Genomic DNA, 70535 nt, shown 5'->3' on the forward strand with positions numbered 1-70535 from the left:
CTGTGCAACATGCCTGAATGGGGTGGGTTTGTGTGCTGCACCTAGGCAAGTGGAGGCAGGCAGCCAAGCAACCTGTGTCCAATGCAACTCAAGGGCTGGGCCTGAGTGCACATGGCAAACCTTTGGCATTGTAGACAGGTAGCCACTGGCTCAGGGACACATCTACAGATCTCTGCCTCACAGCAGTTCCCAAACTGGGACGGGGCGCAGTGCCCAGGCTCAGAGTGATGAGCTGAGGCCAGGCTCTCGCTCCAGTAGGATTCAGCCATGGCCTACAATGGAGCTGAACACCATTTGTCAGGGCTAGTGTGGGACTATTAGGATGTCTCTGGGCTTTGCCAGGACTTGCTACCCGAGGCCCAGGAACCTCCATCCCCCATGGATGGAAATCATGGCCTTGCTACCATTGTTCTCAGTGCCATTCGCAGACTCCCACTAAGCCGCCACCACCACATTCACAGGTCTCTGTATTGATCTGGTTGCTGCTGCCAGGTCGCTGGATTTCTACAGCACCCCAGTGCTGGGCCCTATGTGAAGCAAGGGGCCACGGAAGCAGGAGACGCAGAGGCTGGGGTAATGCAGATTGAAGTACGTGAAAGGCAGTCAAAACATTCTCAGTCAAGGACATCTGGCAGAATGAACTTCCAAAGACAAGGTGAGTGTGGTGGCTGGTCACTTGAAAACTTCCTCTGTCACCATAACCACTGCTCCCCCTCCTCCCCATCAAAAACAGAGCATACCCCAAGCAGGGCTTCCACTAACCCCCACAGGGGGCAAAGTGCCAGAGAGTTCACTAGGGACTTCGCTATTGCTAATCTATTGTGTGCAGTAGGCATCAACAGTGATGTGCAGCTGTGCAAAACCCAAAGACAGAGGATGTTCTTTGAGTGAATGATTTGTGACCCTTACTCATTTCACATAAATCTCTGCAGGGGATGGGGGGGGGGGGGGGTTAATGCATTTAGAAATGCAGCTTATTTGGGTGTCTCCCAAGGTTCCAGGAACCCCGGGCGGGGTTAGCTGCCGCGGCGGGCGGGGTTAGCTGCCGCGGCGGGCGGGGTTAGCTGCCGCGGCGGGCGGCTCCCCGGGCAGGATTAGCTGCCGTGGAGGTGCGGGGGGGCGTGGTGCAAGGTGGAAGTTTTGCCTAGGGCGCGAAACTTCCTTGCACCAGCCCTGGCGGGAGCTGGTACAAAATTAAGGGATAGAATATCATGGCCTTTGTGAAATAACGAAGCTTAGCTATTAGGTATTATAGGCCAGATCCTCAGTAGGTTTAAACTGGTGTAGCCCCACTGAAGTCAATAGAATGATGCTGATTTACAGCAGCTAAGGAGTTGGACCTATTTGGGGAGTACTTGAACACCGCATTACTCAGTCTGCATTAGTTTTACCCTTGGGTTCTCTCCATTCCTCATCCTCTCTCCCCCAATTCCCTGCCTGTGGCTCTCCTCCCTCTGCATTTCATTCTTAACCCTTCTCATCTCACCTGCTTAAGTGATCAGCACCTGAATAGTTACCACTGGCACAGAAAATGATTGCGCTTTAGCATTAACACACCATTTAGATTATGAGTGGAGGGGGAGTTCACAGCTTCTGGAGCCAGGGTTTCAGGCTGGCTGCAGACTCAGGTAACAATACTATCAGTTTAGTGGATTCCCATTTCAAAAGGTTTTCTTCACAGCCATTCAGGCTAGAGGCTCATGGCAAGGGGAAGCCAAAATTCTGCAAAGGTTGAACGAGCGGCGAGGTGGCCAGATGCAGTCCCTGGGCCGGCGGTGGGACACGTGTGGTGTAGAAGATGCCATGGTGTTCCAGGCACCAGCTGTGGGACTGGAGCCCGCTCTGGGAGACAGAGTCGTCCATCAACTGTGCTTACATAGCTTATGCATAGCCCACAGATTTTACACTAGGCGGAGATTCTAAAAAACAAAGTACAAACTTTATTTTGTTTCTTTACAAAGGCACAAGCCTTTTTTTTTTTTTCACTTTCTTAACAAAATATAATAGCTTCTCGATGAACACAAAGACCTGAAAATCGTAAAAAAAATACAAAAAATGAAAGAAAAACAGAAACACAGTTGTGGCCGGGGAGGAACCTACCAAATACCCACAAGGCTCTACACAACACTGGCCTAAACCTACAGCCAAACAGGAAGGGGGCAAGGGAGGGGAGAAAGGAAACCAAAACACAACAGAAAAAAGAAACAGAAGCGACACAATCACAGAACAGCTCTTCTGACTGGGCAGACCCCACAAAATGGATTAAGTGCTTTAGGAGGAAACAAAGGAAAAATAAAGAACGTGAAGTTGATATCGGCTTGTTGAGCATCTCCTGCCATCGGGGCTGGAAATGATGTGGGTTTGTAGGGTTGGGATTTTTTTTTTTAATCTAAAGCAACACCACCAAACTGAAATCTAGTCAGTCAACTTTTAAGCGAGTTCAGAGTCCTTTCAAGTACTATACCTGCTCTCCAACCCCCCACACGTTTCCAGTGGCCTTACAATCCCACCTTTCTGTTTTAAAAAAGTGTTTTCTCACCCCTGTTGCCATTTGTGTGGGTTCTTTCAGGGGAAGTGCCCAGTGATGCAGGAGAAGTAGTGAAACTGACCACACACAGAGCATCGTCAAACGTGCCAAGTAACCTCAACACATTCCTCTCTATTCTCCACTAGTCGGCTTGAGAGCAGGAGACGCGTTCTGTGCCATGGGACTTCAGTTGATGGTGTCCCTTAAATTTTTTCTTTTTTTCCTTTTTTTTAAAATAGAGAAACTACCAACAAACAAGAAACAAGAACTCAGGCCGGCCCATGAACAGCCCAGCGCCCGTGCACCAGCCACGCCATCCATCGCACCAGTGCTGGATAAAGCCGGGACTAGTTTTGCAAGATTACTGTAAGGTGGGTTTGAGTTTTACAAAACCACAAGCGATTTGGTTCCAGGTCCCAGTTACCCGAACCCCAAAACAGTTCATCTGAGTTCAGATCCTGGGTTCCAGTTTTGGCCCATCTCTAGTTAAAAACAGCTCCCCTCCCTCCCCCAGTGCTGGTTCACTGACACAGCACCCCCCTCCCACCCCCTGGTTTGCTTTCAACTGCAGCATGAACTTTCAGCGTATCTGGTTCTAGCGCTCCGATTTACAGTATTGAAAAAGGTCATAAAAGAGACCCAAATCGCATTGTATTTTTTAAAAATTTCAGCATATTCTCTGACATTCCCCTCCCCCGGTCCCACCCCTTTCCCTGCTACTGGCTGGGGGGGTGTCAGGGCAGCTCCCCCTCCCCTGAGGGATCTTCCTTGCTCTGATCCATGGAGTCACTGTCATCTCCCTCTGTGTCGGAGGCGGTGTCAGAATTGGAGGGCTCCAGGCACGCCCGGACAGGCGTCACGATGACTGCACGCCTCTGCTCCTCCTCCTGCAGCTGCTTTTCCTGCGTCCCTTCAATGTGCTGAATTGCCTGCCAAGGGGAAGGAACAGTGAGGGGAGTGGAGAGGGAACCCTGGCCACAGGGGCTTACATCCTGGTAGAGGCAGGGAGAAGAGCATCAGGAGATGAACCCACCCAGTTATGCCTGTTTATCTCCTGGTGCCTGTGTTCTCTGGAGGGGTCTCCTCCCCTACTAGTTCTGGGCTGGGTCCCCAACAACATTAGCCACTACTCTGCTTTGCAGCGCCAATAATCTAGCCCCATCCTTGGGTACTTTGGATGGAGACATGCTGCATCCCAGGTCAGACACGCCAACAGTCTGGTTCCCACCTCCTCTGCAAAGCTGAACCATGCTAGGGAGTGGCTGGGATATCCAGCCTGAGCAGTGCACAGCAGCCCTTAGCTACCCCCCAGCGCTCATCAGCATCACACGGGCAGCTCACCGGACACACAGCTGGGTTTGCAGACCCTTCGGGGGTACGTAGTTATGCTGCAATCATGGGGTGTGACCGCAGCTCATGTGCATGTACCCAAGCTAGCTCTGATCTAGCTCGCTCGGTTACTGGAGCAGGGAAGCTGCTGCAGCAGCACAGACCGTACTTGAGCAGCTAACTCAGGCTGAAGCCCATGCTGCTTGAGCCAGCTGGAGTATAGTTCTCAGGTATACCTCCACCTGCTGCAATCATGCCTCCGACTGCAGGGCAGACCTCCCGAGACAGCGTAGAAGAGAACTGGAGGTGCTGCTTCTCTCCCGGAAGTGCCGCTGCTCTCCCAGGGCCCAGCACAGGTGGGATGCTGCCCACACATCCCGGGTGGGAACAGCAAGATCTGAAGCTCTTCAGACTGCTCTCTCCTAAGGAACCCCATCTCCAAGCCTGAGCCCATGGGAGTCTCAGCCACAAGAACCACTGAGGTTCACTCAGTGTTGGGGTTATGGGGAGAAACCCAGAGATTTCCCCAGGGGCCCTCAAATTCTCCCCGCCAAGGACAATCCTGGCCTTGGAAGGTGCCCTGTCCTAAATTCTCCCCTTCTTCTGACAGGTACCCCCAAGTTCCTCCGGCTTCCTCCCTCCCAGATTTTTTCCCATACCTGAACAATGGTGTCCAGGTTTTGCCTGGATGTAGAGACTGTGTTGATTACGGAGGATGGGCCCATGGTTACCACGGTGACGTGATGGGAAGGAGGCGGCGCTGGTACAATCACAGTGGGATGATGGGTGGGTGCTGGGGGACCGTGTGCCGGCAGGAGCTGGGTAGAGAAAGAGACGCCATTGAGTATGGAAACTGCCCAGCAGTGCCTCCAGCGCAGGTGAATCCAGTGCCCATGAGTTCCAGGGCGCGGGAAGGGGGAGGAGCTCCCCAAAGGGGGACAGGTCACAGCACCCCAACAAAGGGAATGGAGCCAACACGTGGGCTCCATGGCCAGGAAATACTCAGTCGACAGCCGGCTTTGTGGGGAGGAGCCTGCCATGCACACCCCTGCCCTCCCCCCTTCACAAGGGCTCGCCCTGGCCCTCTGCGCCCATGGGTAGGAGCTCAGCCACAAGCTCTCTGTGGACTGAGCCAAGAGAACAGCTCTGGCAAGTCCCCAGAGGGCACAGCTGGGGTCTCCAGCCAGGCACTCTGCTGGCCACCCACCAGCTCTGTGGCTATACCAGCCTGCACCAGATGAGGACATTGCAATGCCAACCAGTCTGTCAACTCTGCCATACTCCTGAGCAGGGTCGCTGCCCTCTGGATGCCTCCAGGGACAATCCAAAAATAAGGTTACAGGATCATACAGCTGGGAAGGCTGAAGGATTGATAAACTGGGGCAGGCAAATGATGCAAGCAGACCTGCCAATGTCCCTCAATCCCGACCCGCAGCCCCCTTCCATTCCAGTCCACATGGCGCCAAATCAGAGAGGCGGCTTTGGGAGCTGGGTGAGATTCATTCTGCTGTTATTAGAGATGAGATCTGAGTCCAGGCATTTGGAGACAAAAAGAGCAAAGACAAAAGAGGTAATTCACTACACCCCCAGCCAGGGGAGAGGGCTGAAATGAGTCCACATTTCATTCCCTTGAACTCTTCGGAGCTGGAGGAAACGTCTGACCCCACACATCCTTCTCAGGGCTCGCACGGCTGGCAGCCTTAGAAATTCAGGGTGCTATCGCAGTAGGTTTGGCTGAGCTCAGACCTTTTCGGTGGGCCATGTCCATGCTATCCCCACCACCTAGTCTGGGGAGTCCAGAATTGTGGAGGCAAAGCCCAGCCTTCACACAGATTCTAACCCTTTGCATGGCTAAGAGCACTTTGAGAACCTCACCAAGACAAGCCAATCAGCAGCGCTGAAGCTCATCACCAATTTCCCCTAAATACCAAACTATTCGGTTCAGATTTCAGAACGATTCTGCCCCCCGCCCCAGCCCTCCAGTGCTGGTTCTTGGGGTCTGAAGGCCATGGGCACAGGGAGGGCTCTCGTTTGAGGCGCCAACCAGCCTGCATAAGTATTGACACCAAGCCCGTTGCTCTAGGATCACACTTCCCTCCCAGCTGAGCCTGCCCCCCCGCTGAGGGCTCACTGCCCCCTTTGGGCACAAAGAGGAGCAGCACAGTCCAGCCCCTATCCATTCCATTGGGTAGAGGATCTGCAATAAAATCAGTGCTGCTTACACCAATGCATCAGCCTGAGCTAACATCCAATGAGACAAAAGGGTGGTGGGAGAGTTACTTCCCCCAGCTACTGTTTCAGGTTGTCTGCAGACTCAGGAATTTCTGCATTGGTTCACGTCTGGACATTTATCTTCAGAAGCACGAGGGCCAGAAACTTCCATTAAAAAAGTCATCTTCAATTCTGCCACACGTGAATGTGTCCTGCAACCGGAAATCCAACAAGCTAGCCAGATCCAGCACTGCTTCCCAGCTGGCTTCCAGCAGCACCAGGCTGAGGAGAGATGAGGAGGGGACACGCAGAGACCACCTCAAAGGAGAGGAGTTACTTCTGGACAGTGTCCTCGTGTAGCTGTACTGATCCCTTCCTTCCCAATAACGGCTCTCACAGATACCCACTGCCGGAGAGCAGCCAGCAGTGACCTCTGCCGAGACGGGCTGAGAAGCCCTGCCAGGTGAAATTTGACCAAACCTCAGCCCCAGAAAGCAGCATCTGTTTTGCTGCAGCGTTTGACAGCAGCCCCAGCACAATTTCAGAAAACACCACTGAGCTGCCATCACGCTAAGCAAGTCAGCTCAAGATGGCCTGTCACAGGAATGGACGCAGACTCTTACCCACTTTGCCTTCGGGACGACCTAGCTTGACTCAGATTTTTCTCCAGAGGCCACAGATCAAACCGGTTTGGCTTTCCACACTGCTTAGTTCTGAGCAGCAGCTACCAGCTCTTAACCCACAAATTCACACACACCCCAGCACAAGGCTGGCTTTGGGGGAGACAGGCAGTAGCGACTGACTGAAATCAACGGCCATAATGAAAGTCCAACACAGTTTGTCCGAAGTTGGGATGAGGCTGAACCACCACCATGTCTTTGGGGGATGTCAGAAGAGGGGAATTGGTCAGCAGGCATTTTAGCTCCAATCCCCTCAGTGTGAGGGGCACAGACAGGGAGATACCCAAGGCAATTTGGATAACCCCACGTTCAAGCCCCATGGAACAGCAGGCCCCTGAGCGAAGGGTAAAGTTCACAAGAACATCCAATAGTTTCACTAGGGGAGGGAAAACTCGGAGGTCCCTTTCACAGAAATACAGGAGGCAGGAATAGCAACCAAGGAAGCTTTTCGTGTTGTCAAAGCTAACCCTGGCAACTGCAAAGACAGGAGAAGTCCGAAACAGACAAGAAACAAAGTCAAGGCCTTGACCTTGAGCACCTAGCTCCATTTGGTACTTTGCGAGCAGGCAGCTTTCTGGAATCTAACAGCACTCCCCTGATCTCCTGAGGGAAGCACAGGTCCACCTGACCTCAGAGATCCAACATGCTGCAAGGTCTGGATGCACTACCCAGCTGGGATAAGAGATCTTGACTTGAGGAAGAGGGAGGAGTGAATGGATGGCATTTGGACAGAGCCATAAGCTCTGAGAATGGAAAATCACTTCTGCCTCATCCATGCTGGGGCAGTGACAATCACTCTGGCTCTGTCCTGACAAGTCTTACTCAGTATTCGGGGAGTAGAGGAAACAGGAAAATTTAAGCTAGCGTAAAAAGGATCCGATCCATACTGGGGATCACTGCCTGCTCTCAGGTAGGTCTTGGGATGCTTGTTCTGACGTGTACCAAACAAGTTCACTTCCTGGTGACCCCACCTGCAGATTCAAGCCAAGCCCCAGAGTCTGAGTGACTGCTCAGGATGAGCCATGCTTTAGGACTCGTGTCACTGGTGATGGTGGGTTGAAGTGCTCTCAGACTAGACTGGAAGTATCCTCCGCATCACCTGACGAGCAGGACACCCCTGCAAGACGTTCTGTGGCAGCATCCACTAGAGTTGAGAGCATCCGAGACGCCAAAGGGGAACGATCACGTCCACGCGGTGAGTGCTTGGTGGGCACACAAGGCTGTCACCCCTGCAGCCATGACACTGGGAAAGGGGGTTTGTGCAGGCTGCCAGGCCTAGAACTCAGAACTTACACTGGACCTTCTACCCTGGGTGTGGCTAGCTCACCGGCCTAGATGACATCCTAGAGGAAGGCAACTAGAGCCTTTCTGGAATCTAGGGAGACTCCCAGGAAGGTCAAGCCCAAGTTGGGATCGTGGTAGATTTGTCTGTCTCAGATCTGCAGAGAGAGACAGTCTCCCCCAGGGCATGGACACCGCTGCCGTTAGAGTATGGATAAGTGGGGTAAAGGTGTATGTAGAACATTTCACTTTGAGATCTCTAAGTGCCATACATTGAAAGGCAAGTAGCATTACCCCAAACTAAGGCAGAGGTGAAGTGACTTGCCCAAGGGAGCAGGTGAATGGCAGAGTATGGTTTGGAACCCAAGTCTACGGACTCCCACTCCAGGGCCATATCCACTGACTGACGCTGCCTCTTCACAAGTTAGTCTTCCAGATACCCCTGCAGGTCTTGACAACACAAAGAGGCTGCATCTACAGCCAAGTGCTTGAATGCCCTGGGGATGCCAGCCAGAAGGCACCCCTGGGTGTTGGTAGTTACACACCATGAATCTGAGGGGCTTCCACCTTGAGATATGGAAATAAAATCACTAAGGTTTAGGGCCCTCCCTCTACCAGTCCTAAGGGCTGAGAGCAGGGATTACACTCCCCAGAAAAACCAAGCAGGATTGGATTTCCCTTGGGTATTTGTCCTATGCATTGAGGTCTAGAATATGGTGCAGGCCTCAGTTTCTTTTGCGAATAAGGATACTGGGACTCAAGCCGTTTCCCTGCTAGGGTTCCTGTACTCCTTTTATGGTTCCCACTTTTCAATGGGCCAAGATCTCCTCTTGGAGCAGTTTCGTGTAAGCGGGATCCTTGAACGGGGAAGAGGGCTTGGCTATTAGCATGGCTTCCTGCATTCCATAAGCGCTAGGAACCAGCAGTCTGAAGAAATGGCTTGCCAGCAGGGCCGGCTCTAGGCACCAGCAAAACAAGCTGGTGCTTGGGGCGGCACATTTTTAGGGGCGGCATGGCCGGCGCCAGAATGCCGCCCCTAAAAATGTGCCCCGGCCGCCCTAGCTCACCTCTGCTGCTGCTGCTGCCGCTCGCTCTCAAGCCTGGGAGGGAGGGGGAGCAGCGGCGCGCGAATCGGCTGTTTCGCGCGCCGCGGCCGCTTGGGGTCTCCCCCTCCCTCCTAAGAATTGGAGGGCTCCAATTGGAGATCCCAAGCGGCCGCGGCGCACGAAACAGCCGTTTCGCGCGCCGCTGCTCCCCCTCCCTCCCAGGCTCTCAAACCTGGGAGGGAGGGGGAGATCCCGAGCGGCCGCGGCGCAGGCGACGCTTCTCCCCCTCCCTCCTAGGCTTGAGAGCCTGGGGGGAGGAGGCAGGGCTGGGGATTTGGGGAAGGGGTGGAGTTGAGGCGGGGCCAGGGGTGGGGTAATTAAAAAACAGGGGGGGAGGGGGGGGGCAAAATTGTTTTTGCTTTGGGTGGCAAAAATCCTAGAGCCGGCCCTGCTTGCCAGTCCTGAAAATACTGGGAATGGTCCACAAAGGGAGGGGTAAAACAAAGCATGAGGACTCAATGTCCCATGACTGGTCTGAAGTCCTCTGGTGCCACCAGGAGCTGAGGCCAAAGAACAAGACTTGTCTTCTGATTGGATCAGAAGGGCTTCTTAAATGGTCTGGGCCTCTGCAGGCAGCCAGCTTCTGAAGAGGACTGCTGTTAGGTGTCCCTTATGGAATCTAACTGAAGATTTCCTGTGGAAAACAGACAGACTCAAGCCCAGGGATGCACCCATGGACTTCCATCTTTCCCAAGACCACATCTGCCTCTGAGCTGAAGAGATCTGTGCTTTCACAAGGTCAGTTCATAGCTTACACCTGAGCTGCAGTAGAGTGACCAAAAAACCTGAGCCAGGAACATGTGCTGAGAGAGACATCCAGATACATCTAAGAAAGACTTGAGGGAACCAGACACCTCCTGGAACATCTCCAGAAAAGAAAGGTCACTTAACCAGTAACTGCGGCTCTCCAAGAGTTGCACCTCAGCATTCACTCATGGGACGGCACCCAGTGTCTGAGCTTCTGGAATGGGATTTTTTTTTGTCCTCAGGAAACGTACTGCTCAAGGGGCAGCTTTGGACCAGAATGAGAGAATTTATCTGACTGTAACTGCCTCATAACTGGCTGCTCTCAGAGACCAGGCAGATGAAGGATAAATCTCGCTTCCAAACACATCCACTCACTTGGACACTGACTCCTCCTCCTCTGTTCTAGACTTTCCATTTGCAGCAGCAGCCACAAGTTAGCCCCAAGGTCGGATGCTGGAAAAGAAAAGGCCAGCCAGCCTCCCTTAGGATCTAGCCTGAAGGACGAAGACATTTCCCACTTAACAGAAGTGGAGGTAAGGGGGTTCCAGACCCTTTTAGTCCCCTCCAAAGGAACACCCGTGGCCAGCGAGGGCTGTTCTTTTTGGCTTGGAGCGCCAAGATGTCAAAGACCTGAGTGGCTTCCTGGGGTTGGCTACTAGAGGAACAGCACTCTGCCCAGCAGATCCTGAAACACCATGACAGCTCCAAAGGCTGGAGGAAGCAGTCAAGTCAGTCCCATCTTGAGAGGAGTCAAGAGGATGCCTCCAAGGACTGTCCCCCCCAGAAGCAATTTCCTCCTCCTCAAGAGAAAGTGGCTCCCTAAAAGCACCACCACTTACTCCAGGGACTCAGGAGGCAGCTGCAGTAGAGGGATCCCCATAGGAACCTTTATCATCTTAGGAGGAGACCTTGGCTTCACTCCTTGTAGAAGAGGCCAATTTAGAAGGAAGAGCAGCATAGGGCTAAAAGGTGCCCAGTGCCCATGTGTATTAAATCTCACAAATCCTGGGGCTGTCCAACAGGACAGCCAAGGCTCCAAGGCCATTCTTGTGCCTGAACAAGGTTCCCCCTGAGGCGGAACTACAGCAGAACTCTTGGAGCCAAGACTGCCATAGTACCGAGCGGAGAGCTGGGCAGTGGGGCCTACAGCTCTGATGACAACACCAGTCTGCACAAGGACTCATCCCCATGGTGCCAGAAGGTGACTGTTCTGGAGAGAACTTCGGAGGAAGCAATCCAATGGAGCCTGTGGGGGAGTACGTAGGGGTCAATCCCACATCTCGAGATTTCACATGCACATACCAGAACCATGACTGGGCGCTGCTGGAACACTTACCAGGTGAAATCTGATGGGCACACCCAGGCAGGTGACCACTTTACTCAGCCAGGACCTGAGGAACCCTTTCCCTTGCCAGGAGTCTTAGGATCCAGGAAAGCCAGATCTGATGGCTGGATCTCTGCTGTAGCCCTTCTTTTCTGTACCATGGATGGACTTTGTTGCTGGGCCTCCGTGGGCCATTCTGAGTTCCTTACAGGGCACCTTTCCAGCAGGATGACAACCCCCTACAGCCTAGAATTTTGCAACAGGCTGTGGCACTGAGCGAGGCTTAACAGCCACCTCACTTTTGCCTTTTTTAAAGGAGGTCACCCAGATTTATATGCTACTAGAGCAGGTTCTAGATCTGAACCTAAAGGAGCCCAGAAAGGCCAAAAGAAGAACTGACAGGCTTAGCCGCTGCAAACAGCCCTCTCCCAAAACGTTAGAGGTGCATATGCCCTTCTGAAGCAAGGAACTTGGTGAAGCAAGACAAAACCATCTGTGCTCGGCGTAAACACAATCTCATCTCAGGCCAAGCACAAAATCTTGACGACGTGGTCCAAAAAACCCCCCACAAAACCCTACAATCTTAAGAGCCAGCCTGGACTGAATCGAAAGTTACAAACTTAATGTTTTACAATTAGATGTAAAGGTTACATGGAGAAGAAAGGGAGAGGTTGATTTCATGAGCATACCAGCGGTTAGACGGAGGGGAGGGATTGTTGGAGGTATGCGTGTGGCCTATGGAGTACAGGTTTTGCGAGAATTTCATTCACATTATCTTTAACTACTGGCTGTTGCTCAGGAGGGCTGTGCACATGTAGGTATTTTAGCATGATACAGTGTTAAAGAAAGGAAGATGTGCAAATTATAGTCTTTATGGTCACAAAGATTTCCACAAGACTTACCACCTCACTCAGCACACAATGAACATGCAGGGGTCCAGCAGATCCTTGCCTTGTTCTACTCATGGTTACACCGATGTAAATCCGGAGTAACTGAACCAAAGGAGTTAGTCCAAATCTACAATGGTATAACTGTGTAATGTGTCCATTAGTGCCTGGGAGTGATGGGGAACAGTGAATGAGGCCAGGTGCACTGAGTGAGCCACAATTTTTAAAGAAGTCGTTCTGACAAAGAAGATCGGACTATTTTTGAAACATGGTGAAGGCCTCAGCATTGCTGGTTGTAGCTGAATTTTAAAAATGTAGCGTGTTCTTGGGAAATACAGAAAGGGTAAGTTAATATAGAAACACTTCAACAGGGATTTTATTTTTAATAGAAGGGGAGGGAAATAAGGCAAAAAACTTGGCTCCTAAATTTGTATGTTATGTTTAGTTTTACATTTGTACGCAAAAAGCAAAACTTCCATTTGTCTGACTGCAGAACTAGAACATATATTTCCTCTGTATCAGTCACCCTGTTTGTATTAGTTACATTTTAAAAATACATATTTGTGAATTTCCAGAAATGTACTGGGAATTATCTTTATGTTTTCACAGAGGATAGCAGAGAAGTAGAATTACAAGGGGGGAGGGGGGGGACTTTCACTTCCGATACTATCTGTACAGGGATCTCACTCCTGCCTCTTAGCAGGAGATTGGTGGAACTCCCTTAGTTCTTAATAGCAGTGGAAGTGGGTTAAAGTACAAGCCAGGCTTCCCGATGGCAGCTATGTGCCACCCATTGCCAAGGTAAAATGATGCCTTCAGACCATTCCGGACAATTCCTACGAGAAGGTGAAGCTCCCACAAAAAGCAAACAAGTTGATCAATGCACAAAAAAAGTGCGCCTCAGAAATTCACAAACCCAGGAGTGCGCGAGAGAAGGGAGACCCTTAAAACAGGGAATTTCCCAAACCAAGCCGCAGAGCTCGGTAAGCACATGCAGAGCAGGTGATATAGCTATGTTACAGAACATCTGTGATGAATGCATCTCTAGGACAGGCCAGGGTGAAGTTCTTGCCTCAACCCTTGGCGTGGCCTTCTCAATTCAGATCACTCAGGTCCTAGCAATGTGAAAGGCAGAGAGAGAGAGAGAGGCAGACAGACACTTAGCCACAATCCTTTCAGTAACAGCACTGCCAGCGCATGGGGTTTAAAATGAGGAGACCTTCCCAGAGCTAACAGCAAACTCTAGGGACCTTTTGACATGCGGCACAGCGCTCCCACATACACCAGATTTTGCAGGACTTTCCCCCATTCCAACGATCCAAGCTGCCTGTTCTTCAGGACCGCTGAGACAACAGCGTAGTCCTGCAAGGGAACAGGGAGGAGAAGGGAGACTGCCCACCCAAGCACTCTGTAGCCAAGAAGATAGTGCATGGAGCTGGGAGCCAGGAGTTCTGTCGCATCTCTAGCGAACTGTTTCTGTGCTCGTCAGAGCCCTTATTACTGAATGGAGCCTCACTCGTTAACCTAGGAGGCAACAGATTGCACACGGTCCCTTCAGGCAAAACTGGGACTAAACCCAGGTCTCATATGGTAGATCCAAGTCTTACCTATTCAGCCACCTTGCCTCTCCGAATGAAAGTGCTTGACTTCCTGTAACCATTGCTCTATTAAATCAAAGTCCCCTCCCAGAGCCAGGAATGGGACCAGGAATTCCTGAGTTCCAGCATTTGCTTGCTGCCTAATGTGACAGAGTTCACTCACCAGAGCGGCGCCTCCTGCTGATCATCTCAGGGATTAGCTCTCTCAGCTGGCACGTGTTCTCCTGGTGGTGCCTCTCTTGCTGCCTTCTCTGCCTGCAGACTTGCCTCAGTCTTAGAGCCGCAGTATCCTCTTCATGTCTCAGCCCTCCGACTGTGTCACCATCTGTGTTTTCCCTCTTCTAGGGAGGAGTATCTCCATCAATAGTCCAGCCACTTCCCCAGTGGTGAGTGGGGGGCAGCAGGGCCCAGGGACCTTCTAGATAGCAGCCTCTTCTTAACTTCTCTGCCAGTGCTGCTTCAATTCCCTGGGCCACTTCTCCACAGCCCCTGCACCTTCTTCATCCTCTTTGCAGGGCCTCCAGCCTGCAAGTCCCAATAGCTAGCCAAGAGTTACCTCTTAGCTCCTCCAGTCCCTGCCACCAACTGCTCTGTCCAAGGTGCTACCATCCTGCAGCTCACTAGGAGCAGCATCCTCTCTCCTTGGGCTCCCTGAAGCAACTGACCTGGCTCTGCCCTGCAGCAATCTTTTATTTAAGCCCGCTGGGCCCAGATTGGCTGCTTCGTGCAGCCTCTCTCTGATTGGATGCTCCCTGGGCAGCCTCCCTAGGCTGCTTTTAACCTCTTCCTTTCCAGTGTGGGGTGAACACCCCATCACACCTAGCAAAAAGTAAAAGAATGGCAAAATGTGCCAACTCCCCCCATCTGGTGGCTGGTCCACAGAGAGGATAAGTTACTCCTTTAGCTCAAATGGTAGAGATCTGTGCTGGGATCCAAAAGTCCATGGTTCAAACCAAGCTGATGGCTCAAGCAGGGAGCCCTTATGGTTGCACATGACTGAATTTGTTTGCCCAGTTCTCTTTAAAACCTGTTTGGGTCACACAGCAATAAGCTGTCCTTTAAAGAACAGGTTGGGGAATTAAGCCATTATATCCAATTCGTTATGGCCCATCACAGATCAGGTGCAGCACATTTCAGGCATTTGTTGCAAGTTTCGATGGCCTGTGTCATGTTCAGGCAGGTGTGAGCGTAGGATGGAGTGTACGGAGAAGGGCCTCCCCAGGATGGGCATGGAAGCACGCTGGCAGGACAATCCCCTCCTTCAGGAGGAATTCGGAGATCCCCTGGGAGAGCAATCTCCCTTGAAGAGCCTGCAATAAGGCAGATGGAACGAGGGCCTGAAGCTCACTCGCTCTGAATCGAGCTGAAGTCACTGGCACCAGGAGAGTCCCCTTCTGTGTAAGACACAAGCTCACGAGGAGCAAGTCCAAGAGGCTCTTCCATAAGCTTTGGCAGGACAGTAATATCCCACTGACACAAAGCGCAAGCCCTGCACTAAGCTAATGAGGGAAAGCAGAGATACTGTTTTACCCGCACTTGTCTCATCCCACTCAGGCTTTAGTTTGGAGAGGTTACTCCCCAGAGCACTCCAGCCCAGCCTGGAGTTGGACTTACAGGTCTCCCCCTACGGTGCCTCAGGGAGGACTTGCAGACTTGCTCCATGATTCTTACGTGCTCAGGATAACATGTGCACACATGCCTGGCATCCCGGCACGTTGTGTTAGGCTCCAAGGCAGACCCTAATGATGTGACCGTCAGGACTGCAGCACTGACAAGGTCTGAAGCTCCTGAATGGGCTCCTTCCCCACGCCTTTCCTGTAGAGAGAGCAGGGCACCAGCACATTCAGGGAAGCACTGGCACACGCAAACTCCACATAACAAAGTCATCTGGACACCAAACAGCAGAGCAGACACCGATACCAAGCACCCTTCCGGCTGGCAGCCCAGGTTTTTAGCCAGAACGCCTACACTGAGTGCTGGCGCACCAACACACCAACGATAAGGTGGAAAGCATCAAAGACTAAGAGGGTCCCCCTGAAAAAACAGACACTATGCGCTGCAGAAGACAGGCACCGAAAGGCCCAAGGCCAGAGCTGACAATTGGGTACAGGTACCGAAAAGGAATTGACAAGCATCGTTGGGATGTCGGGATCCGACAGAGAGCTAGAGTGATGGCCAACCAAGCAGTCTTCTGCAGCGAGCTCCTTTGCAGACTGTGCTGAAGCAGGAACCAGCTGCAAAATGTAGAACGTGGCAAGATAGGGAACATCAGCTTTGCAGGAAGGAGCTAATCGCTTCGAGGGGATTTAAAAAGTAACATCCCACCCTGCCTCATTCACCACACTCTGCACAGCCAGGGCACTCAATGAGGCAGAGGACCTACAGGAAGAATCTTGTACGTGACCATGCAATTCAACTGCACATTAATGCCCAAGGAGGGAACAGGGGTCAGATTATGCAGCAACCGTCACTTGGGCATGTCCTGACTTCTGGATGCTTAGCACGCTCGCTTGGCCTGGCCAAACTGGACATTCACAGCCCACACGATCCATCTGCCTGCTCTTTGCCATGAGGATTAAGGATATTTCATTTTCCTTGGGCATGGAAAGGCTTTTCTATGGAGAGTTCATGGGGGGTACACATAACATCATATGCTGGGTGGAGTCAGAAGCTCTGAATGGGGAGAGGGGGGAAAAAGGAGGGGAATGTCAGCACTTACTAGGCTAAGAGGCACTGATGGCCCTGAGGGAAACAGCTGGCTTGGGGTGGTGTGGGTGCTTTTGGCACTAGGTTGCTAGTCCAAACACAGACCAGGTCTGTTGTGATGGCAGCTAGCTCACAGAGGTCCTGCGTGAGGAGAGCCGTCAGGTCCTCGTGGACAGACTTCTGCAAACCAGAACCCAAGAACTGCCCCTGCTTACCCTCAGCAGAAGAGCCAAGGACTGAACTGGCAACGAACTCCCCCTACTCCTAGATGGACCCCTCCAGGCAGCACTCAGGGAGATTCTCACCTGGCTGCCACCTATGCTGCGCCTGCTAGGGGGACATCATGCTCCAGCTAGCAGAGCTGGCTATCCAGCCCTAACCAGACCGCACCTGACATAGGCCCAACCAGAGCCAAAGGTCACATTCTCTAGCTCTAGTTCCTCCCCCCAAGTGGCATCCAGGCACAAGATCTGATCCAACATGATAACCCAGGCCCTCCTCAATGTGGTCATTCCCCAGTGGGACCACCACCAGTGGTGAAGACAGCTCATTGCTACCCAAGGGAGAGAGAGGGGGACCTATGGAACGTGACCGAGACTTCTGGATGGAGGATTAGAGCAAAAGGACTAAGCTACAAGCTGTGGTTCTCCCTCGGCCCCCATAGCCACACTCAGGAGCCAGCCCTTCCCCAGCAGCAGCCTCAGATGATGCCCTCAGCCTGAGAGCTGGGAAGACAGTTCACCACCACCACTGCCACGTCGCCCCCTCCCAGCAGGGGAGGTGCGAGAAGGCCATACGCGCTGCACCCCTTCCCCCTCCCCTGGAGCCGAGAGCATTGCCAACACCATGCTCTCAGCCCCAGCCAGCCCGAGGATGGAAAGACTCCAAGGTCTTCCTGATGGGAGGCGCATCATGTCGTCGGGCCGCTCCCCCCAACACCCTTGGATTTAAACACCTGCACATGAGGCTGTGGGCAAAACGATCTGAAATCTCCCTGCAGGGGAGCTAAGGACAGGGTCAGCGTTTGGGCCACATGTGATCTCAAGGGGGTTGGGGCGGTGGGAGATGGGAGGCAGGGTCAGCACACTCACCTGCGTTCGGATCTGCTGCTCACGTTCCAGCTTCTCCTGGTGCAGCAATCTCACCTGTTCCTGCTGCTGCTGGAGCTGCACCTGCTGGGCGATCACCTTGAGCTTCTCAGGGTACATGTGGGCCTCCAAGGAGCGCACCTGCCAGCCAATCAGAGAGAGGAGCCCATACCATTGGGTGTGGAAGAGGAGCACAACCCTACCCCCACACATACACCAACCCTGCTTATCAAGACGGCGCCAAGGCAGTCTGGTGGCTTGGTACTCCAGTGGAATCCATTTCAGTGCCAGGGATTCCACCAGCGCACATCACGGGTCCTCACACCGCCCACCCCCAAGGCTTCCATGAGGCAGAGCTGCTCATAGCAGCAGCAAAAGAATTCAGCAACTGCTGGGAGCAACCAGCGCCAAATGCCAAAGGATGTTCCTCTGTGGTGAGGCCCCTGCAACCGGTGCCTCAGCTACACGAGGTGGCAGCATGTGGCTGACACACTCCCTAATGCTGCGCTTCTGCGATGAAGAGGGATGAATGAAGCAAAGAGATAGGAAAGAGCTTGTCTTCCTGACAGCATGCCCCTGGGAGGAACACAGTGAGGCTGGGTGTTAGGTGAACACCGCTTGGAGAAATGTCCAGAGTCCCACAAGGGATGATACAAATCAGATGCGGATCTGTTGGAGGAACAGATCTAACATGACTCTGGAGCCTGGGCTCCGCTCCTTGGTCAGCGCAGATGTCCCCTGTTGAAAGGCTGAGACTGTTACATGCCAGTCTTGCACAGGATCAAGTCAGGGGACTCCTGACAAGTTTCTGCTCTACTAACGCAAGGGCCAATTCATTGTCTTCAAACTCCCGTACCAGTGTGATCCATGGGCCATGCTACTGAGAGTTCCAGCCATCGCTACCACCAGTGTTGGAAGAGACGGGCAACTCCCTCCGCTCTGCTTGGCCACCAGGGAATTATCCACCTGAAACTCCACTCCACTGAGGAGACCATTGCAACAGGATTGTTGCTCTTTGATCTTAGCACGAGACCAACAGGACTCCCACTGCTCTGAAAGGATTTTCATCCCCCGGGGCAGCGGTAGCAGGCTGGGGCATGAACCAGGCCCCCTACCAGTCACCCTCCAGAGGGGATATAAATGCAGCCTTCCAGAAGCTCCAGTCATTTTGTTCAGATCTGCTGAAGGTGAAGTTCCCATAACAAGTCACGATGGTCAGAACCTAGGCTCCAACAGAAACAGTGCAAGCAGAACACCTGGAAGAGAGAGCCCCAAAATCAGAGGCACTGGGTGGGCAGGTAACAACCCTGTTTGATTGATCCCTTTCACTCTGCTTCTCTGAGGAGAGGGGACTCTCTCCTCCCTAAAGATACCATCCCCCAAGGAGGTGCACGCAGAGTAAGAAGCTCACAGAATGACCAAGAGAAGGAGTACAGCCAATGGAGTGGCAAGAACACGCTGTGCTTTAATACAGACACCTCAATGGGGTAAGATGGCTCTTCAATGTCTCAGCCGCTTGCATGTTTTGCACCTGAGAGGAGACCATAAATTAGAAACAAAAAAACTTCATACAAAAACAGGCAATAAGGGACATCCTGCAATGAAAAAAGGACCGCTCTGAGGGCTAAAGAACAAGGGGTCCCTGGCCTTGGGACCAGGTTCAGAGGCTGTAATGGCATTCCCTACTGAGAGCAAATCAAGGCAGTGAGGCTCTGTATGTGTGGAGAAGAGACTGCAGCACTGTTACAGGATCTCTGCAACAGAAACACCCCGAGACAGCCTTGCCTTGAAACAGCCGCCTAGTTCCAAGCTAGCCTGGCCATGGCATCATGCATTACTCCAGCGACTTCGACGTGGTCCCTGTAGTCACAGAACTGCCAAATGCACCCCTCCTTCACTAGCTGAGCCAAAATGAAATACATGAGCACGGCAATCTGGCTGGAGAGAGTTCCTAGCCCAGGTACTTCTCAGTCATGGCCCTGGTGGAATCCCAGACTGGCTTCAGCTCCAAGTCACCCATCTTGAAGAGCTTCAGTAGAAACCAGGGAAGAGCAGAATCCTCACGTGAAGAGAACGAATTTGGTGTTCCCACAGTGGGAGAGAATTTAGCATCATCTGAGTCCAGAGAGCAGCCTCAGTCAGCCTGGTTCTCTGCCTGCCCTGATGCAGGCAGCTGGAATTATCGAGGGGATTGGGGGAGGAGTTGGGAGGCCTTAGATTTGGAAAGCAGAGACATCGACATCTCCTGTGCTGGGAGAGCCAACTGCCTCAGCACAAGTGCTCCAACTCCAACTGCTGGGTCCAGGCTAGAGGGATGCTTCCAAGCAGATAAGGAAGGCCTCACTGAAACCTTGCAGGGGACCAGGAGCAATCAGGGTAGGTCACCAAGCACACACCAATACTCAGAATCCACACTCCCTCTGCCCTTTCTGTGGATGAGTTCTGGAGGGGGAAGAAATCTGAATGCCTTGATGCAAAGCTGCCTGGAGCCAGGGCCCTCAGGGAGGGAGTGTCAGCACCTCCATCTCGACTGTGGAGGTTCCACCTCATTCATGACCTAGAGCTCTGCATCCAGGCTTCAAGCCCTGAAGGCCCAAGTGCACCAAAGAGCCAGCACTGGGCATAGCCGTGGCTTCAATGGGAATGGAGCTGTGTGCTTCACTGGACCTAGCAGTTCACAGCCCAGTCTGCACCATCACCGGGTGCAAGCGCAGTTTGGTGCTCCGCTGTCTTGACTAGCTCAGGGCTGAATTTTGAAGTTTACCCTTTGAAACACTCAGGGCCAGCCTCAGACTGGACTTCCAGGAGTCTCCCTGGAGATGCCCCACATTTCAATGCCATGAGCAAAACTTGTAGACAACAGCCACCCTGCACATCCTGGCCTAGGGAGATAGCACAGGCATCCATCACAGACACAGCTCTGCCACACAGACGTGACCTGGAGGTAAGGAGCAGCCCTGCTCCGCCTTCCGACGCACGCCAGCGAAGACATGGAGTGTCAAGAGACACGAGCGCGCCAAGCAAGGCTGAGGCTGATATAGCCCATCAGAGCTCTGGCTGTAAGAACATGCTGTGGCCACAGAACGTAGGCAACTGACAGGCAAACAACGACATGGGCAGCAACAGCACATCAGGAGTTCCTTAGCCAAGGGGGGAAATGGCTGGAGCGTGTATATCCTTCAGGACATGGCACACAGCGTCCGGCAGAGTGCCAGGATCCCACTCCACCTGCTTACAAATTGTAGTCACTTCACCAAAACAAAGAGATTCCTGGCAGATGGTACTTCAGAGAAATTAGTGTCTCAGCACATCTCATCTGTGTTGATCTGCCATTGTGCACTAGAGGGCGCCACAAGACTGCAGACTGCCTCCACCACCCTGCTGAGAGCACAAGGGAGCCAGGTGGTGCAGGCTGGGTCCTCTCCTTCCTCCAGTCACTACCCTGAACAGGCTCCTCAGAGGCTGTCAGTTCCCCCGGACACCCCGGCCTGGACAGCAGAGCACCCTCCTTGCACTGGCTACCTTATGTCCAGGCTGCCCACACCACCCCTACAGGCCTCACCTGCTCCTCCAGCATCATGCGGACCGACCGCTCCTTGTCAAGCTGCTGTCGGAGTTCGATCATTTCTCGGCGCAGATCCTCTGCCTTCTCGTCCTCCCAGATGTCCGGCGAGCCAATGCCCTCGTCCTTGTCCTCCGCCCGCCGCCGCTTCGGAGAGGAGCCACTGAACTCCTGCCAATCAAACACAAAATCAGAGGCAAAGGGACCAAACAGTGACCACAGGGCCTGTCAACGAACACCCTTCCATCACCACAGGGATCCCAGAGCATGCCACAGATTGCACAGCAAAATGCAGCCACCTCTGGAGTGGAACACAGTAGCACACATGAACAGGACAGCAGCAAGCGAAGAACCCATATCGGGGTAAACGCAGGGCAGCGGTGGCAATGCTGGGAGTCAGGAGACTCCCTTTCTGTATCCAACTGTAGTCTTCAGCTTCTGAAGGGGGGATAATAACCTTTACCCCGCCCCTTTGTGAAAAAAGACCTACAGATGAAAAGGGCTAAGTGCCAGCAGTTACTCTAATTACCCCATTGGCACTTGCCCAGACTTGGGGGTTAACACTCCTAGTGACACAGATTTCAGCAAACACTCCGGTAGAGCAGCTCATGACACCTCCAGGAGCACAGTAGTTTCCTGGCACCACACTGGGCTCAGGACCCACGCCCAGGGAAAATGCTCTCTCCCCTCAGTCACCACCACCACTTCCTGCTGTGCCCGAGTTTTCGTCAGTTTCCCGTACAAACTCCATCCCCAGGCTTGACCCTGCTTCACTTGATAGCCAATAAGATCACAGCCAGGGACAAGCCACTGGCACACTCCAGCCATACTACAGCCTTCTCGGACAACTCTCCAGAAACGCCGGAGAACTGTAACCCAGCCTGTAAAAGCCACCAATATTTTGGTTACATGCGACTAGATTTACCAGTCCACTCCCCAGCCAGGGCCCAAGTAACTGCCACACCGAAATGGAGTAGCAAGGGGATGGTGCAGCACTGTGAATGCCATCCCACCAGCAAGGGGTTAAACCGAGCTCGCCTTTGGCCCTGCCAGAATATTGAAAAGCCCGCAAATGTGAGCTGTGGGCTCATCATGCATTCGCCACTAGTGCTGAGAGCTGCATGGCTGCAGCCTCTGCCTGCACAGTCCCAGATAGCTACACCGAGGTGCACTGGCACAGCTGTGTGGGGTCCCAGGAGAGGGGCTGCAGGTCAGGAACCCAGACCAGACACTTAAACAGACCAGACCCTCACTTACATAAGCACCGAGCACATTATCAGAGTGGAAAGTCACTGCCAACAAGGCACCTGTAGCAGCTAAGACAACTGGGATACACAGCCAGGCAGGGAAGAGGCCTATACCCAACTTCAGCATGTCACAAGGATGAGTGGCAGGAAGTACCCCCTCCCACCCCCGCAGGGTTTCCACTCCTGATCTGGAAGAGTCTGGGGGAGAAGCAAGAGGCCTGACTGGCCACGCACCCAGAGAGAGCAGAAAAACTCCAACAGGTGACGCACAGAGAGACCTAGCGACATTCCATCAGCTAACCAGTACTGTGGGGTGTGGGTGGGCGAGAGAGAGAGACCGGGGCGGGTGGGGATTACACTGGGCAATAACGAATGCTTCTCATGCTGGCCAAGGGGCATGGGTTATTCCGTGTTCTGGAGCTTTCCTGGCAGAGAGGTAGGAAAGGGGAATAGCGGAGAGAAAAGCAGCAGCTGCACTACCTGGATGAACCGCTTGAGCTGTGTGTTCTGCTGCAGTAACCGAGTCTTCTCCTGCTCCAGAGAGAAGATGTATTCAGCTGTTTGCTGGAGAATCGCCGCCTGGGGAGAACCAGCAAAGAGGGTTAGTGGCACAGGAAGGTCAGTGTGTCAAGCCATCTCCCCTCTCATGCCCCCCCCCCCCCATCAACGAATATAACCAGAGATTTTTTTCGTGTGCTTCTTCCAAAAAGAATGTCAGACAGCTGGAGTCCTTGCACCAAATGGCGACTTGGGATAGAAGACAAACTACCACTGCTCCCAGATTAACTCTCCCATCAGTGTAGTAGCGCCACGTGAAGATGAGTCCCCTGTGATCTGCCTCCCAGGCCCCTAAGCCACAAGTGTTCCCCACTCAAGCCCTGACCAGACCAAGCACTTTACAACCACACCTCAGTGCTTGTGAAGTGCTAAAAGGAGCTCCCCCCAGACACTGAAATGCACCTTGGCCCTCGGTGCACTGGTGGTAGCCGTGAGCCACCTCCTTCCCCAGCTGGAGCCCCAACTTGTTCTGGGCGTGCCTTTACACCTGCTCCTAGCACTCTGCCAATGGGCCATGCCAGCATCAGCCTCCTAGACCACCCACAGCATGCTTGATGCCTCCTGGAAGCTCCAGAGCACATGCCCCAAAGAGTCGGGGTTAGCATCTGAGAGTTACTTGGTAGCCTGCGATGCAAGTTGCTTGGTCTCAGCCCAATTCCTAGTGGACAAGTTTCCATGTTACAAAATCTACCAGTGTATGCAGCACTAACCAGCCCCTTTGATCTCAGTCTGAGGAGAACTGAATGAGACTTCAAGTCCCCTCTCCTCCATGGGGAGGGCATTCTCTCCAGGTCAGCTAGGCACAATGGCAGGGCAACATGGGAGATGCCCATGCTGCACCAATAAACAGAAGACTACACACACACACACACACACACACACCACCTTTTCCCCAGCACTATGTTTTCTTTCTGGAAGCATCATTAGCAGCTACCTAGTTAGCACGGCAGGAGCAGCATTTACAGCCCTGCGTAAGGATGAAAGCAAACGTGTGACAACATTCTCGCACCAAGAGGATAGGTGGGGTGGGCTGCAGGGCTCCATGTAAGTCACGGGATCATTTCGCAATCTGAAGGGGTTAAATTAATCCTTTTTGAACAGCAGGGATGGTGTCGACCATTGTTCAGATGCCTGCGATTTTTTACAAGACATTTCAGGTGCAAAAGGAAAGCCATAGCAAGCTGTGGCTCTACATGAGACGTCCACAGCAGCATCCATAAATAGCAGCTGCAAAGACCAAAGTTACTAGCACAACTTTATATGCTCCAGGAAGGCCAAGGGAGAACAGAGCAAGCCAGGTAGCCCAGACACCATGGGGAACTTTAGCAACACCGCGATTTAGGAGCTCCTAAACCCTGCTGGGCTCCTTGGTCTTATATTAGTAGAAATTAAGTGCTTCAGTGCCTAACTGGCTACGTGCCTAGGCCATGATGTGCTTCAGCGGAAGCCAGTTTGCTCGCAAGAAGCTGTAAGGGGCTCACTGGCAAAAGAATCCCATCCTGCAAAGCCCAGGAACTCTTAAAGATAAGAGACTCTGCTCCTTGTCTCCCGCAGAGCTCCTAAGTCTTGCAGGAGACGGGAAAGGGCTCTCAGCTCTCTAGGGTTTAAGATACTTCTAAACCCCACCCCAAAATGTATGAATGAGTCCTGTCACCACCACCACCACTCCCTGCTCCAGAACTCCGGGGAGGAATTGCTCAGGACAGAAGCAGCGCTGGGACCTAGCATTAACGTATGCACTCAGAGCGTTCCATGTTTATGCCACCCTGATTGTTTCAATGTCCCGGGTATTTAAAGCACATCGCACAGGCATGCCCCAGGAATTCCCCACACAGAACATTCTATTAGCACAGGTAAAATTGCTTCACTGGTAACAGCCTCATATGAGGCAACAAGACCATCAGTTTTACAATCCCTACTCACTAAAGAGCAGGGAAGTGGCCAGAGATGGTAATTTACCTAAATATTCCAGTTATCTTGCCACGCCACTCATTGGTTTGACATGAAAAATGCAACCTGCATATTTGCTCTACAACACTTCTACAAACTCTTAACATATCAATCACTAGTGTAGTCTAGGAATTGCAAGGCTAAGGGAACATCTATATTACTTACCTTCGCTATAATGTCAGTGCTCACGTTACCTTCCCCCCCTCCAAGTTCTCGTCTCATTACATCATCACAAGAACAACCTTAACTACAAGCTGAAGTTTTCTGAGTGAGCTTATTTTACTTAGAGACTTTTTTAGATCCACATAGTTGGGAGGTTTAGTTACTTAATGACAGAATGTCACTGCTACAAAGCAATGGGTCAGCAACAAGTTAATAGCTAGAGGATCCTGGTAGCTCAGACAGAATCTGGAGACCGACCCTGGGGCACGTGCACACCCTCACAGCCATACAGACACAGACTCCCCCTCACCTTACTGAGCTTCTCCCCATCTGTGTGTGGAATGAGGGTTTTTAGAGACTGGAAGCCGGCATTGATGCTCTGCATCCGCCTTCGCTCGTTGCTGTTTGCGATTTCTCTGCGTATCCGCCGCTCCTGATCCCGCTGGGTCTCTGGGGTCAGTGGGATGTTGGCCAGGCTGTGAGAGAGAGAGAGGGTTAGCAAGGACAGCCAATGCTCAAGAGCCCCCACTCCCAACCTGCAGATGGAGGTTCACTCTTACCATGATGATATATTGCATTAGAGGAAAGAACCCTAGAGGGTGCTCTTCCCAGATGCTACCTGTTTTGCAAGGACCAGATTGGTATGCACAGAAACTTTCAGGGAACCAAACAAAAGACTATTCTCCTGAGATGGAGAAGCGGCCATTCCTGCACTTCACCACAAGCTATGGATCTACAGTCCTTTTTCCAGGCAGTGATCATAACCTGAGAGCACACCTGCACCTGAAGTAGGGCGGGGGTCATTTTCATGACAATTTGGAGGTGTCCGGGGAAAGTGGCTAATCCAAATTGAGGCTAGAACTCAGTCCCTAGGTCCTTCTCCAGGTATTTAAATTCAAGGATTGCTGGGACCCTGCATTTTAAGATCTGCCACATGGGACAGTCCTGCAGGTAAAGATGGTGCTGATCCTCCTGAAGGAAAGACAGAAACCTAGTCAGTGTCAGTCACTCCCTCTTGGGCCACTGTGCCTCCAGAAACTAACCAGACCCCGTCAGCCTCATACTTCCTACCTAAAGCACTTTCTGCCCAGAAGAGGCAGAGGACAAGGTGCTGCTGCCCTGGAGGTCAGAGCAGCATCCATGTGATTGTAGGGCAGAGGAAGGGAAGAGCTAGGAATGGGGACCACACCTGGGAGGGACACCACAGCATTCCAGTGGTTGGGTGAGCAATCAGCTTTCCAAACTGAGTCCCAGAGAAAGTGAGAAACTAACTGCTTTGGAACTCTGCTCCTATTAATGGCAACAGTTTATTGAGCCCAAAGCGAGGTGGGGGAAAAGAGGAATTTCCCCATCCTCACTGCAAGCAGAAGGTGGGATTCAAAGTCTGTCCACTCCCCAATTCTCATTCTACATTCACACCACCGCAGGCTGGGATCTCTTGCAACCTCCAGAGCTATGCAGGATCAGGGCAGAACAAAGCTTGGCTAGGAGGCCACTAAAGAAAATCCAAGGTGCTGAAGAAAGTGGTGACGCAGTAGGTGGCACTCCTCCCTGAATTAATATTAAAAACACCCAATGCCCCGGCATGAGACTAAGGACCCTGCATCTTTCAGATGAGGCTTAGAACGGGGGGCCTGGACATACGTATTCATTAGGGCCCAGGGTACCTCTTGTAAGACAAGGTGTCAGCCCCAGCATCCTGCCCAACTTCTAACTTGGTCATTACATTCTACTTCATTGAACAACCCATTCACTTTCAACTGGACACAGTGGCCTCTCCTTGCTTTCCTACCTTGCTGTGGACTGGTCACCTGCACTATGAAATGGTTAGGTTCAGTCCCTGCGGGGCTCTCTTTCACCAGTTGAGACAATGACTCCAATACAGAAAGATGGGAAGAGTCTTTGGAATCAGTTCAAAGGTGCTAAGCAAGACCAAGGTGAAGGGACCCTCCGGTACCAGCAGAGCAGAGCCAGGCCCTGAGCTGGTCACTGCAGCAGCTGAGGAGTCACAGCTCCTCCAGGATGGAGCTGTGACTCCTCAGCTGCTGCAGTGACCAGTGTTTGAGGGCTGCTGAAAGGTGCAGGGCTGGGCAGGGAAGCGGGAGGATTAAAAGATTAAAAGAGCTTGTGAGCTGCAGCAAGGGCCTCTGGTTACTCACCATCCTTTCCCCCCCGCCCCCATGGTAAGAAAGAGGCAAGCATCTAAGCTGAGGTCCCTGCAGGGCCAGCCTGTGTGTGTGGCCCTGGTAGAATCGGATGAGAGGCCCCCTCCCCCTCCTGCTGATGGCTTCCAGATGATCACTCCCAGCAGAGGCAGCCCCCGCCCCACCCAAAGCCAAGGCTCCCGCCTGCTTCCTGCTGCCTCCGCTGCGCGTTCCGTTCCCGAGTGATCTGGCAGACTGTCCAAGAAAACACTTCCCACACCAACCACCACCAAGCAGCTAGCTGGAGGAAGAAACATTGTGGTCAGTCCTGCGAGGGAACGTGGGCTTGACCATGACCGGCTCACAAGTTTTTAAACCCTGTCTACACTAGTGTTTAAAACCATGCCAACCCATATTCCTAGTCCAGACTTTTCCTCAACAGACGGCATTTTTGAGACCTGGGGGAGGAAAAGAGAACTGGATGACTTAAAATATATTCTGTATTAGGGTTATTAAAACCAAAAGAGGAAGTAGAACTCCACAACGAGGTGAAGCAGTGTTTACACAGCAACCCCAGCTCTGGATCTACCCCTCCATGCTTTCCAGGCAATGCACGACCAGCAGCCTCACCCTCCTAACAAACCTGCCCATGTGGCCCATCTCACAGAGCAACCGGAGACTGATCCATGGCCCAGGCCCTGGAATAGCAATCCTGGCCCACTGCCAGACACACAACGCTTTAGGAAAGACCAGTGGCAATTTCAAAGGTCACATACCTTGCAAATCACCTAAAAGCTTTAGGCCACTGGAGAGCTGGGAATGCTACTTAATGCTAAAGAGGTGGTTTCTAGCCCTGACCAGCCATGAGATGCATGCCTTTAAAAAACCACAGACCACATCTTTCTGATTACTATCTTGCATTTCTTGTATTTTCCCATCACGATGTTAGTAGCCGCTATATCAAGAATTAGACTTAGAAAGCAGCTTTCTAAGGGTATGGACTATTCCATTATGTATGTATGATAGCCAAGACTGCATGAGAATTCAGTTACTAAAGTCATGCTGGAATTCAAGAACAATGAAAATTGCACTTCCAGCCACCTGCTATCCACTGCCACTTGTTAACAGCCAGCAAGATCTCAGCCCCTGAGAGATTCCGTATTAACTCACCCTGACAGCCACTTTCCTCTCTGTTAACTACCCTGATGTGTCTTGCAGTCACCAGTCCTGGCCAGCTGTGTCAAGCACACTACAATCAACCAGCAAAGACAGCCAGCAAAGGAAGACACCACAAGTGCTAGGAGATCCTCAGATAGAAGGAGCTATACAAATGCAAAGTATTAAAGACTAGCAACTGTTTCCTAGAGTGAAGAAAGATCACATCGCTTGAAATTGCAGGTAGAGATTTACGGTTTATTTGCCCATTTTTGTTCAGGTTATACAACAGAAGTGCAGAGAGAGCTAATGGGGGTGATCCAATACATGAGGTATGAGCCAGCCCCTGGGCACAACAGGACCAGAGACTCAGCCAGACCTCTCAATCTTCTCCTTTCGTGGGCTGAAGTCCAACTTCTAAGGTCACCGCTAAGGGTGGGGTCAGTAGCCAGTAGTGTCAAGTCATAAAGAAGCTGCTGAACTTCAGGGCAGCACCCACAAGTTCATCACATCACAGCCAAGGTGACAGGAGAGAAAAGAGCAAAGCCCCTGGACAAGAGCTCTGCATTATATAACTGACACGTTCTTACCACCCCAGGAAGCAGAAGGCTCCGAAAGCCAGAGCCCCAAGGGAGAAGCGACAAGAGAACCGAGACTAGGGTTCATGCCACAAGAGTGCGATATTAAAGCACAGTTCTGTTCTGAAGAGCAGCTGTCAGACCTGTGCCCATGTTTATTCAGGGTCCCCTAAAGTACATTCTGGCTCGCATTAGCCCAGCGAGCACAGGTCTGCTCTATTCAGTCTTGCACACCAGGTTTCTTAACTAAATCAACTGCTGAGCCAAATTCCACCTTCAACTTTTCCTGAGCAACCCTAGTGAAGGCAATGGGATTGCACAAGTATCACTCAGAGCCATGCATCTGGCAGTGCCTTGGTTGAGGAAGATGGGCAAGAAGGAACCCAGCTTGTCTCTCAGAGTTCACAGCCTGACAGTTAGGGGAAATACCTTCTGACGCCACAGTCACTGAACATGGAACCCCATTGTGCTATTGGTCACACAGCAAGAGTGAAAAAAGCACAAGTGAAAGCACAGTTGAAAGTACATGACTATTCACCAAATATATTCAGAAGGATCTGAAGACAAGACAAGACAGTCTCTCACTGTTAACCCTAAGGCCACTTCCCCACTCAAGACAAACAATCTTGCAGATCGGCTCTGGCCCTGCAGGTGGATAGCAGGGCTTCATGGGGCAAGCATGACTCCAGTGCAGGTGCAGGCAGGACCATTGAGAAGGCTGCTCTGGGGGCCCTCACCTTTCATTCCCACTATTGTGAAACATCCCCATGGGAACAGTCATCTTATTTCTACATGCTAAGAAGCCACAGTCTCTGAGCTCACACAGCACGAATCACCTTCTCTGGGGGAAGGGACAACAGTGATGAAATGGACCAGCCAAAAATGGATCCCTCAGATTGGATATTGCAGCGGGCTCACAACTTATCTCCAAGAAAGCTGACAGAATTGGTTGCATTGGGGATGTTGGAGAAGGGCCTAGCATGACCCCAGGCATTCCTTCATTTCCTGATGAAGTGCAGTCAACAGTCGCAACTGAATTCTCCTCAGATGCCAAGGGCATCCCATAAGTCACTAAACCTAGACTCCTGGAGAGCTAGGTGACATGCCACAAAGGATTCTGGGACACACAAGGAGGACCTGGTTGCTAGCAGCGGAGCGTGGGGTCACGTACTCCTTGCGGTTCATCAGAGAACAGCAATGCAGCCCTATACTCTGCATCAGAGACAATAAGTGATGAGGCAGAAGCAGAGTAACAAGAATTCCACCTCCACTTTATACTTTTTGGGCGGGGGGGGGGGGTAAATAAGTATCCCTGGGCTGAGAAGGGTTAAGTCGGCTTGGGGAAAGCCATTTATCCAGCTGCATCTTGAATCTACTCAACATTGCAGAATGTAGGCACATACAGTCACTTTGGCCACTGTCCGGAATAGGAGCTGAACTTGCTCCGCAAACCACACCATAGCTCCTGTCCGAAAGAGGGCATTTTAACTGTATGAGCTAGGAGAAGGCAGCCAGGCTATTTTACAGAGGCAGAGGGGGAAGACGCTTGTATGGAGGGAGGGATCTTACACTGTGCCCTGAAAGTAACAAGATTCACGCTCAAACCTGAACTGTGGCATAGGCAGTTCCAGTCTGGGGCCCTCCACCTCCAGCACTATAGCTCTATGCTGGGGATTGTCAGCAAAAATCTCAGTTGATGCAGCAGACAAAACATCAGGTAAATGGAAAGCGAGATGAGCAAAGAGGAGCAGGAGCAAAAGGTATAGTAGTCACAGCAGGTAGGTCACAAACTCCAGTGAACACAGCTATGGCTGAGTAAAACTGATATTGGGGAGGAATAAGGGATTACATTGGGATAGGGGATCAAACTCTTTCTGATTACACCACTCATTACAGGAAATGAGGAGGCAAGAACAGACTGCGGAAAGAGAGAAGGATATAACAACCCCTCTGACATATATTGAGGTTAACTCTTTCCTACCCTGCATCCTCACAAAACCAGTGATCCCACAAACTCCCCCTGGATCGGTCCAGAAATACCCTGGTCGGTGCCCACAAGCCAGAAGGCCAACCTCACCGAGTGGGGCAGCAGGACTTCCTCTAACCCAGGCTTGGCCAGAACAAGACCCACTAGTCCAACTGTTTTACACCAAAAATCCCAAGCCATCCTCATCTTTAACGAGGCAGTGATCTGCTCCATTCTGGCCTGAGCTGGGCCTGTAGCCTCTCTGATCATCATCCCCATATTAAAGATGGAGCAGATTGCAGATGCCTACTTTATTTTATTTTATTTTTTTTGCAAGTGCAACCCTGAAGTTTTGCATGTGGCCGCTATGGCTTTCCTTTGAGCACAAGTATGAGCCCCAGCTCCTATCTGTGTCTGGGAGAGTCTAAACCTTTGGCCCATGAGGAAATTAGACTAAGGTGGCTCAAGAGGGCCATCTAGGAAGCAGAGGTTCTTAAGAAGAGAGAAAGAGGAAGAGCCCATTTCCTCATCGGGGACCTCTCATAACCTTCCCCCAAACTGTTCTTCCTGGGGAAAGACTTTTTTAAAAAGTGACAGAACTAAACAGAGAAAAATGCATTTAGAAGCTAGCCTGGTGGATTAAATAGGACAGTGGAAGTTAGTACCTTGATCTTTTACCTTGGGAGGCTAGAGTGCAGATTTAGACATCTGTCACAAATAAAGCAAGTTCAATGGATTTTCATGCGAGTCCCTTCAGACATTTATTCATAGCCCCTTCCCCCCCCCCCCCCAAAATACAATTCAATCTGACTCAGTCTCTGCTCAAAAGTGATCCAACGCAGGGTAGGACGCTGCAGATGAGAAGCAAGGTTCTTTCATACAGCTAGGCAGGAAGAAGCTTGCATAGAACCAGCCTGCACCATACTAGGCTCTAATCTACTGGATCAGAAGACTACCACTTGCACGTAAGTCTCTGACAGAGGACCACTTCTGCCCCAGGTTTCATTTACAGGGGAGAGGAAACAGACATAAACCAGTGTTGACATACGGAGTCTTGGACTAGAACTCGCAGCACAGCATTAGGGAATTCTATGGCAGCATCATGAAATATCTGTAACTTCACCCAGACCTGAAGATGAGCTCTGTATAAGCGCGAAAGCTTGTCTCTCTCACCAACAGACTTTGGTCCCCACCCTCCTTGTCTCTGTAACTTCAGCTCTCATTTAGTTGGGAATCAATAAAATAACCACACTTCACTTGGAAGATACCTGCATGCTAAGTACAAACACTGGCTAGTTATTCAGCAGAATAAAGCTGCTATAAAACAGCTGAAGGGAGACAAGTCAGTCTAAACAAAAGGCAGTTCTCACTGGAGATTCTTGAAGTTATATACTTAGTGTGAGACCCACTTAATCAATAAACCAGTCTCCAGACACTGAAGATATGGAGACGTAAGCAGTAGTCAGTCTTCCAGCCTGTATACCAATGACTTGTTCATCAGTCTGAAGGTGGTATTTGAAAACAGGTTCACTCTCACCAGTGCTAGTTATTCCTGCACAAGTGTACCCAAACTAATAAATCTCAGAATAAAATGAAATTCCTACAGAAAGTGATCATAGGGTTTCTACGAACCCACGATATTCCAAAGAACTCTAGGGATACAGCCTTCCTACAGCGTTCCGGGTGTTTAAGTAGAACTTCATCTTCTCCTTCAGCAGTGAAACAGACTATGGGAAGTCATCCCCTTACAGTCTAAGACATTAATGTCATCCTGGTGTCAAGTGGGAAATGTTCCAATCACTTTTTGAAAGCAAAGATACAAACCTGTTCTGTCTCTCACAAAAGTTGTGGTGGTTTTATTAATCTAAAACAAATGCATCTCAGTGCTCCCCCCTCCCCCCAACAATAAAAAATAAAATTTAGAAATAACACCCTTGGGCAACTATTCTGTAACTATCTAATGTGTGTGAAACTGAAAAGATGCAGATTTTATTCTCAAGCTTCCCAGGGGATGAGTGAATACATTGTTCTGTAAAATTCTACCCAAAATAATGGTCAGTGCCCTTCTAAGCATGATATTCTAGATCAGGGGTTCTTAACCTTTTTCTTCCCAAGGTCCCCCCCACATGCTATAAAACCTCCACAGCCCACCTGTGCCACAACAACTGTTTTCTACATAGAAAAGCCAGGGCTGGCGTTCAGGGGTAGCATGCAGAGGAATTGCCACAGGGCGCCTCACACAGTTGCTCAGGCTTCTGCTTCAGCCTCAGGTGGCAGGCTCAGGGCCCTGGGCTTCAGCCCTGCACAGCAGGGCTTAGGCTTTCTGCCCTGGGCCCCAGCGAGTCTAACACTGGTCCTGCTTGGCAGATCCCCTAAAACCTGCTCGTGGCCCCCGGACCCCTGGTTGAGAACCACTGTTCTAGATGAATACAGCTTCAAGCTGCTCATGGAAGGATTCCTTTTTCCTATCCTAAACTTCTAGAAAGCTTAATGAGCCACAGAAAGAATACTGTTGGTGGCACCCTTCCGGGCAGGCCTTCAAACACAGGTTATAATCTCCACTGCGGTTAACTAAAGATGGCCATCACCACCTGTCCAGCACCGATATTTGAGTAGGAAATAGGCCAGCTGTGAGACATTTCAAATAAAGCCAGCATCCTGTAGGCAGAGAGAAGCTTATATTTTAGTGCTGCTCCCACAATTAAGAGAATATCCTGAAGGTACTTTTAAAAATATATATATGTATTAGTTTATGCTAAGGTACAAAGCAATTCCATATGGCAAAGACTACACCAAATTGTGATCCTCAATATTTACAATAGCATGAAGGACAATTTCCTTCTCATGATGCAAGCTGCTCAATAGCAGGTCCCCCTTTGTAAATGGATCCAAGTTAGTTACAGCATTTGTGTATTCTGGCTACTTCCCTCCCAGTTTTCATTCTGAAGATTAGTACACAAGTGTAAGAGTCCAACTCTTTCTATACAACGAATCCCTCCAGGCCACTAAGATGGGCAAGAGTGTGAAAGAAGATGATGAAAAGGACTTTCTGGAGCCTTGCTTAGCACATCCGTTTAGACCTTTCCGGTATCCATACAGCTGGTAATTTGCATATCCCCAATTTGTAAATGGAACATCTTTCTGGAGGCACTGGGAGAGTTTCCCCACTGCATGTACTAACTTAACACCTTGTTCTTGTCATAGTGATGCTGTTTAACTTAGTCAACCAACAGTGGATCTCCAAGGTCCAAAGATACAGGGGGGCATTAATGTGCCGGGGGGGAGGGGGAAAAAGAGAAAACCAGTTTCGAGTGGTACCATTCCTGCCTCCCCAGGTGGCCCCGACACAGGTTCAATGGGTACTCCCGGCCCCGCACAGCGGTGCTGCCCGCGGGCTGTGTCCCCGGCCCAGCGGGGAGTGCATCTCCACGTGCAGCCCGCACGCGGCTCCGGGCTCGTTCGGGGCGCAGGGGCCCGGGCTGTAACCAACCCTCCAAGCAGAGGGCGCGGAGCCGCCGGAGGCACCTGCCCAGCACAGTCCGCCGGAGCGGCCACATGGCCACGGTGCTGGGCCGGGCCCGCTCCTTCCCCGCAGCCTGTGGCGAGCGGCGGTTGGGCCCGCCCCTGCCAGCTGCTGCACGCACCGTGGGCCGCGCACGCGTGGGCCGGGGCGCTGCAACCCCCGCGGGGAACAGGCGACTCCTCGCTCCGCCGCGGCACTCGGCCCACGCGGCCGCCAGGGCCGGCCCCGCTTTGTGCGGGGCAGCGTGGCCGGGCGCCTACATTCCCCACAGGGCCCCGGCCGCCGCACTACATGTCCCGGCGGCCCCGGCGCGCGGGCCCGCCCCCCGCGGGAGGGCTGCCGAGTCACGGCCAGGCCCCGTAGTAAACACACCCCCCTTTAAAGCTCCCCCAACATGCGGCCGGCAGGCAGGGCACGCACGGCCCGGCCCGCACCCCGGTCCGGGGGGAGGGGGGACCCGCCACAGCCGGGCGGCGCGGTGCTCCCGCCGGGCCCCGCACGCGGCCCCGGGCTTCAGCGCCACGCGCGGCCCCACGTGCTCCGGCAAGCCGCGCCGTCCGGCCCGCGCCCCACAAGCCCCCCAGGGCGCGCGGGCGGCACCCACCTGCAGAGCCCGCCGATCACCTCCTTCTCTGACTTCCTGAAGTGCTGCAGCGCGGGCACCTTCTGCGCGGGCACCATGAAGTACTCCATGCGGGCGCCGGCCCCAGCTGAGCGCGCCGCGCCTCTGCCGCTCAAGGCGGGAAACAGCTGGTGCGAGCGCAGCGCTCCCTCCCCCGGCGGCGCCGCCTCCGCCAGCCACCGGCCCATGTAAACAAAGGACTATTTGCCGCCGCCCCGGCCCCCTCCGCGCCGCCCCCGCGGCCTCCACCGCCCCCTCGCACGCCCCCCGCAGCGCCGCGCCACCGCCCCGCAGCGTCCCCGCCGCAGCCCGCGCCCCAGCGTCGCCCCCACCCGCGTCCGGGCTGCCCGGCTCCCTGCGCCACTACGGGGTGATGCGGCCCATCAGCTGACAGCTTGGCAAGCGGGGCCCGGAGCAGCCAAGGGGGGCGGGGGATGCACGACCGGGGGGAGGGGCAGAGCCGGCCCTGCGTATGGGGGGGATGCACGAGGCAGGGTCGGCCCCACACATGGGGGGGAAGGAAATGCACGGGGCGGGAAGGGGCAGGGCCAGCCCCGCACGGCACGGGGGAGTGGGAGAGAGGCGTAGGGCTGGCCCCGCACATGGGGGGGAGGGAGGGAGGGAATGCACGGGCAGGGGTGGCCACACATTGGGGGATGCACGCGGTGGAGGGGGGGAGGTTGGCCCCGCACATGGGGGGGAGGGAATGCACGGGCAGAGGTGGAGAGGGGGAGGCTGGCCCCGGACGGGGAGGGGTCAATGCACGGTGGGGGAGGATTAGCCCTGCAGATGGGGCGATGCACACGAGGCAGGGTCGACTCCACACATGGGGGGGGGGGCGGGGTGAAGGGGTAGGACTGGTCCCGCACGGGGGAAGAAGGGATAGGGCTTGCCCCGCACCTGGGTGGGAGGCGGGGGAGGGGAAGGGCTGGCTCCGCACATGGGGGAGGATGCATGGCCGATCGGGGCGCACATTACACGGCCGGGGACGAGACCCGGAGCCAGAGCTGCCCCGGGAATGGAGGCGGTAGCGCGCGTCTGCGCTGGGGGAGTCCCCCTGCACTGGCCCGTGCCCGGCACGGCCAGGGAGGCCCGTGCCCGGCCCCCGCGGGCTCGCTCGGCAGTGACACCGCCCGGCCCGGGGTAGCGGCTGGCGAGCAGCTGAACAGCTCAGCCCAGCCGCGATTCGGGGAGCCCCGACGGGGGCGGTGCCGATTCGGCCCGCCCAGGAGCGGCGCCTCCCCCGGCTGAGTGGGCCGGGCCGGAGCGACGCGGGACGCGCTGGCCCTACACTAGCAGCCTCCACAGCCGCTGGGCCGCGCTCGGCTCCCTGTGCGGGTGGGCCCTGCCGGGCCGACCTGCGGGAGCTCGGGAACAGGCCGCAGCGCCGCCCCTTGCGGAAAGCACCTTCCTGGCCCCCGGCCGGCATCCCGCCCCCCAGCTCGCACCGCGCTGCGGGGATCGCCAGGAGCCCTAACCCCACACGTGGGCCTGCCCCTGTCCGCCTCAGGATCACCCTTCCCAGGGCAGAGGGTGCCAGCCCGGTTCTCTCCCCACCCTGCTCCCCGGGGTGGCAGCGTGAAGCTGGGGGCTGGTGCACCAGGCCAGAGCCCCCCGCAGTTTGAATCCTGCTCCAGCCCCATGTCTATTACAGGGGCTGCCTAGGATCAATCTCCAGAGGCATGTCCCGCAGTGCATACCCTTCCTCCCCAGGGCCACTCACCTGCCTGGGGAGCCCCCTTTCCTAGCCCCCACCTTCCTTACTGCCTGGCTGTGCCAGTTGTCAGGCCTTAGGTGGGATCTTCGCTTCCAGCCCATCCAGGGGCAGGGAATCTGTGCCTATCAACTTGAGGAGGGGGTGAGCGGACATCAGCAAGGGATCATTGCCCTAGCGCTGAGCTCCTACCCTGCTAAGGCCTGGCTCTACCCACTGTACATACTGTACCCTGCACCCTGTTGATATCACTGCATCCCCCCTTTAACTACCACCATCCCCAGCTGCCAGTATGCCAGGGATCCCTCTGGCACCCAGCCACCCGCAGGCTGCTTTGCTGTTTGTCTGACTAGCAGGTGTGAGGAGGAGACTTGTCCTTTGTGTCTGTCCCCCACAGACTGACCAGATCAATAGGCAAGGCCAGGCTGTGCATGAAGGCCAGCCTCCCACCTCAGGGCCCTTGGGAGCCTGAAACAGGAGAAAGTAGCACATGTGCCCTGCTCTGCTTTGCTGAACTCCTATGCTGAGCTAGCTGGGCCCCCAACTACGTAGGGGGAGGAGGGGTAAAACAAGAGGAGAGGAATGCCATACCTGTTCTCCCCAAGGTGTGCACAGTGGGAGGCAGTGCAGCCTAATGGATAGAGCACCAAACTAGCACTCAAGAGATTTGGCTACTATACACAGCAGGCATGACGGCAGAGCAGGGAGATCTTGGGCAAGTCATGTCCCTGCTCTGTGCCTCAGTTTCCCCACAAAATGGGGCTAATGCTACTGACCTCTTTAGTAAAGCACTTTGAGAATGAGGAGTGCTACAGAAGACCTGTTCTCTGCTGCTGTTGATGATGATAACTTAGGGCCTGTCTACACTTAAAGCAGGGCTGCTGTAGCGCTTCAGTGAAGACGCTACCTATGCCAATAGGTGGGGTTCCCCTGTCAGCATAGTTCATCTACCTCCCCCAGAGATGGTAGCTAGTGCTATCTACACCAGGGGTTTGGTGGGTTTAACTGCCTTACTCAGGAGTGTGGATTTTTCACAGCCTTGAGCAATGTAGTTATACCAACCAAATTTCCTTATGTTGCCAGGCCAGAGAAACTCAGCCAGTTTTAATTTTCCATCTCATGTAAGAGGCTCCAGTCAGTGTATCCGGGGATTTTAAAGAAGATGAGGTACATACAGTACTTCCCCTTGAGAGAGGGACACAGTATTCCATACAAGTTAACATACACAATATATATGTGTGTGAGTGAGAGAGAGAGAGAGAGAAAACTGTGAAAGACTTTGTTTGACACCAACTTTGAAATTCAGATTATCTTTGGACAAACCACTATACAATAATTTCCCCTCCTCTTAGGTAAGCATCATCCCCAAGTAACAGATGGATAAACTGGGGTATGTTGGTTGGGTCTTGTGCAAGGTCATATAGCTAATGACAGAGTTAGGAATAATTCTTCCAATTTCTGACTCTCAGACAATGGCCCTGACCACTAGATCAGAGAAGTAGAGTTGGAATTGAATTGCTAGCGGTGTTGTGAAAACAGTTTCCAGCTGTTAATACAGGTGTCCAATTAATGATGCCGGAGAATTGGCTGTTGTTTCTGTCAAAATTTGCAGGTTAACACAAACTCCAGTGGTAGGTCTTTTCTCCAGCAGTAGGTACACATGTTTGGACAGGACTGTAATATTGTAGTAATGTTAGTGAAGCCAAGACTGGACACAGCAATAAAGCTATTCCACAGTAGCAAGAAATAGCAATAGGTTACAGAAAGGAGCTCTTGGGGTAAGCAACTAACCCTGTAACATAGGTGAATATGGGTCAAATCAGTGGTGGTTAGACTCAGGCTTGGTTTACACTTAAAATTTGTACCAGTATAGCTATGTTGATCAGGGCGTGAAAAAACCACACCTCAGACGACAGAACCCCTGAAGCCCCCCAGTGTAGCTGCAGCAAGACCCAAGAGTATTTCTGTCAGCATCACTGGCATTGTTCAGGGAGATGGCGTTCCTACAGCAGCAGAAAAACTTCTCAGCGTAAATTGTGTCTAACTCCAGGGCACCGCCAGCATCACCTCTGTAGTGTAGACATAGCCTCAGTCATATCAAACTTCTTGTGATGTAAACATCAAGTGTGAAAACAAGAACTAGCCCCACTGATGAAGGAAGAGGAACAGGTGGTGCCAGAGGCTGGTAAAACGTACTGAAACTTTGCAGATTCCCCCTGCAAATTAATAGTCTTAATTTCACATTGCTGCTCAGCAGCTGGAAGGGAGGAGCCGAAGTTGGGGGAGGGGACAGGTCTAAGATGAGCCCAGCAGCAGGGGAGGTGGAGGCCAAGGGAAATTGACTAATCCTAGTCAGTTTCCTATTGCATCTAGTTCAGCTTTATGCAGAAACTGACTAAGCCGGTTTCCCTTTGTAATAATACAGCTCAGTGTGTAGGGAGTTTGATGCAGGAGAAAAACCGAACAATCCTAAACCCTGACCCTGCAAAGATTTATGCATAGTATATTCAAAAATCATGAGTGAGGCCCCAGAAGATCATGAAATTGCCTTAAATAAATAATGCACTGTGGATACTTTTTATTTGCTTTCTGGGTTTTGAGCCTATAGAGGTCACATTTACAAGCTTTTCTCTGCAATCAGAAGAGTTAGAATTTTTAAGTGACAGCTGAGATTCTCTTAAAGCTGGTGCCTTAAGAAAAAACAAAACAAAACTGCCAAATATCACAAGAGTTGGTAACGTGTGCATGCTTAACTTTATGCACTGAGTAGCTTCAGTTAAGTCAACAGAACCACTTACAGTGCATGAAGTTAAGCATGCTGGCAAGTCTGTGCAGCAGGATCAGGTTTTAGGATTAGTCAGTTCCCTGCTGCAATCTCTAACATTGAGCCTGGCAAAGAGGCAAGAAAGGAGGAGGAGAGTGTAAAAAAAAAAAAAAGTGACAAATCAGGAAAAAGTAAAAACTGGAGTGGAGAAATACAAAGATAACAGCAGGGAATGTGGGAGAAAGACAGAAGAGACGTGCAGAGACAAAAAATCCCGGGAAAAGGAAGAGAACGAACACTTGCTCTCACTACTAGTAGCGTACTGCCACTTTCTGTCCTGTTCAGCCTCTGGATAAGCAACAGAAAAGCAGCTGCCTAATTTCAGATGATGGTGTCAGGTTATTATTCCTATAATACCAGATCAACTACTAAGAAGTTATTTATTCCAAAAATTCATTATATGTATCTAAACAACTTCGGCATGCAGGGTAGCTAATCTTTAGAATGGCATCTCATTCCCTGTTACAGGCCAGCCAGTTCAATTCGTTCACAATGGCCCAGATTCCAAGATCTGTTCTCAAGAGTTTCAATGGGAGTTTTAAGTACAAATTAAGAACCTAAGGCCCATTGTTTAACAAGGCTTTGGGGACATTACTGGCTAGCTCAGGGGACTGCTATTAAAGCCAGTCTTTAATAGGTTCTCAGTTCAAAGTCATCCCAGGCAGGGAGTGACTGAGAGTGGTCACCTTCTAATGGCATTCACCCAGGATGCTAAAGAGTTGGCAGGCCTCGGTCCAATTCTTAACACAGAGATGTCCACAATAAAAAGCACACACCACTCCAAGGGATATCCCTTGTTGGTCATCTCAGAGAGTCCAGTGATTGAGTGCCCCATGGAAACTGAGCTCCCCTGTCTGCCATAGCAGCAGTCCTCCAGGTGAGAGATGATGCACATTGGCGGATCTATAAGAACATGCCCCACAGCGGCCTGTGAATTCCCTTTAGAAGGATTCTCCGTCTCTGACGATAGACTCATGGAAAAATCCAGTGTCCTCACTGGAAACGGTTCAACAGCAGCTGAACTACAAAGATTTTCTTAAGTAAAAATAAGAAATTCCCTGAAGGGTTTCTGGAGACAGCCTAAGCCACAAGAGCAGCACAGGAATCACCAGCGAATCCAGAGAGATTACAGCATTTTCTTCCCATGTAACAATAGAAGGTTAGACTATTTCTCAATTTGTGGGTTCTTTTCAGTTGAGCATGAAAGGACAGCGCTAGCAGCACTAGCAAGAGTTAGGCATCATGTGGGCAGCTGGTAAATACATTCATTAAAGCTCAGGATGGTGGCAGCTGGGAACGAAGCTCCAGTCAGGCCTGTTAGCTATAAGGACATGATGAGACATCAGAGTTCAACATTGGAGGCCACTGGGGGGAGGTCTACATGGCAAACAGAAACCCATGGCAGCAAGTCTACAGATCCGGGCTCGCTCTTCAGCACTACAAATAGTTGTGTGGCTATTTGGGCTCGGGCTGCAGCTCAGGCCAGCCCTCTCCCTAAGCTTCAGAGCAGTGTAGATGTTTGGCTTGGGCTATTTTTAGCACCGGAGCCCGAGTCTGTAGATTCACTGCCCTGAGTTTCTGCTTGCCATGTACACATCGTCTGGCAGCCCAAAGAATGCTATCACAGTGGGGCATGCTGGCCCTGCTCAGCCGGTCTTTTACCCTCTGACCTGATCCCTGACTCCTGGTATTTTGTGGCTGCCCCAGCAGACTGGGATGATGTTGGCATTGCCACATTTCCACTGCCACATTAGTCTGATGAAAACTCCATTGTCCTTTGCTCGGAGGAAGCGCTTGGATCTTTCCAAAGAGCCCAGCTATCAAGTGAAGACATAAGAAAGCTACACCTGAGCATTTTGCACAGAAAATCAGCTCTCTCTAGTGGCAAGCACGTCTCAGCGTGCAGCGGCTCAGAGAGCAGTTCCAGGCCCTTCCACCCCCATCCCACGTGGCCCCCAGGCACCCGGTCTCTTAGAACGAATCCTTAGAACGGGCACTGAAAAGGCATCAGTCAGTCGCTCCTCTCCTCACAGGCAGGGCTGGATGCAGCCCAATTAAACTGCAACAACTCACAGGTAGAGACCCAGGAAGGATGTAATTAGGGGCACAGTAAATGTTCTGCCATGGCCTTTACATTTGATACCCTCTGCAGCTGTCCCCCTCATCCTCTTCAGGACTGCAGATTCACAGGACAGACCAGGCAGTGCAAATGCTTCCTTAGTTAGGACATGGCAGAGGATCTAGAAAGTCACATGCTGGCCGAGCAGGGATAAAGGAGAGGGCCTGGGGACTATGTCCCCTCACTATCGCTTTGTGCTCTCCCAGTGCTTACAAGCCAGCATAAGGCCAGGAGTGGCAGGGCAAGAGTGTCTTTACGTTGTATAAAAGTGCTGCACAAACCTCAAAGAGTTCAGCAGCACATCTGTGTATCCGGGCCGGTGGCTCCAGTCACGTTCCTTGGAACATCCATGAGCAACAACATCCCCAGCACAGCGCCCACCTGGCCCTTTAGCTGTCAGAGGCACTCTAGGGTCCAAACCTGGGACCAGCCACCACCACTGGGTCTCAACTCCAACCCCTTCCATGCAGCCCTCCAAGGGGCCTTGATAGTCTCCTCCAGCCACAGGCTGGCCCACAGACAAAGCTGGCCAACCCCCCAAAGGCTCCTTACTTGAATCTCCTGCAGTGGTGCCCTTTTAATAAAAGCCGGAGAACGCTTTGCAGTTTGCTCTTCTTTCCCTTACCCCGGATGCCCATTCCACCTGGCACCAGTGGCAAGCAGAGACAGGATAAGTGCTGGATAAGTGCTAGGGCTGGCAGGCAGGATAAGTGCTGAGGCTGGCAGGCAGCTACCACCCCCCATGAAAATATTTCTGGCCCCAAATCAACCAATTACAGAACATGGGGCTCATCTGACTCCTGCTGCTCTTCCTCCTGAAAAATGAGTCCACAGCCCCATCCCACTCTGCTCCCAAACTTCCTGCCAGATGCGAGATCAAGAGCCCCTGCCTCCCGCTCAGCCCTGCCTCCCACAGTCACAGGCCCCTTTCAGCCCCATAGCTGGCTCAAAAGCCCCCCATCCCTCTCTTTCCTCAGGCACAGACACCGGCTGGCTCCTTGAAATCACAGCCTGGCCAGTTCCCCCAGCTGTTTCTCTGCACTGCACCTGCTCTTCAGGGGCTGGGGGTTAAAAAGGGAGTACACGCCGCTCCCAGCACTGCTGTAGCTTTCCATAGAGGAAGAAGCTTGATGCCTCTCCCTTGCTGTGCAGAAGAAGCTTGGATCAGCCACCCCCTGCTCCCTAGCCCAATGAGGGGGGAGGGGAACAGCACCGCACCTGCCACAAAGGGGTGTGTGTTTGTTTAAAGTAATAACAGAAGGGGTGGGGCTTAGCCCCATTAACCCTGTGTTACCAGCTGCCATTGGTTGCTGGTAAATCAGGGGAGTCAGTCCAGCCCTAGCTCTTCAGCCAGGGCCTGCCTATAATGCTCACTGCTTCTGCCCCTTAGCATAGAAGTAGCTGAGGGGAGCAGATCTGCTGGTGCTGGGATGCTGCAGCCTCTCTAATCCCTCCCCTGGGGGCTGAGTGGCTGGGATGGGTGGTCTAGACTAGAGGCCTCCTTCTCTTGGATTGGATCTGCTCTATCCCAATCTGCTCTCTCAGAATCATTGCCAGGGAAGGTTTGAAAGCCCCCATGGGATGGCCAGGAGCTAGTGAGCACTGGCTATAGTCCAACAGTGCCCCCTCTTGGTAACAGGTAAATCCTGCCTGGTGCTGTGCCCCCACATGGGGAGGGATCCACTCCTGAACACCCCCCAACCCCAGGGTGAGACGCAGCTGGGAGAGGGGGAAAGTGAGACCTGCCAAAAACAACCTCCTGCAGCCTCCGTGAAAGGCGGCTGGGGCCTGGCAATCTGTGAACACCCCTCTCCCCCAGCCCCAGGGAGACATGGAGAAAGGGCTGGGGGGTAAGGGGGTGGAGATAACAGTGCCCTCCTCCCGCCACCGCCCACCGCTTTGAGATGCAGCTTAAGGAGGGATGGGGGTGCTGGAGACCTGATAACCTCCCTCCCCCAGCCATAGAGGGACTCCCCCAAATGCAGGCTCCTGGGTTCATCCCATGGGGAGCTGGGTTTAACCCTTCTCAGCCCACACCTGTGCGTATAGCCACATCTACCAGATGGCCAGGCTAGTCTTGTATGGGTATTAGTGCCGGCTTGTGTGCCATGTAGTAGCTGTGGCCATCCCATGATCGCTCCTCTCTCTCCCCAGCAGCTGTCGCCCCCCCTTGTCTCTTTAGTGCTGGCTCCGCAGCCCCGGAGACCAAATCCTTGGTTTCTCCATGTGGCCAAGCTTGCCCCCTACCCAGCCTGTTCCCAATCTGCTCAGCCCTGACCTCATGGGAGCGGTGAGTTCAGGCTCCAGGGCCAATTAGGTCCTTGGCCACTTCCTGCCAAGGAGGCCTTGAGCCAGTGGCCCGTACTGCACACAAATAGCCCCTGGGACCAGGCCTTCCACCACAAGTTCAGTTGACGGAGGCCACAAACAGCCACCGGACGCATCAGACTTTTGGTCGCTCCCGGTTTGAAGTGGTGCTAGAGACGGGGAGGCAGCAGAACACCTGGGTTCCTGTGTGTCCACAGCACCCAGAGAGCTTCCTTTCATCCAGTGGGTACTGTCTGTCCCCCTAAGGCACTGAAGGGGTTAAGTCGCTGGCAGGGTCTCTCACTCCTGCACCCAGTGTGGTCTTTGTGGTCTCTCACTCCTGCACCCAGTGTGTTGCTGCAGGCGGGGGGGTTCTGGCTCTCTGCAGCAGGGGATGGCTGTGTTAGTGCTCAGGACTCACCAGTCCCGGACTCCCCGCCCAGCAGGATTTCTAAGTGGAGAGCAGATGATCTCTGTTCTGGGTCTGCCCAGCTATGCCAGGCAGGAGATGCGTAAGATTCTTGGGCACAGACCCCATCCAAACGCTCGGCCTTGGAACCAGGTGGTTCACATCTCCCGGGAAGTAAGTTGATGATGTCTCAGCCTACAGGTCATGAGCATGTGCCCATCTCAAAGAACAAAAACCAGAATTTATCAGAACTGGCAGCATGTGCCCAGAAGAGACCCCAGAACTAGAGGAGTAGGGGCGGGGGGTGGGGCAGGACTCAGCACTGGCAATTTTGTTTGTGTAGGGGTGGGAGGGCAAAACTGGAGTGGCAGGGGGCTGCAGGTTGGGACTGAGGGGCATTGGCAGGGCTGCATGGGGAACCTGGGAGTGGAATAGCAGGGGGCTGCAGGCTGGGACTGAGGGATACTGGCAGAGCTGAAGGAAGCTGTGAAAGCACACTACACCTGGCCACAGCCAGTGTGGTCCTTGCTTTCATGAGCACCAAATTTGCACAGAACTAAAGCAACAGCCCAGCCTGAGCCCAGCTCAGCCTTCAGGCCCTGCCCCATCATTCAGAAGGTGCCATTGCTTTGCAGCCTTCCCAGGGGAAGGATGCGGGTGTAGGGGGTGCTGCCCAGAGGAGGAGCATCCCAAGTGTGCCAAGGGCACGGGCAGGAGGGGACCAGCAGAACCAGGTGCCCCAGTGGATGGGTTCCAGCTCTCCCAGCATGGCCTTTCACCCTTCTGCAGACCAAGGATTCCCACCAACTCCCTCTCCCCCGGGTTCCCTTTTCCCCAAACAGGGATAATCTCCAACTAAGGGCGTTGAATTGGGGGCACTTTGGAGCCCATTGACTCATTCCCTGAAATTGGCCAGCAGGAGGTGCTGTTGTCTTCCTACCTGCCTAGGAGCTTAAGGAGCTGGGACTGAATCTGGGACTGCATCTGTGGTGGGTCACTTGTTGGACAGCAGAGGGCACTGCATATAGGCCATCTGGGCTGGGCCTTGGACTGAATCCCTGGCCCTGCAAAGCAACAGGACAGGATCTCAGGGGCGGGGGGAGGGCTTCCCCCAGCTGCTGGTGTCATGCCGCAGACCTCTTGTGCTGGGTGTCCTGTGTTGGTACTGTCCTGCTCAGGCTGTGTGGTGCTGTCTGGCTCTGACAGGCCTGGCCCTTTTCTGAGGGTGATTTTCTTGTCTTCCTGAGCACACAGGGAGTCCCCCCGCCCCCTTCCCCCATGTTGTTTCGCTGCTGGGCCTGCCAAGCGGTGGCCTGTGCTGGCAGGAAGCTGTGAGCTCTCCCACCAGGAATTCAGCCCTCCAGATGTTGGAGAACCAGCAGCAGCACATGGCTGCTTTCCTGCAAATCAGCCGCATTCCAAAGGTGAACACGCAGACCGAGCCTCCCCCCCCACACGCCCCCCCACACACAAGCGAGGCATGCCAGGGCTGGCTGGGTATGGGACTCAGCATCCGGGCCAGCCCCAGAGGCTCCACCTCCACTCCGGGGTCCCCTTCATCCAACATGGGTGATTTAAAATGGGAGAGGAGTGAAAAGTCCCTGCAGGCAGGCACGTGACTTCATCTGGCCACAGGGTCACTGGCTCCTAAATCGCCAGGCCTAAGAGAGCCCCCTTCCCATCCGGCCCTGCCCTGGCACAAGCCACGGCGTGCCCCAGGCAGAGGGAGCCCCTTCCTGCAGGCACTCTCCAATTTTGACAGTGGTTGTTTGGCTGCTGTCCCGTGGGGATGGGCAGGGCCAGGAGCATGCCAAACCCAGCGCTCTGCAGGGCTGATTCTCCCCTGCCCGGCACATGGTGCACTCACCCCAGTGCAAAGCGGGTGCACAATGCCCACAGGGCTGGGTACAGTGCAGCACCTGCTTTCCTTGTGCACCCCCTAGTGGCTAAGTGCCTGGTACTACAGCCCCTTAGGAGACTCCCCAGCAATGCACTGACTCTGGGGAGGGTGGCAACAGCTGAGCCGCCAAGATGGTTAGTGAGGGGGTCAAGCACCAGGGAACTCCTGCCCCAGGGAGGGAGCCAGATGGCCCTTGGGCTGGGAGGGATGGGACCACTGAGCCTCATGGGAACCATGTGGAGCTGCAGCTGCCGACTGAAACTCATTGGCAGGGCCTGAATTCACATTGCCAGGGCCCTGAGCCAACAGATGCCAGGGAGGGGAGGGTGGCCCTCATGAAGGCAGAGTCAGCAGGATCTGGGTCCCGCTGTCTGACGAAGCCCCCTCGTTCTCCAGCTCAGACCACTGCCCACCTGACCAAGCCATGGTGCCCCGCTGCCCAGCCTCCTCCATAGCCAGCACCACCCTCCCTGGCATGGCCAGCAGGAGAAGGCCCGCAGGGACTGAGCTACTCTCCGCTCCAGGAAAGGGGGTGGGGGTCCCTCCAAGAAAGTGTGCAGTGGGCTGAGGGAGCTTGGCGCTGCCCTGTTCTGTGCCTAGAGGCCTTCAGCCTCCAGGGCTGTTAAAGCAGCTTCTGCCATCTCAAACCATTGTCTGCCCAAACCACTGGAAAAACAGCTGGATTCTCTGTGCTGAGCATTGGGTGCCACTTCCCCTGCCTGGAGCCGGGGGCACACTGAGAAATGCGTTGGAAAAGCTGTTTGCTTTCCTGTCTAGCTGCTGCATCCGAGGAAATGGGCCAGCGGTCAGAGCACAGGACTAGGAGTCAAGAATTCTCATCCCAGCTCCACTACTTCCTGGCAGCCACAGGCCAGTGGCTGAGGACCAGATTCATCCCTGTTCTAACTCCACCGATGCCCCGCCCTTCCAAGTCCCTGTCGGTAGAACCAGTGGGAGGGCTTTAACCTAAAGAGCTTTGGCATACATTGGTAACAGTGAAATGAGGTGTACGTTTTTAACAGTGAGGGTGGTTAACCACTGGAACAATTCACTAAGGCTCATGGGGGATTCGCCACCACTGACAACTTTTAACTCAAGATGGGCTGTTGTAATGCTCCCTGCAGTGACTCCAGAACAGGGTACTAACCTCAAGGCAGACTGCCACAAACCAGGGCACAGCCCCCACATGGGCTGTGAGTTCTGTACTCACGTTTCACCAACCAGTTATCAAGTGTCAACCCCCCTGGTGCTATCACAGCCTAAACCTGGAATCACAGGGGTCCTCTGATTTATCTCACCACCCAGGTGAGCCTACCTGTGTGATAGATGGTCCTTGACACCCAGGATCACAGCAATGGTCAGGTTTCTCCCAGTCCCAAAGGACCAGTCACTTACTCCAGGTCAATTGCACCTTAGATCTCACACCACAGACAATGCTTGTAGCCAATTCTATGATAAACTATCTAAAGCTATCTGATATAGGAGAAGGATATGAGAGAGTTATGTACAAGGTAAAGCAGGTAAATGTCCATACACACAAATGAGTTACAATCTTACATTTCAGAAAGTAATAGAAACCTCTATAATCTCTATGACAGGTTTCAGAGTAGCAGCCGTGTTAGTCTGTATCTGCAAAAAGAACAGGAGTACTTGTGGCACCTTAGAGACTAACAAATTTATTAGAGCATAAGCTTTCGTGGGCTACAGCCCACTTCTTCGGTATGCATCCGAAGAAGTGGGCTGTAGCCCACGAAAGCTTATGCTCTAATAAATTTGTTAGTCTCTAAGGTGCCACAAGTACTCCTGTTCTTTTTATAATCTCTATGTGCCCAAGCTGAGCAGCTAGGGGTCTTTTGCTTATGCCAAGAACACCTTGCCCTGGGGTCCAAGCAGAATAGAGGATTTGTATCCCCCGCCTGCCATGTGCTCTGAGCTGCAAACTCAGCTGAGGGAAGGAATCCACTTGCATGACTCATCTTCACGGTGGATGGGAGGGGGAGAGCTTTACCATCCCACGATAGTCCACCTGGTGATGATGGACTTTTCCTGTTGGGCATGACATGACACCTGCTGTTGGAGATCAGCCTTTCGTTAGTGTCTCTCTCCTGTCTGGTGGTTCACAATCCCGGAGGCTCACAGTATAACCACTCAGTAGGGGATACAGGTGTTCTAAGGGAAATTAATGCTGGCAGCAGCTCACAAGCACGCCATAAACACTAAACACACTCTCTGAATCTTATTCCCTGTTTTAACCATGCTAGCGCACCAGGGAGCCAGAGTGCTTCCAGATCTGCATTTGTCGGTGTTCCGTTGATATGCAGGGACCTTGGCATGAGCTAGCACCTGGTCTGCCAGCGTTACAGGTGGCTGTCTAAAAGATCTGCTCTAGGAATTACTTTGGCAAAGTCATGTGGCCTCTGTTAGACAGGAGGCCAGACTGGATGAGCCCGGTTGTTCCTTCTGGACTTGGAATCTAGGACTCCCTGGACTGTCGGTGCGAGAGGCACATGGGCGTGATTCTCCACTGCTGCACAGCTGGCCTGCAGCTTCCCAGCCTGGCGCTCGCACCCAGCAGCTCCCACTCTAGCCCCTCGTGGATTGATTCCGTGTCTTTGTTCTCGTTCTATGTGAGAAATTATTACTTGTAACCAGTTTCTTTAGTGTATTAAGCTTAGTTTACATGTTTGCTTTATTTGCTCAGTAATCTGCTTTGATCTGTTTGCTATCCCTTGTAATCACTTAAAATCTATCCTTTGGAGTTAATAAACTTGTTTTTGTTTTCTATAAACCAGTTTGTGCAATTCATAACTGGGGGGCAGAAAGCTGTGCAGATCTTCCTCCACATCGAGGGAGGGAGCGAATTTCATGAGCTTACGCTGTACAGTTCTCTGTGCAGCACAAGACAACACAATTTTGTATTTACACTCCAGAGGGGGTGTGCACTTGAGTGCTGGGCAATTCCCTAGCTGAGTCTTCCCAGGCAGAGCTGATCTCAGTGTCTGTCTCTCTCTGCAGCTGGGTGTGGCCCTACCTGTGTGTGTGCTGGAGGAGGCTTGAGGGCCTGGCTCAGCAGGGCAGTGTAAGGGAGCCCAGGCTGGTGGAACCAGTGGGCTCAGTGGTACCCCAGTACATCAGGTGGCACCCTGGGGGGGGGTGAGGCAATCCATCACAAGGTTGTTTTCCCAAGTTTAAAAAAAATCCTTACAATGGTTGTATTGAGAAGCTCTAGTGGCTTCATGTTATGGAGCAAAGACTTGGAATATGAGGGGTGGGGGCTAGTGTCAGGGAGGTGCCTTTGGTAAAAATCCCCCCAAATCTGGCCTTGTTATAAACAGCTGAAAAATCTCCATCCATGCATGCTGAGGTGGGACTTGTTAGAAGCCGGCAGCTACATTCCTCAAAGGGTTCTGGGTGCCCTGGGCATGCTCCCGCCCCTCACAGCACTTAGTGCCAACATGCGCCATCTCTGCAGGGTGATTGAGCATGCCCCATCTCATGGATGCAGGGGCTGAGCAGAACTTGCCCTGCAATTGCTTCTCCTGGCTGTCAGGGCTTCTCTCATGCTGGGCACTGGAGCTGAAAGCTTGGAGATTGTCTCAACTATGCTCTCAACACCCTCCCTGCAGCTGCTGGTGCCCAGGCAGCACAGAGAAGGAGGAATGGCCTGGCTGGAATGCAAAGGGGTGAGGAACTGGAGACAGGGCAGGAGCAAAGGGGGGCAGAAGGTAGGGAGACAGGAACAAGTGGGAGGCAAGGGGCAGGAACAAGGGATGGAAAAGGATATAAAGAGGGGGGCCAAGGGCAGGAGCTGGGGAGAAGACCAGGAGCAGAGGGAGGGGTTTGGGGGGCAGGGGATCGGAGAGAGGTGGGGGAGGATGAATAGAAGTGGGAGCACAGTTGGCAGCAGAGGGGACAGGAGCAGAAGAGAACAGGGAGAGGCTGGGGGATGGGCAACAGGGACTGTAACCACTAGAGAACACTCCCCTCCAGAACCTGGAATTGAACTCAGCATGCCTTCTCTATCTAGGAAAGAGCTGAGAAGCCCACTGGCAAAATGTGTCTTCATCGCCCTCTAGTGGCAGGCCCAAATAGTCGACTCAAGTTGTAGAGGTTGGTGCTGTAGATCTAAAGGTGATTCATGGGGCAGGGTCAAAATGGGTCTGCAGTTTGGGTTTTTCAATGTTTAAGGGTTTTTTTTTAAATGTAGGAAATTACACTGAAAACTACTTCAAATAATGTTAAGGTAGCAAAGGCAGGCGCTCAAAAGATAGGAAATGCCAGAATTAAGGCTGCCCATGCAACCTTAACTCTGCCCCTTTGTCCATGATACAAGTCTTTAATTACATGATCACAGACATCCATAATTACATATCCATAGGACCCCTGTCTCATTCAGTGCACAAGACAGACCAGCTAGGGGATGGGGCAGGGCTGTGCAGTGAAGGAGGCAATCTCCTGCCTCATATTTTTTATAGAAGCTGGAAGGTGAGCAGTAAATGAGGCAGGAAAAAAAGGATGGTTTCATGGTTTATGCAGTTGACTGCTGCCCCAAAGAACTGGATTCCATCCCTGCCTGTGCCACAGTGTTCGTATCTGATGCCGAGCAAGTCATGTAAGTATTTTCACAGGTGACCACTGGGGTCTAATTTGCAGAAGTGCTGAGTACTCACAACAACCACTGCAGTCGATGGGAGCTGGGCTCTGAACAGACACAGGGCTATAAAATGTGGAGTGCTCTAAAAATCACACACACATCTCCAATAGAGCACCCAAAACTAGCTGATGCTATTGACTTGAACCTCTGTGTCTCCATTCCCGCTGTGTAAAATGGGGGAAATACCACCCCAGCTCTCCTAGGGACACAACCTCCCTAGGCAATTTAGTCCAGTGTTTAACCACCCTGACAGGAAGTTTTTCCTAATGTCCAACCTACACCATCCTTGCTGCAATTTAAGCTCATTGCTTCTTGTCCTATCCTCAGAGGTTAAAGAGAACAATTTTTCTCCCTCCTCCTTGTAACAACCTTTTATGTACTTGAAAATTGTTATCGTGTCCTTCCTCAGTCTTCTCTTTTCCAGACTAAACAAATCCAGTTTTTTCAATCTTCCCTCATAGGTGATGTTTTCTAGACATTTAATCATTTTTGTTGCTCTTCTCTGCGCTTTCACCAATTTGTTGACATCTTTCCTGAAATGTGGCACCCAGAACTGGACACAGTACTCCAGTTGAGGCCTAATCAGCACGGAGTAGAGCGGAAGAATTACTTCTCGTGTCTTGCTTACAACACTCCTGCTAATACATCCCAGAACGATGTTCGTTTTTTTGCAACAGTGTTACACCATTCACTCCTATTTAGCTTGTGATCCACTATGACCTCCAGACCCCTTTCTGCAGTACTCCTGTGACTTTGTACTCCATATGCTTTATGAAAATATGCTTGGAATGTGAATATAATGCAACTGGAATATGCTTTATGCAAAAGGTCTCATAAGGTATTATTACAAAGCTTATAAGCTACTGAGTGTGTTCATCCTATTTGTATGATGTATTATTCTTGTATCTGAATCTGGAAATATGAAGTATTACTCTGAAGTCCTATTGTAATTATGCAAAGTGTGGGTCATTAATGGTGGTTTAGAATCTTGATGGCTCCCATTGACCAGGACAATTGGTTATAAATGGCTCTGTTTACTTGTAAGCCTTCCTGTATACGTGGATGCCAGCCAGTGAGTAATGAATTCTCACAGGACATGTGAACATGTCACATGATAATGGAATCCATCTTAAACCTGGTGCTTTTCTATTTAGAAGGAAGGGTGGAAACCCGAGAGAGACAAAGGATTCCCGCCTTGTGCCAAAGATATAAAAGGGTGTGGAAGAGAACAAAGGGGGCTGCAGTCATGAGAAAACCCCTATTTACCACCTGAGCTGGAACTAACAAGAACTGTACCGGGGAAAGGATTGGGCCCAGACTAAGAAGGAGTCTAGTCTGTGAAAGAAGCTTATTGGAACATCTCTGAGAGTGAGATTTATCTGTATTCAGTTTCTTAAATGTATTAGGCTTAGACTTGCGTGTTTTGTTTTATTTTGCTTGGTAACTTACTTTGTTCTGTCTGTTATTACTTGAAACCACTTAAATCCTACTTTTTATACTTAATAAAATCACTTTTGTTTATTAACCCAGAGTAAGTGATTAATACCTGGGGGAGCAAACAGCTGTGCATCTCTCTCTACCAGTGTTATAAAGGGCAGACAATTTGAGTTTACCCTGTATAAGCCTTATACAGAGTAAAACAGATTTATTTGGGATTTGGATCCCATTGGGAGCTGGGTGTCTAGGTGCTGGAAATAAGTGACTTTCTGAGCAGTTTTTGGCTAAAGTCAGCAGCTTTGGGGGGCGTGGACCAGACCTGGGTCTGTGTTGCAGCAGACTAGCGTGTCTGGCTCAACAAGACAGGGTTCTGGAGTCCCAAGCTGGCAGGGAAAATGGGCTCAAAGGTAATTCCAGCACATCAGGTGACAGTCCCAAGGGGGTGTCTGTGACCAAACCCATCACAACTCCTTCCTAGGCAGTCATTTCCCGTTTTGTATGTGTGCAACTGATTGTTCCTTCCTAAGTGGAGTACTTTGTTTTTGTCCTTATTGAATTTCATCCTATTTACTTCAGATCATTTTGAATTTTAATCCTGTCCTTCAAAGCACTTGCAACCCCTCCCAGCTTGGTCTCATCCGCAAACTTTATATGTGTACTCTCTATGCCATTATCTAAAACATTGATGGAGATATTGAACAGAACCAGACCAAGAACTGATCCCTGTGGGACCCCACTTGCTATGCCCTTCCAGCATGACTCTGAACCATTGACAACTACTCTCTGGGAAGGGTTTTCCAACCAGTTATGCTCCCACCTTATGGTAGGTCCAGCTGTTTCCCTAGTTTCTTTATGAGGTCATGCGAGACAGTATCAAAAGCCTTACTAAAGTCAAGATATACCACATCTACCACTTCCCCCCTAGCCACAAGGCTTGTTACCCTGTCAAAGAAAGCTATTAGGTTGGTTTGACACAATTTGTTCTCAACAAATCCATGCTGACTGTTACTTATCTTATTATCTTCTAGGTCAGGCCTGCACAACTCGTAAAGCGGCGAGGGCCATATTACTCCAAAGAAAACAGCTGAGGGCCGAAACCTCCCGGCCCCGCGGGTTCCCCCCACTCGCTAGTTTCCCAATACACACAGATTTCTCCTCCCTCCCTCCCAGTGCCCTTCCCCACAGCCCCACCACCACAACTAAACAATGCCCCACACAGACCCCCCAGTGCCCTGACACACACAGATCTCCCTCACTGCCCAGCACCCCCCAACAGGCCCCCACTGCCTAGCACCCCAAAACACACAAACCTCCCCCACTGCCCAGCGCCCTCCACACCCTCACAGCCCAGCACCCCCCGCACATCTCCCAGACACTCACTCCACCACACCCTTCCCCCTTCCCTGGCCGCACTCACCAGCCCTGCTGGGAGGTCTCTGTCTCCTAGGGTGAGAGCGGCAAGGGGAGTCTCCAGTGGTGAGCGGGAGCCGGTTCGCACCGGTTCGCGGGAACCAGTTGTTAAATTTAGAAGCCCTTTTAGAACCAGTTGTCCTGCGCGGGACAACCGGTTCTAAAAGGGCTTCTAAATTTAACAACCGGTAAGTTGAAGTGACCAGGACCGTAGCTGGGGGGGAGCAGAGGGAGCGGCTGCTCCCCCGGAGCACATTATCCAAAAGTGGCGCCTTAGGAGCCGACCCCATGGGTGCTTCAGCTCTCCGCCCCGCTCCCCGGCCCCAGCTCACCTCCGCTCCGCCTCCGCCTCTGAACACTCTGCCCCGCTTCTCCCCATCCCCCCCCCCGCTTCCCGCGAATCAGCTGTTCGCGCGGGAAGCCTGGGAGGGCAGAGAAGCAAGCGGTGGCTTCGCGCTCAAGCCCAGGGAGGCGGAGACGGAGCGGAGGTGAGCTGGGGTGGGGGGAGCCACCCGCGCCACAGCAGGTAACCCGGGGGGAGGGGCGTGGAGGGGAACCGCTCCCCGCCCCAGCTCACCTCTGCTCCGCCTCCCTGGGCCTGAGCGCGAAGCCGCCGCTTGCTTCTCAGCCCTCCCAGGCTTCCTGCGCAAACAGCTGATTTGCGGGAAGCAGGGGGGCTGCAAGCTCAGCCTGACCCGGTGCTCCAGGCACTGCACGGTGGCGGTGTGGCCCGGCTCCAGCCGAGCGGCGTGCTGTAGCGCCGCCAGCCACCTCCAGGCAGCGCGGTAAGGGAGCAGGGAGGGGGTGTTGGATAGAGGGCAGGGGAGTTCAGGGGGGTGGGGGGGGGCGGATAGGGGTCGGGGCGGTCAGATGGCAGGGAACAGGGGGATTGAATGGGGGCAAGGCTCCCGGGGGGCAGTCAGGAAGGAGCAGAGGTTGGATGGGGCGGTGGGAGGCAGTCAGGGGCAGGGGTTCCAAGGGTGGTCAGGGGACAGGGAGAAGGGGTGGTTGGATAGGGAATCAGGAGAGGAGTTGGATGGGGCGGCGGAGGGCAGTCAGGGGACAGGGAAGGGGGTGGATGGGGCAGGGGTCCCGGGGGGGGGGAAAGCGCTCAGGACGGGGGCGGTGGCTGAGCCCCATGTCCCTGCTGGGGGGGGGGGGGCGAGGGCACCGTGCCCGTGTCCCGCTTGGGGCAGTGGGGAGGGGCAGCGGCGCGCGAGGGCTCCGTGTCCTGCTTGAGGCCTGGGGGGTGCGGCGCCGTGCGCGGGCTCTGTGTCCCGCTTGGGGCGGGAGGTGGAGGCGCGGCAGTGCACGAGGGCTCCATCCCCGTGTCCCGCTTGGGGCGGGGGGGGGGGCGGCAGCGCGCGAGGGCTCCCTGCCCGTGTCCCGCTTGGGGCGAGGGGGGGAGGCGCGGCGGCGCGCGAGGGCTCCCTGCCCGTGTCCCGCTTGGGGCGGGGGGGGAGGCGCGGCGGCGCGCGAGGGCTCCCTGCCCGTGTCCCGCTTGGGGCGGGGGGGGGGGAGGCGCGGCGGCGCGCGAGGGCTCCCTGCCCGTGTCCCGCTTGGGGCGGGGGGGGAGGCGTGGCGGCGCGCGAGGGCTCCCTGCCCGTGTCCCGCTTGGGGCAGGGGGGCCGGTTTCGCACGCCGCGGCCGCTCGGGATCTCTCCCCCCCTCCCTCCCGGGTTTGAGAGCCTGGGAGGGAGGGGGAGACTCCGAGTGGCCGCGGCGCGGGCGCAGCTTCTCCCCCTCCCTCCCAGGCTCTGAGGGAGGGGGAGTAGCGGCGCGCGAAACAGCTGTTTCGCGCGCCGCGGCCGCTCGGGATCTCTCCCTCCCTCCCGGGTTTGAGAGCCTGGGAGGGACGGGGAGACCCCGAGCGGCCGCGGCGCGCGAAACAGCTGATTCGCGCGCCGCTGCTCCCCCTTCCTCCCAGGCTTGAGAGTGAGCCCCCGCGGGCCGCACAGTGAGCCCCCGCGGGCCGCATGCGGCCCGCGGGCCGTATGTTGTGCAGGCCTGTTCTAGGTGTTTGCAAATTGATTGCTTATTTGCTCCATTGTCTTTTCTAGTACTGAAGTTAAGCTGACTGGTCTGTAATTCCCCAGGTTGTCTTTATCCCCCTTTTTATAGATTGGAAAATGCCACTATATTTGTCTGTCCTCTGGAATCTCTCCTGTCTTCCATGAGTTTTCGAAGATAATAGTTAATGGCTCAGGTATCTCCTCAGTCAGCTCCTTGGGTATTCTAGGAAGCAGGGTTGTAATGATATAATTAAAGGCTGTGTCATAATGCATATGGACAAGGGGGTAGAGTTAAGGTGGCACAGGCCACCTTAACTCTGGCATTTCCTAGCATTTGAGTGCTTGACTTTACCATCTTAACTCTCTTTTTAGCATAGTGTGCAATGTTATTGAATGTAAAAGGACCATGAGGGAAGGAGCTCACAAGGAAGCACTGGTGGATGGGAGCCAGGATTCCAGCCTCTGCTCCGCCACAGACTGTGGGCAGGTCACTTTGCCTCTCTTTGTGCTTTATTTTCCCTAGCTATAAAATGTGGCAATCACAGTTGCCTCAGAGGGCCATGATGCTGTTTAACACACTGCTTGCCATGTCCTTGCATGGGAAGTGCAAGCTGCTTGTACAATTACGGTGATACAATTGTGAGACACTGACACAGCCCAGCAGATAGGAAAACATTGGTGTTGTGAAGGCCAATACTATAACGGGGTTCAAAAGGGAGCTAGATAGATTCATGGAAGATAGCCATTAATGGACCTATTAGCCAGGATGGGCAGGAATGGTGTCCCTAGCCTCTGTTTGCCAGAAGCTGGGATTCGGTGACAGGGGATGGATCACTTGATGATAACCTGTCTGTTCATTCCCTCTGGGGCACCTGCCATTGGCCACTGTCAGAGGACAGGATACTGGGCTTGATGGACCTTTGGTCTGACCCAGTATGGCCGTTCTTATGTTAACATGGATGGGGATTGGAAAGAGGGGTAGATTGCTAGTGTGGGCCAATTCCATTGTTCTGGGGTGAAGCTTCCCCTGGGGAAGGTTAGCTTTCTGTCCCACCTCTTCCACTCATGACCCCGCCCACACTCCACCACCGCTCCACCACAAGCCCTGCCCCAGGCTCCATAACCTCCCCATTCAGCCACCCCACCACCGCTGGGCACATCCCTGCTCACTGCAAGACACCCCCCCCACCCCACCCCCAGTGAGTCATGGGAACTGCCGGGAGGAGGGGTGGAGTGGAGGAGAGGATAGGACTCACTAGGCAGTGCGGGACTCAGGGAAGGGGCAGAGCCAACATAGTTCAGGTGTCCGGCAGCAGCTTCACCAGGGGAGGCCTCCCCTGGCCTATTATACCTGCCGCCCATGGCCTGCTAGCTGTGTATTCTTGTGCAGTGTGGGCAGCCCTCCTGGGCTAGCTGGATGGGGGAGGGGGGGCGACAGCCATTAGCTGTTCCCCCTAGTCCCAGCAGTTCTTCCCTTTTCCCCCAGTGCCCTGTTCTGTTCTTCCCTCCATCTCTGCCTCACTGAACACTGCTCCAAATGCCCCAAGCTGACAAGGGCCAAGCTCTGCCTCTTGATCAATTTTTCCTCTGGAACATGCCCATGGTTTCTCTGCTCCCTGCAAACACACCAGGGCTGTTAACGGGCTGCTAACGCAGCAGCATGCTCTATCCTCACCACTTGTCCAGCGCTGCTGGGAAAACAAGGGACATGTGTGCACATGCCATTATTGCATGGCCTCATGGGCAGAAGCCATGTTTCAGCTCTCGCTCAGCAGCACAGGTAACCGGTCACCGTGAGAGATGGGGCTTCAGGCCAGGAGAGTTCACCCAGGGGAGGGGTTATGGATTTGAAAATTAGATTCAACTAACCCTTCATGCAGCGCCTCAGAGTCAGCGCCAGGAGTCCAGGATGGCTTGAGGCCCTGGCCACGAGATCCGGAATCTTTCCCTCGAGCTCAATGGCCTGGCTCCATTGACATTAACTCCTAGGTTACCTGTGGCCCATATTGAAATGAGGGGCTGATCTCAGTGTATTTCCAATTCACAAATTTTAAGGGCAGAAGCACAGCGATCACCTACTCTGCCCTCCTGTAACACAGGCCAGAGACCGGCCCCAAAATAATTAGCTTGCCCCTTTCACAGGCAGCAGCAGAGAAGGTGAGGATTGATAGAGCCACTGAAACTGAACTCCCCTTTTCCCATCTGGCTGGTCAGGTGGACCTGGGGCCTTTGGCAGCTTCAGCATTTTGTAAAGAACTCTGTTTTTAAAGGGAGAACTTTGGAATGGGTTTTCCACAGACCCTGCTGTGCCCGCTCACCCATCCACTCTCCAAGGAAGCTTGGCTTTGGCATCCAGGCAAGGGTGGCTCCAGGCACCAGCACACCAAGCACGTGCCTGAGGCGGCAAGCCGCAGGGGGGAGGGGGGCCTGCTGGTCTCCATGAGGGCAGTAGTCAGGCTGCCTTCGGCGGCATGCCTGCGGGATGTCCGCCGGTCCCGCGGTTTCGGCAGCAATTTGGCGGTGGGTACGCCGAAGGCGTGGGACCTGCAGATCACCTGCAGGCATGCTGCCAAATCCATGTTATCAGCAGACCTCCCGCAGGTATGCCGCCGAAAGCCACCTGACTGCCATGCTTGGGGGGCAAAATACATAGAGCCACCCCTGCATCCAGGGGTCAGCCAGGTTTCTGCTTCTGCCCACCTTCTCCAGCACCTGCCCCACTTCCCCCAGTCACTGGGATAGGAGCTTGCCAACTCTCTGATCTGCTCTGTCAGGAAGCTCCTGCTCCTCTGCCCACCCCTGTTTCACAGCTGGCCTCCTTTGGCCACAGTCACAGGGTGAGTCAGGGGCTCATCTAGGACCAGAGCTCAGGGCTTGCCTGGCTCTTGTGGGTCACACGGCCGCTCCCAAAGAGCCCTGCAAACCAGGCAGCGACACAATAACAGACAGTGAGATGGAGCCAGGGGTGCAATCCCCATGGCTTGGGACCCTCCACAGCAGCTGGGGGGGGAGGGGGGGAGCAGCCTGCACTGGCTCCAGCAGAGGAAGCTCCAACTCCTGTGCTTACTGTAACCCCCCCCCCCACCGCCCCCAAGCTGGGCTCAGCTGGCCCTACTCTCCCCTCTCCCGCTGTAGTCTCACCCAACCCCCGCCCCCGTCTCAACCCCCAGTCTCACCCATCAGCCCGTTTTCACACACACACCGGCCCGCGCAGCAGGCCACTATTCCAGCGGGCCCCAAGGAAGCAGAGCTGAGCCCCCCAGGCCCGGAAGGGGAGCCAGCCACCGGCCCCTCCGGGTAGCAGCCCTGGCTGCTGCTGCTGCTGCCGCCCTTCACGTTCCCCGCCCGGCCCAGCCCCACCTGGGCCGCTGCCCAGCGAACCCGGCTGCCCCGTGCCCGCAGCGGGGAGTTTCCACTTAGTCACGGCCGGGGAATCTCTCCCCTCCCCGCCCCGCGGCGGGGCGGGGCGCGAGCTCCAGCGCTCCCCCACCTCCTGCCTCCGGAAGCGGGGCGGCCCCATTGTGGGGCCCGGCCGGGGCAGCGGCCTCCGCCCGACGGAAATAGCCATAGGCCGCCCGGGCCATACAGCCACCACCGCCCTCCTGCGCGTCACGCCCAGCTGCCATGACGCCAGGGTGATCTGATGACATCACACGCTGAAGGTGGCCGGGGCGGGGCTGTGTGATAGGCTTCCTGGAGAGACACGGGGATCTACTGTCCATTGTCTTGCACCATGGCCAGATTCCCTAGCACCTGCCCCTGCTTTAAACCGACTTAGCCAGGGCTCAGTGGCTACAGGAGGGGCCAGGGAAAAGCGGCTTTATTGGCTACATTTGCTGTCTCAAACTACATCACTTCCTGTGGGGAAGGCCGATAAAGGGGCGGCTCCCGGGAGCGAGGCCGTGGCTAGGGAGCAAAGCAGTGGCTGGCTGGCGTTTTGGAGGTTAATTCTTATGCCTGTTCATGTGGGCACAGCTGTAACCTTAGCCCTTCCTCCCCTAAAGAGGTGCCGCGGCCCGCGAGTCCTCTCGATAGCCCCATAGTCCCTGGTTGCCCGCGCTGTCCCTGAGTTCTGGGGTATCTGGAAATGCTCCAATCTCAAAACGTTGTTGAGGTTTCAGATTGTAAAGAAGAAAGGGGACGAATCCTGGTTGTGCAAATTCCCCTCCTCTCTGCCCGCCCACTCTGCACTGGCTTAGGCTCTTGTTCCATCTACTGCTACAGCTCCCCTATGGGAGCCTTTGGCTGCCCCCTTCTGACCAGGTAGTTGGCAGAACTTTCAGAATCGGGATTGGCTGCAGGGTCACTGGAGCAAGGTGAAGGGCTCCCAGCCAGCGCCCTGGACCCTCCCCTAGCCTGCATGCACTCAAAGCCCCATGCTGGCAAGGAGGAGTGGGCACAGAGCTCAGGGATGCTGCCTGCCTTGCACTACTGCAGGGCACCAAGCCAGCCCCAACTCTAGTCTGAACACACACACCATTCACCCAGATGCTTTGGTCTCTCCTTCCCCTCTATGCCCACGTAATTCACAGCAGTCTCATTTACTGCAAGGATTTTGTGCCCCCTCTCACGTGAGGACCTCAAACCACTTTGCAGGCGTTAGTTCCCAGGCTGAGCCTGGCAGTTCTCCCTAAGGCACTTCATTAATAGTAGCAGTTTACCAATGGGAAACTGAGGCAAAGTGACCTGCCTGTGGCCACACAGCAAATCGGTGGCAGAGCTCAGAAGAGACTCCACCAGTCCTGATGGAACCACCAGACCTAGCCCCTTCTTCGCAACTCCCTTAAGCCCCTTAGCAAAGAGAAACAGCGGGGAATGTAAAAGGGCACCAGAAATGAAAGTGCTGCTGTGGAACCTGCCTGCCCCCCCTCCCCTGGGGCTTCCCACCCCTTTCCGATCCTTTCAGGCCTTGCCGCAGGGCTGAGGGAGGGGACGGGCAAAGGATGTGTGAGAGAGGAATGCAGGGCAACCATCGTTTCCCAGCTGCCCCCCGGGGTGCATTGCTCACACCCCTGCGCCCGAAGGAGCTCTCCTCGCCTCCCTGCAGCGGCCGGGCTGCAGCCTGTGACCTTCCCTGCTCCTGGCGCAGCGGGGGAGCTGGATTCCTGCAGGGATTTCCTGGGGAATGTGGGGAGGTGGGTGGTGGGCCGGGGCTGGGACTGCATTGTGCGCGTCCCTCCCTCCCCTGGCTGCGCTGTGTGCCTGCTTCTCCAGCCTGTCCTAGTGCTGCCCTCTAGCCAGGGGAGGAGCTGCTGGGGGGCATGCGCTCAGCTCCCAGGGTTTGGTTCAGCCTTGAAATGGAGAATTTGTCTGAAACTGATCAGCGCTGGTCAATTTCAGACAGCTCCGCAGGGCTGCAATAAATCACGCTGGGAAATAACACCCCCCTTCACACCCCCATCCATCCACCCACCCACCATCCCTTCCTCCCTCCCTCCCTCTCCTCTTTTCCCCTGAAACAGGCGATCACCTCTGATCCGCAGCCTTTTCCTTTCAAACCACTCACTCCCGGCTCCCCGCCCCAAAAGCCAGAGGAGGAGAAAAGACGCTTCCATCTCCCCGCAGCCCCTGCTCGCTTTGCGCCGCAAGCCCCCTCCCCACCTAGGAGCCTGCCGCCTGGAAGCAGAGACCAGCCCCTCCACCCTCCTTCCCCAGGACGGAGAGACACAAATCCAGCGCTAGAGGCAACGGCAAACATCCCTGATCTCCGGAGCTGCAGATGTGGCGGAGCAGCCGACGGCCCAGGCGCTGGGGGTGTTCCAGGGAAAGCAGCTCTTTCTTCTTCCAGGCGAGCTCCCCATTTGCTTCGGCTCCCGGGGCCCCGTGGAAACCTGTCCTCCCTGCTTCACCAATTTGCAGTCTGCTGTGAAAATTCCGGTACGATCCTCCGACACCTCCCTCCATCTCAACCCCCGCAGCAGGCAAGAGACACACAAAGCGGCGAGGAGCAGAGACTTGTCTCCCGCCCCCCGTAGAAAAGGTAAGGGAATCCGCGTTGCCCTCAGTGCACCGGGCTGTGATATTGCCAACTCTTTGTCGTGCTGTTTGCTTGTTGGGGGGGGCGGGGGTTGGCTGGCGGAGTCACTTTCCATGCAGATTGTAAGAGATTGGTTGCAGATCTCCCCCGGATTTTTTGTGTGTGGGGGGGTGTCTTGGGCTTGATATGGTAGAGCTAGTGCAGGGGGGAGCAGGTTGTTAATAACTAGTTTGTATGTTGATTCAGTAAGTGCCACTCACCTTGTGCTGTTGTGAGACCTCCTATCCCCCCTCACACCTTTATTTTAGATATAAAGCAGAAAACTTCAGCGTGAAAGTCCCCGTCCCCCCCACACACAGACATTTTTGGAAACAGCCATCAGTTGCAGCAGGCTGCCTTTATCGGGGGGCGGGGGGGGGTATTCTGGATTGCAGGAGGAAGTTGTGTGTCATGAACATTCATTAAGTGGAAGCAAATGCTTTGTAGTAAGGGCAGGTTTCAAAGGAACACCCCCCCCCCCACACACACACACACACAACTACCAGTAAACAAGTAACCTCCCCCCCACACATACACCCTCATTTCAGTTTGGGTCTAGATGCCCAGGGCTGCTGAGATTGGCTAGGGAGTCACCCTCCAGTGAACCTGCCCCCTCTCTTCCTCTTGGAAGCAGAAAGGACATTTCTTTCTCTGTCTCTGCCAAACACTTCAGGCGCCCTGGGAGAAAATGCAGGGCAGTGTGTATAAAATGGTGCTAACCAGAGGTTCCAGCCGGCCAGGGCACTTAGCTGCATGACTTACATGACTCTCCAGACACCACTGGAAGAGAAAATAGCTATTGCAAAGAGAAGAGGGGCTCCCAGGTCCCTGCAGGGGCAGGCCAGGTTTGGGTGTCAATAACTCGAGTCCTCAGCTGGACTGGTTTTGAGCCCTGCAGTTTTCTTATGTCTTGAGCCCTGCAGTTTTCTTATGTCTTGCGCTGCCAACATGCAGGGTGCTCCCCAGTGAGAGTGGATGGGACCCCTGCTCCGCAGCACTTACAATCAAAGTAGGCCTGAATTTCATTTTGTTGGCTCTGGCAGTGAGTTTCTGGTGCCCGTGAGGGAGCCTGTTCTGGAGAGGAAAATGAACAGGAAGCTGGGCTGGCACCGTCTGCCTGGCCCCTGCTGGCACAGCCGGAATTCCCAGCGCACTTTGGGCTGAGGAGTGGAGGCTGCAGTGAACTGGCTCTGTCCCTCCAGCAGGTCCCTTTGGTGATGCATGCGTGTGTGAGAGCGTGGTGGCGTGGCTAACTCTGCTGGCTCGTGCCTGTCTGTTTTGCCTCTTCCAAGGAGAGATGGAACCCAAGGCTGCTGGGCTGTGTGCCCCTTGCTGTAGCGCCTGTGCCAACGTGGGCTGGTGGGTTTGCGCAGCCATGTGTGATCTCTAGTGGCATGTCCAGCTAAGCGGTTTGGTTTGGGAATTCATGCGCTGGCACCTCAGGACTTGCAGGTGCCTAGACCCCATGGCAATGGGTGTGTTGGGATAATGGAGCCCATCCCTGACTGACCATGTGGTTTATAGTGATCTCAGGCTGTGCACTTCTCAAGCTAAGCAGGGTCTGCCTTGGCCAGGGTTGGGTTGGGATGGGAGACATGTAAGGGAGGGACCAGAAGAAGTGGGCTATGGTGTTGCTGGTTCATTAGGGGACACTCTTCAATATGGGCCCAATGCCCCACCTTGGTACTAGGGAGCACTGTGTTGCCATCTGCTGGTCTTTCTGTGCCTGCTTGTTGTCATGGCGTGCTTTGTACCACAGAAGGGTCATCCTGGCCAAATCCTACCTGGGGTAGCTAAACCTCCCCTGGTAGTTTCATCTGGATAAGATCTTCTCCCCCATTCCCTGAATTAAACTGGAGTGTTGCTGTGCCCTGTTAAATGGCTGCTGGGTTTCCCTCCAGAGGTGGTAGCATTTCAGTGGTGGGTGACGTGTGTTTGGAGTCTTGTGGAGGTGGCAGAAATGAGCGACTCCCTCTGCAAGACTCACTTGAGACTTGCCCTTCACGCCAGGCTGAAATTCCTCTCCAACACCACAGTGCTGGACCGAGCACAAGGATGCAGCAGAGGACAGCTGACATTTCTGTACCGTTGTTGTGGTCAGGTCACGCTTCGACCGTGAGCCTTTTGGAAATCTCACCCTGGCACGCTCCGGTCTTTGGCTAAAAACCCACACTCCCCAGACCTTGAAGGTCACCCCGCCAACTCCCCGCCCCTGTGCCCAGCACCTCCCAGAGAAAAGATGTTGAGAATCAATGGCAACAGTTTCTAACTGAGGGGGAGGGGAAGGGAGCTGGCCCGGCTATTGGGGCGGAGATCAGGCAGCAGGGCTGGGGATGGCTGTGCAGTGGGAGTCAAGGAGACAGCAGAGAGCCCCATGGCTCAGCAAGTGCCCCTCCCCACACAGCCCCATACAGCTCTGCTCCCTGCCTACCCAGCCTCGTGCCCTTCTGCACAGCCCGGATTTCTCCACTCCAGCCCCCTACCTCATTCTGCTTCTAACGTGGACGGATGTTGCCACCAAGCGATACCGACGGGATGACTTCCTATGATGAGAAATACCGATTTTTACAAAAACCTAGGAGATCCCCTCCCCCCAGCTTTTGGTCACTGACAGTGGCGGTTGCTGAAGCGGGAGGGTGATTTAGAGACCTGGGTACTCGTCCCAGCTCAGCTCTCAGCCCTTGGGCCTGTCACCTCTGTGCCTCATTTCCCATGGTAGCTCCACGCCTGGCCACCCAAACATAGCACGCTGCCTTCCAACCAACACACACCCAGCCACGGCGCGGCCAGGGCCTCACCAGCACACTCACACGTACAGCCCAAACCGCGGGCACGCTCAGCATTGCGCCTCCGTCTGTGGAGAACATGCGTTCCTCAGGCTGGTGGTGGGAGCGGGACGGTGTACTGGGTGCTGGAGCTGAAAGAGGGTCTGTGGTGCAGCTGGTAGGGTGTGAATGTGTTTGCCTAGCATGGCGTTTGGGTGGCCAGGTGGGGGAGGGGAGGCTGGGACCGGCGTTTGGGTGGCCAGGCGGGAAGAGGAGGGTGACATGGATGTTTGGGTGGCCAGGTGGGGGACAGGAGGCTGATGGGGGCATTTGGGTGGCCAGGCAGTGGAGGGGAGGCTGACACAGGCATTTGCATGGGTGGCAGGTGAAGCACCAGAGGGCCCCGCCCCCCCGCCTGAGGATCCGCCCCCCTTCTCCGCCAGAGCTCCCCCTCCCCGTGGCCCCAAACTGCCGTGGAGCAGGCCCCCCAAATACAGGGCGGGCAGCCCCAGTGCCTCCAGCCCACCCCACCAAGCTGGGGCCCCCCAGCGCAGGGCGTCCCCAGCCACCCCAAGTCCTGGCCACCCTAGCCCCAGCACGCTGCTTCCCTGAAGAGGAGCGGCCTGCCTGGGCTGGGCCATTGGGGCAAAGCAGGAAAGGGCAAGCAGGGCTTTGGAGAGGAGCGTGGGTGGGATCACGCCGGGCTGTTTGGGGAGGCAGAGCCTCCCCCAGCCTATGCGATGTGGCGCACATGGGCGTTTGGGTGGCCAGGCGGGGGAAGGGAGGCTGGTGGGAACATTTGGGTGGCCCGGTGGGGAAGGTGAGGGTGACATGGGCGTTTGGGTGGCCGGGTGGGGGAGGGGAGGGTGACATGGGCGTTTGGGTGGCCGGGTGGGGGAGGGGAGGCTGGCGGGGGTGTTTGGGTGGCTGGGTGGGGGAGAGGAGGCTGGGTGGTGGTGTTTGGGTGGCTGGGCGGGGGAGGTGAGGGTGACGTGGGCATTTGGGTGGCCGGATGGGGGAGGGGAGGTTGACATGGTCCATGAACGTTGGCTTTCCCTGGCGATGTCCTGTCTGTTCCATGATTGCGTTGCTAGGAAATGCGCTGCAGCAACCTGAACTGGAGGTTCATGATGCCCCATGGTGGGGGAGCCGCGTGACGTAAGCGAGGGACCCCCTGATGGGGTTTGATGGGCATGAGGGCAGGCCAGTAGCTGTGCCAGGCCAGCCGCGCTGAGTGCTCACAGGCTCGGCGTGTGCCCCACATCTGCACTGGGATTCTTGTCTCCCTCCATCTCCAGGGCCCTGAGTTAGCAGGAGTCCAGCTGAGCAGAGCCCAGGCAGAGAGAGAAATCAGCAGTAGGAAGTGTTTGTAACAAGGTCCTGCAATCGCTTGTTTGTCCCTAGAATGATCACCCAGGTGTATTGGCCATGCAGGGCCTCAGGCCGGTGTAATTTGGAGGTTGGGGGCATGGGGGATCCATGTCTCAGGGGGAAAAAGAGGAGACCTTTCTCTGGCAGATGGATTTGAGGAAGACGGTGGCTCTCTGACTCGGCTCAGGAGCTTGGGACATTAGAACAAGTGCTGGTGGAGCTGGGGTGGGTGGCAGGGGCTGGGGTGGAAGGCAGAGGGGCAGGATCTAGTGCCATGACAGGCTTGGGGTGGGGTGTCTGGGGCTGATCTCCAGGCGTTGCATGTTGAGAAATGTCTGCTAATAAATCCCCCTCCCGCAGGGATCTGATATTCAACTTCTCCCTCCCCCTGGGGTCCTCCGACTTCAGCACCCAGAGCTTGGGAGGTGACTGCGTTGGGCCCCGGAGTTCAATCCCTGCCCGTGCTGAAATCGCTAGCGTGCGTTGCCTTCGAAAGCCCCCCTCCCCTGCAGAGCCCCTGTCAAGAGCAGGGCCCTACACGGCCTGGCTGGGGAGAAAGAGCTGCGCCATGAGTTGTTACCACTCCTAGTCCCATGGCCCGAGGGTGCCAAGTGGCACTTTACCCGCTACCACGGTTCGACCCATGGCTGGTTTGTTTGCTGCCTGTGTACTGCAGCATGCTGAGCCCCTTCTCTGGTGGGTCACCTGCCCTCCCAAAGCCTGAGCCGGACCTGCCCACCTTCTAGAGTCCCTAACCCCTGTGCTGGGGTGAGAACAGCCCTGATGCTGCCCCACTCATGAACTGGGCCCTGTCTGCAGCAGGTTCTCCCTCCTTGCGTCTTTCCACCTCCATTCCTCACCTCTCAAGCAGGTGCTCAGGGGAGCCAGAGCTCTGCATTTGGCTCCCTTCCCAGGGGAAAAGCCACTGGGAAACAAACAGATGGAGCGAAGTGGGCTCTGTAAGCTCCCTGGCCCCGTCCCTGCCCCGGGCTCCCTTCTACCCCCAGCCCAAGGGAGCCCCCTTGCTCATCTACCCCAGGCACAGGCTCTCTATCCCCAGGCCCCAAGGCAGAGCCTCCCTGCACATCCTGGCTTTCTTGTATCCCCAGGTGCCCACCTTGCAAAGCCCGGGGAGACCCCAGCCTGTCTCATGCCTGCGGGCCCATCCGGGGAGCCGTGTGATGTGGCTCAGCTGAGCGTGCGCTTTGCCACTCCCGAAACTGCCCGGAACTGTGCATTCATTCCTGGCAGGGGGGCAGTAACTGGCTGGCGGAGCCTTTCCCACACTGAAGCACAGGAGCATCTGCCTCGGTGCTGGACCTGTCCTCCAGCTCTGCCATGGTGCTGGAGGGGGGCGGCTGCCTGCAAAAGCCCTAGCCCCTGGCATTTCCCAGGGCCAGCCTGGCAAGATGCAAAGGGGCAGGGAGCTAGCAGACAGACTGCTGCCCTCGCGAGGCCTCGGCAGACGGCCCCGGTGCCAAGGAGGCTGCGAGCTGCTAAAAGGCTCTCTTGTTTGAAAGGCTTATTTTGTAGCTCAGGGCCGCGTCCTGCCCAGCAGCCAAGCCAAGCCGATCTGGCTACTGCGTGCCGGGGCTGGGGCCATAGGGAGCAGCCACCCGGCCTCCCGATCAGACCACCAGCTGCCAGCCTAGTGCCTGCACGGCCCCCTGGGTACGACACCCTGGTGGCTGAGGAGAGAAGGGTTCCCACTCTTCCCTCTGTGCAGGGCCCGTCTTGGGTTAGGAAGGGAAGAGGGGTCTGCAGGGCGTGTCCTGGAGGGGGAAGGTCTAAGGGGCATCAGAGGAGGTGGCAGTCCCAGCGTGTGATCCATATAGTGCAGGAGTATTCACAGTAACCCACTGGATGGCAGTAGTGCCCATTGTGCCCGGTGCTGCCCAGTCAGAGGCCGACCCTGCCCACTGAGCCAGTCAGACAGAGGAAGGGTTCTCACCCCACTGGCCAGGTGGGGAATTGAGGCCCGCAAAGACAAAGGGGCTTGCTCAGAGTCCCCCAGGGAGCCTGTAGCACAGCTGGGAACTGGACGCAGCTCTCCTGGGTCGCCGTCCAGACATCCTCCCTCTGTAAGTTCCAGGGACACTCTGCCCTTGCAACTGGCAGCTGCGGGAGTCCCAGCTCCAGCCAGTCTGCAGGCGTTGGGTGCACACGTTGTGAGCCGGGCCACCCTGGCAGCTGGCATCACTCTGAACAGCCCGGGGATATGGGGGGGACGTTCCCCCCCACCCAGCATTCAGACGCTTTCTTTCCTAGCACCGGTGAGATTCTCCCCAGTGTACTGGAAACACCCTGCACCTCCTCTTACAGCCTCTCCCCTCCCCCAGCCACCCTGGAGAGGGTCTGGCCCATCTGTGGACCAGCCAGGGCTGTTCTAACAGCATTGCAGGAGGGGCGCAGTGGGGTGGGACTCGACTGTGTCCGGCAACCCCTGATGAAACTCCTGTGGACACATGGGGAAAAGGAGGAGCAGGCCACTGTCAGGTTCAATAACCGGCCATGCCACACTGACAGGCCGGCGTTTGCTTTTTCCAAGATGGTCAGGGAGGCAACCCCATGCTCTTGGTGTCCCTAAACCTTCCATTGCCAGAATCTGGGAGTGGACGACGGGATGGAGCACTCGATTGCCCTGTACAGTTCATTCCCTCTGAAGCACCTGGCACCGGCCACTGTCAGAAGACCGGATACTGGGCTAGATGGACCATTGGTCTGACCCTGTATGGCCGTTCTTACCTTCTTATGGTCAACCCTCTCCCTCTGGTTGTAATTCTCCTGCTCCCCTCTTACCCAGAGTCTTCCCAGGAAAGCTGAGGGGATGAGGCCTGACTTTCTAATGGAAAAAACAAACAGCAAGCCGACTGACCCTTCCAGGCCGCTGCTCCTCAACAGAAAGCCTGGCCCAGACCCACCCTGTCTCAGGGCAGGGCGCCACGAGACACCAGCCCAGCTGCTAGAAGTACCATCTGGCTGATCCACGCTGCCTCCTCATCTGGGCAGCATATTCCACAGCATCCGTGTGGCCTCTTAGAGCTCTGGGTTTGGTTCCTGCCGCTGCCCTCCTGCTCTGTGGGAAGGGGGTTCTGGCTCCTCCAGACCCAGGCTGGGGACAGGTGGGCAGCCCCAGCACCTCTCTTGATGCTGGTATTGGCATCGCTGGTGGGACGCACGCTGCCCCTCTCACCCATTCAGGCCTCCAGCCCTCACCTTTCTCAGGGCAGGATCCTGTGACCTCCAGACCAGGCCTGAGGCTGCAGACCCTCGGGTCTCTCTGTGATCCCCTCTGTTGGTCTGAGTTCAGTGCAGCACCCGCTGTCCCGTTCTGCCGGGGCAGGGGCAGCCAGTGCCCAGTCAGAGCTCCTAAGGCAAAGTACTGTTTCCTTAGAATGGAAGTGTCTAAAACACATGATCCCACTGAGCAGTGTCTGGGCAGGTCTGGCTGGTCTCCTCCTGCAGGGCTGTTTCTGGTCCCAGCCTCCTGCCTCTCAGTGAGTCACCCTCTGCCCAGGCCAGGCTGTTCTACTGCTCAGAGCCCTTTGTCTGCTGAACCAGGTCAAACCAGGCCGGGGGCTGTTTCCAGGGATGGAGGAGCGGCTTCAGCTGTTACCTGCTTTGTTCCACTCCTGGGGCTTTGCATTAATTACACCCCCCACTCCTCCCACGGTCGGCCTCCCTTATGTGACCCATTTAGCCAGGAATACGATCTCTGCCAGCCCGGCAGTCCATGGATAGCGTTAACACAACCAGCCTCTAATGCTCCGTGTGTCCATCATGGGTGCTGGCCCCGCAGGGGTCCCACAGCTCCCCCACACCATCAGAGAAGCAGGAGAAAGCGCTGGGGTAGAGGGTTCCACTCCTATCCCTTTTCCCACATCCCTTTTCTTTCCCGGAGCAGCCTGCATGTGAGAAGGCTGCATTCCCCGGACACCCCCATCCTCCCCTGAATTCCCTCAGCTCCCACCTGTGTGGGCTCCCTGGGCCAGGCTGATGTGTCACCATTAGACATGGGGCACAGTGGCTCTGTCCCCAGCACTGCACGGGGGCTGGCACACACAGCTGGTGTATCCCATGCCTGGTGCCAGACCCCACCTCCCATTTCTGCATCCACCTCCCCCCGCCCCGGGTCCGTTCCCCACCCCAATGCCCTGCCTGGCCAGCCCAGCAGGGCTGTGCAGCAGGTGCCCGGCCACAGCTGGTATGTGCAATCCAGCCTGGAGCAGATGGGCTTGTGGCTCCGGGAGCATCTCTCAATACCCAGGCACTAGGGGCCCGGGTCTCCTCTCTCATGGGGGTCCATGGAACGGGCGTGGTTTTCAGCCTCGTCTCCAGAGGAGTGGTGGCTGGGCTCCCCTTTGCTGCTGCCCGGGCTTCTGGCTTGAACGGAGCATCGCCCATCCATCCCCATCCGCGCTGGCCTTGCCGTTAGCCTGCCCGCGGGCCATCGCGAGTGCTGCCAGGTGGCTGGGGCATTTCAGGGCCCATTGCCCTGCTTGCGTGTGTTTGTGGGGATGGAGGCTGCTCTGGTGGGGCACAGGGTTGGCCCTGGTGTTTGCCCCACTCTCTCTCCCCTGGATACACAGCAAAGTAGGTGCTTTCTCCAGCCAGCTGCTTAGGAGGGAGCCTTGATTCCCTCCCCA

General features: G+C 54.4%; 1 protein-coding gene across 1 annotated transcript; it reads right to left on the reverse strand.

The window, feature by feature from the left end:
* Window positions 1-3261: 3261 nt before the first annotated feature.
* On the reverse strand, window positions 3262-35104 carry TFAP4 (transcription factor AP-4). Its single transcript, XM_065412578.1, has 7 exons — window positions 34934-35104; window positions 25274-25439; window positions 22774-22872; window positions 21047-21217; window positions 17488-17625; window positions 4516-4674; window positions 3262-3456 (listed from the first exon to the last, which is right to left on the reverse strand). The coding sequence occupies exons 1-7, from the start codon at window positions 35020-35022 to the stop codon at window positions 3262-3264; spliced, it is 1017 nt and encodes a 338-aa protein (XP_065268650.1). The 5' UTR covers window positions 35023-35104.
* Between the last annotated feature and the right edge of the window lie 35431 nt (window positions 35105-70535).

This window comes from Emys orbicularis, chromosome 10 (genome assembly GCF_028017835.1).
Source record: "Emys orbicularis isolate rEmyOrb1 chromosome 10, rEmyOrb1.hap1, whole genome shotgun sequence".
Lineage (NCBI taxonomy): Eukaryota > Metazoa > Chordata > Testudines > Emydidae > Emys > Emys orbicularis.

Bases quoted from the DNA above. Each gene is read 5' to 3' on its own strand.
- TFAP4 (XM_065412578.1), bottom strand. From the start codon at position 35,022: ATGGAGTACTTCATGGTGCCCGCGCAGAAGGTGCCCGCGCTGCAGCAC. The intron at 25,440-34,933 runs GTGGGTGCCGCC...TCTCTCTCACAG, and splicing joins GTGATCGGCGGGCTCTGCAG to CCTGGCCAACATCCCACTGA. The intron at 3,457-4,515 runs GTATGGGAAAAA...TCCCCTTGGCAG, and splicing joins ACCTGGACACCATTGTTCAG to GCAATTCAGCACATTGAAGG.